A 72,089-nucleotide genomic window follows, 5' to 3' on the forward strand; every position below is an offset into this window, starting at 1 on the left:
GGATGTATGCATGTAGATGTAGATGTATGGATGTGAATGTGAATGTGGATGTGGATGTATGCATGGAGATGTGGATGTATGGATGGAGATGTGGATGTGGATGTATGCATGGAGATGTGGATGTATGGATGTGAATGTGGATGTGGATGTGGAATGTATGGATGTGAATATGGATGTGTATGTATGAATGCGGATATGGGATTAGATGTATGAATGCGGATATGGGACTGGATGTATGAATATGGATGTGTATGTATGAATGCGGATATGGGACTGGATGTATGATGTGTATGTACGAACATGGATGTGTATGAAGAATAATAAATGTGAATGTGTATGTGAAATAATGTGTCGTCAATATGAGTGAATGGATGAGAATGAGTACACATATGAATGGAATGTGGAATAAGTAATGTGGACTGAGGAGGGATAATGTGTGGAAAGACGAGAGTTTGATATAGAAACTGTATTTTGTGACCTATTTGTAAATGACTGTTTTATGTCAAGAATGCTGGGGAAGCATTTTGACCGTCTTGTGGATTAAGGTCATGGAGACCTAACTGATAAAGTTGCAACTGCTGACGGAGAGTCAATGGAGGACATCTCGCATAGCAAGGTCGACCGAGGTCTTGACCAGCCTCGGTTTGATTTAAATGGTGAGCTTCCGGTACGGTGGATGAGGGACCAAGGAAGCGGCCTATGAGTGAAGCGCTAGGTCACCTGCGCGACGAAGGATCCTAGAGGGTGCTGACCATACGGTGCTCGGGCTCTGGGTCGCCGAAGATACCCACACGTGCGCCGTGGAAGATATTGGAACAAGGAGTAAGAGTTGTTTTCTGATGAAACCAGGCATGGATCTGGTTGATTGACCTTGCTGGTCCTCAACGGATGAGTCCATGGCTCTCTTATATGGATCTGTTGATTGATCTTGCTGATCTTCAACAAGGATTCCATCTTGATTTTTATATGTGAAAATATTGCCGGGTACTATGAGCTAGGAACTATTGAAAAGGCCCCTAAGTGAACAGGTGGTGAGCGTTCTGGTTGCCAATGATGCCATAAGTACATTGATGAATGAATGACTGAAAATAAGGATTCAACCAGAGACTTTGAGGATTGTCATCAGTGACATAATGGTTTCATTAAAGGATTGTTTTAAAGTTAGCTGATGCTGAGAAAAAGGCAACTTCATATTGGGTGTGTAAGTGGTGTGACCAGTTTTATGTTTGCATGAACTTCCGGCTAGGGGGCCTTGGAACTCTTTTCCTTGGTACCCGGGACAAAACCTAACCAAATTCCTAATTGGATCCCATCACTACAGTGGTTGGGCGGTTGGCTAACCCATGGGACTGGATGGGGTTAGGTTGGACTGATGGATCCGTAAATTGAGACTTAAATCCTGTTATTACGATAGATAAAGTAAATCCCGGATAATACTTGTTCTATGGATAGGAATCAACGGCTGTGCCTCTTGATGGGGAAAAAAGCGTTGATCCTAATGATCCAAGTGTAAGTTTCTTTCTTGATCTAACCGAGTATCTTTATAGGTACAGTCGGATCAGCTTGATCAGTAATAGTTTTGATTACGTTAGAGTAAAGAGTTATCCTGGTGGAATCGCTCGTGCTTTCCGGGTAAAGGAAGTTTTTCCGGGTTCGGTTTTGGAAAAACCGACGGATTAGTCTCTTGTCCGGATATCCGTGGGTGAGACCCCGTCTGTGGGACCCTATCCGCGAGAGTGCAACTAGCAAAGTGGAACTACCTTGTCCACAACTCCAAGCACTAGATAGTACAAAGATTGTACATCAAATAGTCTTACAAAAACGTCATAGATGATAATGATGTAGTAAAATGATCTACCATGAAAGATTTTAATGGTTTAGCAATAACTTACTAGCTATGGTTGTGGTTATCACTTCTTTTGCAAAGGGAATTTAAGGCATATGGGATGATGCTTCAAACTATATCAATCCAATCTTTCCAAATGACATTGTGATTTCCCATGGACAAAATGTCCCCTAGTGGAATTGAAGATCTTCTAAAGTGCATGAGCCTTAGCAAGGCTATTGCAAGGGTGTATATAAATTATAATACCGATCATATAACCTTGAGAATATAGGAACTTTATTATACCGATCATATAACCTTGAGAATATAGGAACTTTATATTGGGGAAAAGTCATGTTTCAAGGATCCTTAAGAAATGTGAAATTGTGCCATTGAAGAGCTTGAAGCCAGAGATTGGCTAACATCCTAGTGAACAACCTGGGCAATTATACATTGAAAAGAATGGCACCAATGCCATATTGCTAGCTGTATGTAAAGGTTAAGAAGCCACAACTATCCTAAATGGTGGTACTATTGTTACAATTGTATCCAAGAATTGCTTGGAGAAATCCTTCATTGGTGCATATTGAACTCATTATGAAGATGGCAAATGATAAACTTACCAAGCTTATTAAAATTCTTCGTGACTTAAGGATCAATGTTTTCTTGTTCACTTATTATAATCAATACCTGTGTAGTAATGATTTTTTGTAACTATTTAAACCTTATGATGTTATTCTAACCTCACCCTTTGTGAGGGAATCCCAATTCGTTCACCACCAGTCCACGGATCATGTTTTGTACTTGCAAAAAATGGTAAGATATTGAAGGTTAATCTTAAAACATAGAACACACACCCCATGGGTGGAGGATATTTGGTGATGAATCTGACACGACAAACCAAACCATTTTTATTGAAGTTTATTTGTCATCTCACACGTGAGAAAGAAAATCATCATTAATGATGGTATTGCATATGAGCCACATCCAAAACTCGACTTTTGTGAGAACTAGATGAACATATTGGATACCATCGATGTGATATCTCTAGACATAAAAAGTGAGGTGAAGGCACTTTTCTCAATATGGTTTGTGAGAACTAGATGGGTCTAGATGTACTTATTAGAATTAACTAATGCCACGACTACTTTTCGAAGATTGATGTGTACAACTTACAAGAAATTTCTTCATAAATTCCTTGAGATTTTTATAATGACCTTATGTTCACTCACACTAGAAAGAGCATTATCTTGCCTAAGAAAGGTTATGTTAGGGTGTTGATTTTATCATATATCCTTGAATACACTTAAGTGATAATTTTGGGAAGCATGGGATAATCCTTGGTCACATTGTGTCAAAGAATGACATCTCTACACGTGTACAAGTGAGAGCAATAACATTTTGATTCTAGAGTGGCCATCTCTATAGGTGAGAGCAATAACAATTTGATTCTGCAGTGTCCATCTCCAATACATTATATGGGAGTAAAATAATTCATGAGACATGTAGAATACTCCCAAATATTCATTGTGCTTTATGCTAGGATTGGAAGGCCACTATATATACTTATAGTTTTTTAGTGGACTAAGGAATGCCAAAGAGCATAGGATGAACTGAAAAGGAAACTAGCCAATGCACCCATCCAGTACCCCGGCGGGGGATTCACTCACAATAAATGGGGACGTCACCTGCATGCATGAACCTCAAGAAAACCCCCATATATATGATGCATATAAGATGGTAACACCCCCTATTTAAGCTTATAAGGATACCTTTAAAAAACGACTATGTCACCCCCCTTCGTTATATCTATGTTTTTTCTCTAGCATTTAAACACCCCCTCTTCTTAGATTAAAGTATGTTACTTTGAACCTTATTGAGCAAACATAAGTACTTCATACATGGTACCAAGAAATAGATGCTAAGTACTAGGAAATCAACACTATAAATCCCCCCCAAGACCCCCTCCCCCCTAACTTAAATTTAAGATTTAGTATTCACCTAAATACATGGACTTACCCCTACCTTATAAGCTTATGTCTCATTTTAAAAAAAAACCCTCTTGTACATTCACATGATATCATAAGTTTTCTAAGAGTGAATCCCCCCCAGGAAGAGTACCCAATTGGGATCATATTGATGCATAAAAATTTACCATTGGGTATGCATTGGACAACTTGGAGAGAAAATAAACTAGAATATCAAGTTTACTTTGCAAATAAGTAATTAAATGATGCACATACGAACTACATCACGACGATACAATGGAAAGGTGAAGGGTTAACCATGGTGTATGTGGTAATAAAGGAGTATTGACATTACCTATTGGCTACTAGATTTGCACTTTTCATTGACCATAGATCATTGTTATACCTTGTGAAGGAACCCACTAACCACCTTGCCTATGGAAATTATCATTTTTATTGAAACCTCTATCCTCTCAACAAAACCTCCTCCTTAACAGCCATGAAAATATCTAACCCAACCTCTCCAACTGAAGACACCATGATGCAACAATATGAAGTCAAATCAATGTTGAGTGTCCAAGAATTTGTTAGCCATTGAAGGCCATTATGATGGCTGCACTAAACTCTAAATTCCCAAAAGGCCATCACAAATAGGTAAGAATGAGTCAAAAGAGCACAAGAAACACATCAAAAGCCACCAGCACCTCAATAATTGTGACTATTGAAAGCTCAAGTTTACTATAAGCTAACACATGGATTCGGTTACATAGAGCTCAAGCTTGTAAATTGGATAAGTAGTCAACCACTATAAAAAAAATAGTAGCACCATACTAGAGCTAAACATTGCTATATCAGGGAGACATACAACACCAAATGGTCTATGTACAAGTGATAAGCTGATGGAAATGGTGGTTCCCTCCCCCCCAACATGTGTGGAGGTGCAACATTGTCCAAGTAAGGGATAAGTTGAGGTCTAAGGAGTATAGCCCATCTTTAACTAAGGAGGAGTACAACCCATCTTTAACACACCAAAAAGAGGGTAGTGTTGTTGAGTTACTCATGGAAGATGAGCGAATTGTGTGGAAGCCAATGATAGCTTTCATGGTTAATTGCACCTATGGTTTCAAAATAGAAACCTATGAGAGAACCCTTAGAGAAGAATGCATGTTTGAAGTTCATTATGGAGCTCATGGTAGCCAAATTGGTGACTACAAGAACCTCATGGGGGGAGGTTTTGTCAAGACATTTGAAGCTGCAAGATCAGCAAAGCTCAAGCCTAGCAACATATTATGCTAGCCCTAGGTTGCCATGGGATCAAAGAAGAAAACAAGCTTCAAGGAAGTTCCTAGGAGGGAAGCCAAGGCAAAAGCAATGAAGGAGATGCTAGAGAGAGGAAAGAAAAAGTACTAGGGAGGGCAAATCCACTAAGCAGATGCACAGTTAAGGGCCGAGAAACTACAGGCTTGCAAAGAGAGGAAGATGAAGAGAGGAGAAGGATTGAGGATTTGAAAAACTAGAGGCAAGAAAGAATAGCTACTTTTTGCAGAGCAACCCTAGTGGTGTTCCACGATCCCTTGCCGTAGTTCGTGGTTGTGCAGAAAAAAGTGGTCGTGCTGCTGAATAGAAGAAGATTGACAATGGTGAATGAAGCTATAATGATCTTTATTTTTATTATTTTGTGGCACTTGTTTAAAACCCTAATATATAAGGGTTTGAAATTTGCAATTTGAAGGGACCCAAACTAAGCCCCCATTTACATGCTCTTAGGAATTCACCCACTATTCACACTTGAGATGTCTTGCGGCCTAAATTTTTGTATTTTTTCCTTGAGGATCTCAATTGCCTTATACACGAAAGCGAATCTCGGCTAAAGATAGAAAGCTGGGAGTTTCTTTTGTGACCACTATTTTTTATGGGTGCGTGCATGATGATGCATAAAATGGATGTAATTTCTCACATTTGTGATGAATTCTCTGCCTTTGCACTATCACATAAAATTGATTGTATTCTCACCCCATTTATGAGGGTCCTTTTCTCAAGCGCCCGAAGAGCTTAAAATGTTTATAATGTGGTGTGCGTTGAGTTGTACACGTATGGGCGATGCACTTTATGGGTTGGTTTCTTTTCTCATGCACATGGGTGTCTAAAAAGCACTTGGGTGGTTTTGCTTGAGAAAAATGGTGCTCGAAATGGACTTGAGGTGTCTAGGTTGGCTAGACATATGCACACACACACTTGTTGAACACTCCAATTTTCATTGAGGGGGGAGTGTTGAGATTGGTAATGCCAAATTGTTGGGGTGAGAGATGAGTTGGTCAAATTGAGAGATGATTAGATCACACACCTGAGTTTACATTGAGGGGAGGGGTGTTGAAATGTGCAACGTAAACTAAAGCTTGGGTTATTTGGTTGAGTGTGTGAACGCACCCTAGAAGTGCAAGATATTGTGGAAAGATAAGAATACCACATAAGATATTGTGTGAATGGTGCAAGCCACATAAAAGAATGTGGAAAAGGAGTTTCCATATGGCATGATGATGTGTAAAGGAGATTGGGTCAATGGCTATCTATATTAGAAGCCTTTCATTTGTATGGTTCATATATCATATGCAATAGAGTATTGTTGCGTGTGCTACTCTCTCTCTCTCTCTCTCTCTCTCTCTCTCTCTCTCTCTCTCTCATGGAGTTCTTGGTGTGGTTTAATCCACCTTAATCTTTATGCTTAATCTATGCTAATCACCATGATCAATCCCATATTAGGATTTTCAACAAGTGTCCCCTTTCTCTTTATTACCATAAATACTCATAAGTACGATGTTACGGGACTAAACACTAGGTAGGTGTGGTCCTCATCTTCTTCATGATTATCCTTATCCCCATCATTGGAAGGTGGTGGAGACTTCTTAGAGATGAAGAAATCATGAAAGGTGTGTAGATCCTCTTCCTCATGGAATGTAGGGTATTCGATGTGCATTGGATCAAAATCATAAACAAGTGTGATGTGAGGAGAGTATTTAGATATGCACATATGATATCAAGAAGTTTTAGAATACCGTAATGATGGTAAGTTTGGCATTATGTAGAAGCAGATGTTAATATGTCCCATGCCTCTACCCACTCATGTGTGAGCATCCACTCTAGGCTTTTTGGATCTTGGGAAGGGGGCAATAAAATAATTAATGTTAATAGGTTTCATGAGTTCTAAGAGTTGCTCACCTTCAATAAAGTTAGTGGAATTTATTAGTATTCTACACCAAGATAAAAAATTAAAGACAATGAGATGTAGGGGATATGTATATATATATATATATATATATATATATATATATATATATATATATATAGTGATTTCCTCTCCCTTTGCTCTATATTCCCATCAAAGACAACCATAATGACTGTGGGGTCTATATATCTAGTAGTATTTTAATTTATTAATCTAGGTCCCCTTCTGTTAGTTCCTCACTAACTCAAAGGTCAACTAGAGGAGCTATCCTTTCTACTAGCTTATCGTAGGTATCATCTTCGCCTTCAGTAGGCTTGCTTTAATGGCTAAAATGTTGTTGGAGAGCTATCAGCCTTTCCTCTTATGCCCTCGGTGCTTTGGCCACTTCTTCCTCTCATCGTTGGCAAGATTCAACTCATCTCCCTCTTTTTTGTGAGGATATTGACCTCTACTTGGAATCTTGCAATGATTATGTGAGCATCGAGGATTTGTTCATTGAGATGGAAAATCACCTATACTGGCGGCTTTGAAGCATACTGACTTTTTTGGTTTACAAAGCCTGCAGGGATCCTTTGAGATCATTCACCTAGATGTCATAATTGGTGCAAGTAAGCTTATAAATTTCCTTAGCTTAAGTTACTTTGCCTTTCAAAGCTGTTGTGTGAGCTTTTAATTCGGTTTTCATGGCCTGCAACTCTTTCTCCTTTTCTTCTAGCCTCTTTTAAAGTGCTTGAAGCCGTCCTCCTCATTACTAAGCTTGTTCTGTACTTCAAGAAGCAGGTCCATGAGCTTTGGCTTTCAAATTGGTGACCTCGATTGCAAGTTGTTCTTTGATGATTTCTACTTAGATCAATAGATGTCTCGTTGATTTTCCTTGTCTTGCATGAGTTCTTATTTATGGCCTGCCAATTGTTGGAGGAGGTCTTGGATCTTTGCATTGAGTCCTTGGTTAGTGTCCTCCAACTCCTTATTTTTATCCACAACTGTGCCTTGGCTTTCTTGTTCTCCCTTTCTAGGCTTTAAGCATATCTTTTGAGGACCATGTTGGCAGAGGCCTACATATGATAGTTACATTCCATCATTTAGGTTGAGATAATGCTTAAGTTGAAGACATAAGATTCCATTTCATAATCTTTATTATCGCCTTGTTTACAAGTACTCTTCTACTCTATTATACTTTGGGTGGAGGCAGTTGAGAATCCCCTTGCCATGTATGTGGGCTTTGAGACACCTCTGTGGCATGCCTAGTAAGGCATAGAAACACATTAGATTACAACAGCATGTGTGTCCATCTCTTGTAATTGGACTAGGAGTGGCTTGTATGATTTTTCTTTTTTTTTCTCTTGCTCCTACCTTTGCCACTTCACTGCTAACTTGGCCTTATCCTCCAGAGCTTACTTGAGTGTTCTTTTCACATTCGTGCTTCCTCGTAGTATAGGGTCCATCTTCTGCTATGGTTTGGACTTTGGTAATTAATCCATCTAGTTTGAAAGGTTCACTTATGAGACCTTGAGATGCTGCTTAGCCTTACTCCTCTAGATCTCCCTTAATATCTCTAGTTCCACCATCGGCATTTCTGGGAGAGTAGCTGCAACTTCAGGTAGATCAGTTGTTGTGGATTCTTTTGGAGATTCATGATGTGGTGAGTAGGATTCCTAGTACCTCATCTCCTACACACTCTACTCTTTAATATGAGTTAGTGCTAATGTCATTTTGGAGGAATGTATAGGGCTCTCCTTGTGGTCTTCACTCTTGGCTTCTTTGCTCTTGATCTTTTAATTAGGAGCTCATCCTAGCTTGGCCATCAATGTTGAGATATTGAGCTCAACTAGTGTTGTGGACGTTAATGGCCCACCTAGGTGATAGCTTATGCACATATGCCACTAGCATAGTTGGTGAGATTATGGTTGATATGTCACCACCATTGGATGGTAGGCTATGTGGTGACAGCCACTTTAGAGTACTAGAGTTATGGCATAATTATAGCACTAGCTCATATAGCTGAGTTCACACTATGGACTGACCATTGTATGTTATTAGGAGATTACTTTCCCTTATAGTATGTACTCTTATCTTCTTATATGGTTGTAGAGAAGAGAAGAGAATTCAGCCATCCATCTCTCTCTTGTGTCTTACTCTCTCTTGTGTCTTGCTCCCTCTTGTGTGTGTGTGAAGAAACTCAAGCTCTCCCTCTCCCCCGCATTCTCTTTATGGTATCAGAGCTCCGGTTTGTGTGAGAGCTAAGGAGGCAAGAACAAAGTAAGTAAGGAAGCGGTACTACACGGGTAAGAGCATCATCTCTTCCCCTTCTTATTTAGGTACAACACCCCTTGGGTAGCTCTGGGAGCACATCTCTGATTGAGGAGCTATCTTTAGAGGCTTGGAGGTGCCTGTGTGGTGCACAATACTTTTGGCAGCCAAAATCACATTTCAGGCACGTTTCAATCTCCATTCAGTCATCACTACAAGGTATTTTTGGTAGTTTTGGAAAATTCTGGTTGAGAATTATCTCAGGTCAAAATCTTGTTACTGTAGTACCCACACTGCATTTTGGGAGTGCAGACAATGTTTGCACATGTATTACTAATCTTGGGTGTATGTACATGTACTCTGGTCATATATTACTGATCTTAGGTGTATGTACATGTACTCTGGGCACATCTGATGACATATAAATGATGCTGAAGTAACGCTACAACAATCAAAGAAGATATTGTTGTGTTATAGGTTGCATACATAAGTTATTTATTTGTAGGTTTCTACTTATAGGAAAACATGTCTCATGAAATCAATCAGATTATTGTCAGCAAGAAGCTAGAACAAGAACAACTTCCATGCTTTTAGAATGACCAATATCTTGATGGGTAAATGATTTTGGGACTATGTCGAAGAAGACAATGAGGAGCCTCCAAAGTTACCCGAAGAGAATTTCACTCCAGTAGACGTAAAGGCATTCAAGGACTGGAACTAGGGTACAAGGAAAGTCATGTATTGGCTTTCAATCAGTGTTATAGACACAATGATAAGATACATACAAGATGCCAACACTCCATTAATTGCACGGCAGAATCTAGTATAGATGTTCCAGACCAACACAAAGGCAAGTAAACTGCAACTAAAATAAGAGCTACATACTGTGGAGAAGAAAAGCATGTCCTCTCAATGAGTAATATTTAAAGATCAAGGGCATTGTTGAATCCCTTAGGTCTATCAATGTGTTAGTGAAGATGATAATTTAGTGAGCATGTCTGAATGGGCTTGGCAAAGAGTACAAGCCATTCGAGACGTCCATTGTAGTGAGAGAGAATGTTCCCAACTTTCAAGACTTAGTATCTATGTTGATCAAAAAAGTCTCTATAGTAGGTGAGGACTCTTCTTCACAAAGCAAGAACACATTAGATCAGTCATTCTACTCCAATTCAGGTAGAGGCCAAGATGGTAGCTGACATGGAAACCAAAATTATGACAGCAACATTCCAATGTGATTCGTAGAGCAACAGAGTAATCATACAAAAGTAGAAGAGGCAAGTCTAGAGGCACGGGAACAAATATTACAAAGAACTTGGTTTCTATTGGATAGATGGTTGAGCAGGGTCTGCAAGTGAGGTTTAAAACCACTTTTGCTTAGTTGTAAAGGGTAATAGAAATGGTAGGATGTTTACTTTAGAAATGGTAGGATGTTTACTTTAGATGTGAACATGCCTAAGGTAAAGTCAACCATGTTTGCACACATAGAACAAGTTTCATTTTACAGATATTGACATATGACATACGCGCATTGATCATGCGAATATACAGCAACCGACTGAAGTCTATGCAGGCCCAAAATATTATTGTAGGTTTGCTAAAGTTTAAGGTTGATGGTATGCGTAAAGTACGTGAAGCATGCCAGCTTGGTAAGCACACCAAACATGATTTTCCACATGATAAGCATGTCATTGCAAGGCCATTAGATGTTATACATTCAGATGTATAGGGACCATCCAAGACTGCAACAATTTTGCAGGTGCAGGTATTAAGTTACATTCATTGATGATCAAACCAAGAAAGTGTAGGTTTATTTCATGAAGGAGAAAAGTGAGGTGTTTGCTCACTTTCAGAGATTTAAAGTCTTGGTTGAGAATGAAAAAGGCATATAAATAAAATTCCTGAGATCAGATGGTGGGGGAGAGTATTTATCCAATGAGTTTAGTGATTTCTTGAGAAAGCAAGGAATCAAGAGATAGTTTACATGCAGGTACACTCCATAACAGAATGATGCAGAATGATGTCGTAGAAAGAAAAAATAGGCACATTGTAGAAGTAGCACGTGCCTTAATGTGTGAAAAGAATATACCACATTATTTTGGGGTAGAAGTAGTAGCAGCTACTATGTACATTACAAACATGATCCCCATTGTAGCTATTCATATAGTATGATACTTGAACAGAAGTTTATAGGCATAAACCGGATGTGTCTCACTTGAAAGTGTTTGGGTGTATTGCATATGTGCATGTTCGCGAAGAATAGAGAACAAAGTTGGATCCAAAGGTAGACAAGTTCATCTTCATTGGTTATGCTTTGGAGCAAAAAGGTTGTAGATGTTATAACCCTACCACTCGTGATGCGCGTAAGAAGAGATGTTGTCTTTGATGAGATGAGTAGTTAGTATGCACCAACAATGAAGGCAATAGAAGATGTGGATGTAAGAAGTACTAATGTTGCACCACATGTAGAGAAGAAATCACAAGTGCTTAGTGGACTTGGAGAGTCCTCTAGTAGTGGATCTAGTGTTAGTCCATGGTCAGGCAGATTGAGGAGTAGACGTAGATACACATTTATCACGTAAAGGGAAGAAAAAGGTAGATCAACCTTTTGTGCCTAATCTATCACAGCATATCACTCATATCTGAGGGATTTGATTACAAGGGAAGATGCTTGACATCTTTAGAGGCTGGGGAGGAATCTTACATTCTCTTCCACTTGCTTCAATCCCAAGGATACAGTACAAGTATCCAAGATCTTTCATTTCAAACTTAGTTGAGAGTTTGGATTTAACAGCTACAACCATGGCTACATTACTTCCTGTCAAAATCAGATCATCAACATACATAAGAACAAGAACAATGCCCTACCCTTTCACCATGTAGTAGAGATTATAATTTGCATTACTATTTTAGAACCCTTGAGCTTTGAGATGCTCATCAATTCTGCCATACCATGCTCTTGGAGCTTGTTTCAGGCCATACAAGCTCTTTTGTAGCTTACAAACAAGATGCTCTTTTCTTGCTTTGACATAACTTGTAGGCTGCTATATGTAGACTTCTTCCTCAAGTTAGCCATAAGGAAGGCATTGTTGACATCCATTTGCCCCAAGTTCCACTTGTGAAGAGAGTCTAGAGAAAGGACTAACCTATTGGAATTCATCTTGGCTACTGGCGCAAAGGTATCTTCATAATCAACCCCCTGTTTTTGAGAAAAACCTTTAGCCACAAGTCTTGCTTTGTACTTGTCTATCTTTCTTGCCTTGTTGTACTTCAGCTTGTAAATCCATTTGCAGCCTATGGCTTTCTTATTGGGTGAAAGAGGACACAGATCCCAAGTGTGATTCTTGTGCAATGCAATCATCTCTTTATCCATTGCACCTGTCCATTCTTTCTTATCACAAGCATCCTCATAGAAGAGGGGTTCATCATGCTGCATCAGTGATGTTAAGAGAGCATAATTTATTTTTTCAAAGTCTGAATTGTTACCTCTATGATATGTTAATATTTGGGGATGCCTTATGTCTCTGATAGACCTCCTGCATCTAATGGATGAGCTTATGTCCAACTGACAGTCTCATCCAAAGATCACATCCCGTGACATAAATGTTTCCTTTTTTATTGGATCATAGAGATTTTAAGCCTTATGCTCACTACTATATCCAACAAACACACTTTCTTGACTTGTCACATCAAGCTTCTTCCTATTTGCATCTAGAATATGAGAAAAAGCTAAATAGCTAAATATTCTGAGTTGATGTACCTAAGGCTTAAGTCCATGAAAGGCTTCAGTTTGGGGATTTATTCATTAAGTAACATATTGTGTTGACAGCTTCAGCCCAGTAAGTGTTGGAGAGGTTTTTCTCCTTTAGCATACACCTGGCCGACTCAAATAGAACTATGTTCTTCCTCTCAGTAACTCCATTTTGCTGAGGTGTATAGCTCTGCAAGACAGCTTCCTTTTGATACCATGCTCAAGAAGGTATTTGTTGAAATCTTTTGATGATAAGAGGTATTCACCTCTGACCTGAGGACCTTGATGCTTCTGCCTGTCATATTCTGAACCATAACATGAAATTCTTTGAAAATGCGAAATACTTTAGCTTTGGATTTCATGAAGAAAACCCAAGTATATCTAGAGTAATCATCTATGAAGGAAACATAGTATGTATTACCACCAAGTGAAGGAGTGTGGGCTGACTCACAAACATCTATGTGAATGAGGTCAAGGACTCCTCTTACTCTACTTGTGCTTCTAGAAAATTGTGGTCTAGACTGCTTGCCAATGCAATAGGCTTCACATACTTTATCAACTTTTTGCAAGGATGGTATGCCCAAAACCATACCTTTAGCAGACATAGGCTATTGAAATTCAAGTGACCATACCTTTTATGTCATAATTATGATGGAGGTAAGGAGGCTGACCTATCACGATACATTGCTATCAAATTTTCTAATGATCCACTCAACTTGAAGACTTTTTCATGCTTTTGACCTCTTTTGACAACCTTGTAGTAGAGCTGTGTTGAGGATCTCTAATCAGGCACTGTTGACCTTCAAATTCCACTTTGAAGCCAGTATCCACCATGGCTCCTATTAAGATTAAGTTCTTGGGGTGAATGAAAGCATGAAGAGGACATCTCCAAGCTGCTTCCTTTACCATGTGTTCAGCTTAAGGGAAACTTCTCCTTTACCTATGTGAAAGAATTAGGAGTGTTGTTTGTAGTATAAATCAAACCCTTATGAGTAGAATCCAACTTAGAAAAATATTCAGCATGAGAAGTCATGTGGAGCTTACCCCACTATCAATCCACACCATGGTTCCTGCTTGCTACCATGGTCTACATGATTGGCCTCTGTGATCTCTTCAATAGAGACAAAAGTGCTGGCAGTTGTGAGACTTTGAGAGCTTCCACCTTCAGCATAGCTGACTGTTTTCCCCTTTACATCAGCTTGCTTTTTCCTGCAGTCTTTATCAAAATGTTCATATTTTTTATAGTAATAACATTGAATGGAGTTATAGGATGTTCTACCTCTTCCTCTACCTCTAGTGGAATAGCCACCTCTACCATTAGAAGAATAAGTACCTTGATCATTGTTGTTGTTTTAGTTGGGCTAATAGTTGTTATGTCTTCCTCATCCTCTTTGATTATTTAATCTTCATCTGCCTCTTGTTGTGAAGAGGGCTTTATCGTTGTTTTTACCTGAAGTGTTGATGTTATCATGGATGTTCTTCATGGCCACATGCCTTCGATCCTAATCCCTCCTTTAAATGATTATTCCTTCAAGCAAACATTTAAGCTATGAAACATTTGTGCTCCTATTGGCATATGCATGGTCCTCAATATGAACTAACTAGGTTAAAAGGCTCCATGCCAATGGAAAAGATAGAAAGAGGGTAAGTGATTACTCTTTGTTTCTAAGGAGCTCTAATTAAATTGCTTAAAATTATATTAACAAGATAGAAAGAGAAAGTAAGCGATACTCTAATTAGACTGCTTAAACTTAATTAATTAAGCAAGCAATGAATTTTCATCGCTATATATATATATATATATATATATATATATATATATATATATATATATATTCATTCATTTGAGCATCTTGCTAATAAGCAATCTATGATGCTTATTGGAAACTGTCGAATATGAAGAGATTTAATCGTATAAAGCCACCGCACTAATCCCATTAGTTTTTTTTCTCAAGGATAATTTCTACTAATCATACTGAACCTGTATGTAAATATTTTTCTCTAACAGGGACCTAAGTATAAATCTTTTTTCTCTAATAGACTACCTGGTTTATTTCGATTGCTAATGGAGCCCATTGTAAGCTTAAATAACAATCTAAATCTGTAGAGTTAATGATTCATTGGCAGCTAAGAGACCATTAACAAATGCCATTCTGCAACTTGTTTCTGTCTACTTGGAAGGTAGCACGTCTGATCACATTAATATTAGATATAATGGGTGGCACCTAATTGCAGATCTTCCTTAACCATGTTTTAAGTGTAGTTAGTGCTAGCTCTAACTCATATCCATCACCTGTATGCTGAATAGCATGCAAACCATTGCAATTAACACATGCACTACTTTTTTTTATTTTGGTGCTTAGAAGCGATTCTGCTCAGTACTTTAAAAGGTATGAAAAAACAGTTCAGGTTCATAACTTCAATTTTATCACGCCCATAGAGATCTATAATGCTTTCAATGTCCAATTCATGGCTTTCAATGTTTTAGCTTATCAATGGTGCTATGTATTGCCCTTAGTGGTGTTAATGAGGATGGTTGTCTCCCAACATCTAATATTTGTCAAGTTCACACAGCTTGGGCATATGCTATTCATGTTACACATACAGCATGCAAAATATAATTACCACCATATGCTCCTCCTTGAAGTTCATTATGCATTGGCACATGGGTGATCTATAATCCTATGAGGTTGTTTCAGTCTCCCTAACTTATTGCATTCCAAGGTTTATGCTGGATAACAATTTCTGTGAGAACTGCCCTTTGCTTGGCTACTTGACCATTCATGCCTTGTACGTATGGTTGTGTTAGCTTTCACATTAGGTGTAATGGTTGGGATCCTATAAAATGCGTATATGAATCGACCTTTCCAACCATACAATCCAACTTTGTATAATCCCTTGGTAAAACTTTTAGTACATCATTGTTGGTTATTACCTAGGCGTGAGGGTGCAAGATTAGATCAGCCAATCATTACACATGCATAAGAGAAACCCACCATGGAGCTTTCTTTCTATAATTTTCACTAAAACACACCAATGAGCACATAAATATTTTGGAAAGCTATAACCAATTCCTCTTCCAGATTCTAGAGAATGTCTTTGTAAGCATTAGGATATTTGTTGTAGAATAGTCAATGATATTTATACCTGAAAGGTAGCAATGTGAAAAATAAGCTTAGAAAGTGAGACTTGAGCATTGGATTTGTTTGTACAAGTTGAAGCAAAGCAAACTCGAAGCATGCTCATGTGCACTTAGTTTTAAGGGCATGATTTAGGAGTGTCCATCAAAAGAAATAGAATGTGTCTTTCCCTACTAAGCATAGAAATAAAACAAAAATAGTGGAGCAAAATCAACAAGAAAGTAAGTATCATTCTGACGTATTATATAGCATAAAGCTGATGATGAATTGAAACTAGTGGAACTTTCACTCATCATCCAACGTCTATATAAAACTGTGCCATTGAAATGTTAAGATAAGAGTATCTAATTTTTAACAAGATACCATGGTGAAATAAAGACACTGCCTTTCTCAAATGTCAATGGCCTCCCTTTCATTTTGTTTGCCAAAATTCACTTTATGAATGGCTCACTTGGCCTAAGATTTGATGCATGAAATCCGAATGTTTGCACAATGTTTTTTGGCACAAAAGAGTGTCCAAATAGGCATACGGGTGGGTGATTGATTTTTTATTATTTCCTTCATCACCACCGCCGTCAAGTCCTCAACTCACGTACATGTTCAAACAAGAGGCGTTTAAAAGCCATTCAATGACGAAAACAGTGATTACTTTCAATTACATTAAGCAAAGCCTTGCTTTTGAGGCAAGGTTACAAACTTCCACATCTCCATCATTTGGATGGACACAAACCTGATGAGGACACCCAAAGGTGAGGCATACTAAAGAGTTTTGGGGAGAGCTAGTTGGAGCTTAGAGCCTTGTTTTGAGAAGAGAACTTGTATGCCCAAATACACAAAATTTCAACCTTGTTACCTTAAGCTATAAATCGAAGCACTCGAGCCCCTGCCCTACAGAGGGAAGGCAGAATATTTTTAAAAGCTTTAAACAGTCCCCAAGCTCATGCTAGGCTGTGAAATCCAAAAAAAACTCAAATGTCATATGTTTCACAAGCATTCTCGTTAACAATTGCAGAAGGGCATGCCTGATAAATCTACTTCAAACAAAGGAGCTTACAACTAAATGTTAAAAGTGCATCAACATAAACAACTAAATGAACTTTTTTGAAGCACAAGAATGGAATTCCCCGTACCCTATCATCAGCTAAAGTAATCCCTGTGTTACTCCTGCCAATCAGAAGGTAAGACATGGGAGTTTGTGTTTCGCTCTCCTGAGAAACAGAGCACCACGTCATCTTTCTTTGCAAGCATGAGTGAGGTGGTCAGAAGTCTAAGAACAGTCAACACTGTATCAGAGTCCAAGCTGGAAGTTCCTTCACTTCTGAAAACTCGAAGTGTCTTCATGGGGAGGAACAGTAAGAAGGGCTTGCAAACATAACTATCTACATAACTTCACTGAGGATTTAGAGATAATGGCCAAAGTATAGGTGTCAACCCTTGATAAAGTATAGGTGCCAAAGTATAGGTGTCAACCCTTGATAAAATGAGGAGACAAATGCTTGGCCATACCGAACCCATTGAAAGTTTCACATCCAAACAACTCTTGGAGCTTGCTGTCACATACTATCCGCCTCTTGTCAGCAGGGTCCTGTCATGATGATGCCACCCACATCACATTAGAATTCGAATACCAGACATCTTTGTGCATAGTCAGCCATTGGCATTGGAAAGAAACAAAATAAAAGATCACAACTACAAGACAAAAATGTATAGTGCCCAAAGAATGTCAATTTAATGGAACCAAAGGTTCGAAAGTCTGGACAACAATAAGATCTTACACACTCTCAACAAGTCATGGCATTGATCTCATTAGAGATGAGAATCCTAGCTAAGTAAAGGCACATCATTATGCTCAATCATCATGCGATATGTCATGCCTAGCCAAAATATAATGTATATCATGTCTAGTCAAGGCGATACATAATCCATGTCTAGCCAGCATGATATATAAAGTTTGTGCCCCATGTAGCTGGTCAGAGGTAAAGTCTATGTCATCAAGATGATGGATCACCATGGAGGTGGGAGTTCCTTGGATCTGGACAATTCAAAAGAGGTGAGACCGTCATAGAGTAGCATATCCTTAACACTCAGAAGAGGTGGTAGCTCAAATCTCAAAAGAGCCGCAAGCCATCTAGTCAAGACAAAGTTTTCTATAGATTGGCCCTATGAGATGAATACACTAGAGTCGTGGCACACTAACAAAAGCATCAAACTGGATCAATTGGGATCGGTGCTATGACAGCCACCTGAGGATCTATATTTGGTTCCAGAATCTCTAAAGATATCCGTTCCTCCACTGAATTTTACGTTTTTTCGAGGCCAATACAACACATCCCACACCATAACAGAACGTTTACTTGTTATAAACATCCATAAACCCAAAACTCAGCCAGTACGATTTCCTTGTTTCTTCAATTGAACACATGCAATTCACAAGAGACTAAAAGGTGCTTTCCCAAACCTTGTGAATCCCCCCCCCGCGCAAGAAACGCTCCTCCAAAAAAGGCATCTGCTCAATGTGGAACATGCTACAAGAATACCCTCTTGTGAGTTGGAAAAACCAACCTATTACCATGACGTCATTGAAGCCCCCCCGAGCTCCAAATCATGTTCACAACAATCTGACCTAGAGTACTGTAAACTGCAAAGGGAACGGCCAAACTCTAATGTCCTCTACTTTAAGGTTTGGAAAGCAAAGAGGGGCCCCGTAAGAGAAGCAAAAGACTTAAGATCAGAATAGTGCAATTAATCACAAATTAACCCAAAGATGCTTGACTTAATGAACTTAGACAAACATAATAGACAAGAAAGAGATTTCCCTAATCTACTATATACGCATATACATATGGACAAAGAAGTCGTAACCAGCTGGACCTGCGAGATGGCTGCTACGTTGGCAACAACAGGTGGTTCAGATATTTTTCACTCCATTTGGTGCATACTGCTTTGTCACGCTGCTCTTTTGTGGTAGGAAGACTGCCTTAGGCACCACTCTGTGACTTGCTGGGATGATTGACGCAAAGCGGTCTTGAAGCAGTTTATTCCCGTAGATTACGAGCATGAATTGAAGAAACAGTGGAAGAGTTTAATGCAGAAACAGGGTGAATCAATAACCAACTATCTCCCTCGTTTTTGGACGCTTTTGCTTATGCTCCCAGGGACTGTCCAATGGTTGGAGCAGGTTGAGCAATTTGTGGATGGTTTGAAACCGTCTTTGCACACAAACGTGCGTGCACATCAGCCCCGTGATCTTTCAGATGCAGTTTGTCTTGCTACAATCCTCGAGATGCGGAAGAGTTCCTAGGACTCAACAATAGGGGCAGCAGAAAGGTAAAGACAAGGGTAGCCAATCCAAGCCCAAAGATGGTAAGGACACGGCTGTTAGAAGTCATCTCCTGTCTTTCTGTAGACACCAGGGCCTTTGTTGTGGGTGTGCCCGCCCTTGTAGGTGTTGTTCTCATTTTTCCTCACTCCCCGTATTTTTCCCATTTTTTCTGTGGCTTGGGAGGCAGCCTTGAGGTGGCAGGATGTCCTTGGTTGTAGCCGACTGCATCAGTCCTCTTAATGGTGCCTGCCGACTGTATGTGGACAAGACGTGGACCTTCTTGGTGCTGGCCGACAACCCTATGAGCTGGCCGACTGGTGATATTACAGTCATGGGCACTTCTGGAGTCCTGTCGGCTGCCTATACAGCAGGCCGACTGCTGTATGGGGGCCATATAAAATGGACCCACAGTCCTTGCCACATGGTGTACCATATTCGGGATCTTCTTTGTGTATATAGAGCAGAGTTACATGCCTCTATCTCTCTCCCTCTCTTGTGCTGTTTTTTCTGCATTGCATTTGCTCGTGTTCCCAGATTTGGTCATCATCTCCGCTGCGTGTTCTGACATGGTATCAGAGCCCTAGGCTTGTGATAGTTCTTGGGATTTGTGTGAGCAAGAGGGGGACTGTTGTGTTGCTGATTGGTGCACTGTACGGGACTGTTTGGGAAGAGGAGAAGCAAGAGGACGGCGGGCTGATTTGCTGGACAGCCACTTGCAGGTGTAAGTTCTTCTTTGTTTCCACGCACCCACCCTTTTTCAGAGTACATCCCTACAATGGCAGATCTGTTAGAGATGGCCGAGAGGCATGTGAAGATCCCTACACTCCCCACGTTCCCGGTGGACTGTCAGTTGGACGGGAACAACTACGGCATATGGAAGGTTATGATGGAATCTGTTCTGGAGTCTTACAACCTTGCTGATTTCATCGTTGTTGGGGTTCCATGGCCGGAAGTAGAGGAAGGGGAGTTACCGTCGATCCGAAAGGACCGGGAGGCACAGGCACAGATGTGGGATCGTGTCAACGCCAGGGTCTGTTCGTTTATCTTCCTCAAATGCACACTGCAGGTAATCAATCATGTAAAGCATATGACGCTGGCCAGATGTATATGGCAGCATTTGGCTTCTCTTTACAACAGGGTATCGCCCATGAAGAGGATTTCCTTGGAATTACAGATGCGGGTTATGAGCCCTGCAAAGTCGTTGACGATGCGGGAGCATATTAACAAGCTGCAGGCTCTTCAGTAGGAAGTTCTTCACGCTGGGAAGGAGATATCGTCACAGGACATGGCCATAACGTTGCTGTCGCATTTGCCCTCTCAGTACTCAGCATTTTACTCGTCTTTGATTACCAGTGGCACGCTCAGCACCATCACGTGGGAGGAGCTTGTGCCCATGGTCTTGGACCAAGAGGAACGATTCATGAACCCTCCTCAGGGTGGAGGTTTGGAGGCCTTAACTGGCCAACGGTCGAAAGGCCGTAACACGGGCAAAGGGAAGGCTTCATCGGAGAAGTCTTCTGAGAAAAAGTCCGTCGCTGACCGCGAGAAACTAAAGGCAGAGGGGACCTATAATGATTGTGGCGAGAAAGGCCACTATTGGAGGCAGTGTCCCAAGCGGAAGACCGAGAAAGGTGAAGATTCCTCAGCAGAGCAATCATGAAGACTCCGGCTTTTGTGCACTTGGAGGTGATGCACATCGATGTTTCATTTTCTTCATGTAGAGAGGAGGTTGGAGGACTTGCCGCTATGGACATTCAAGAGTGGATTCTAGACAGTGGTGCTTCCAGGCACATGACTCCTTCCCGTTCAGATTTACAGGATCTCTGCAGGTATTCTGGTCACATTCTTACTGGGGATACATCCACTATCCCAGTTCACAGTGAGGGCAGGTTGGAGATAGTTCCCAATGGCAGAGGGGGGAAGCATTCCTCCCAGGTGTTGTATGTTCCGTCACTTGGTTTTCATCTGTTGTCAGTGCTTTGCAAGACTGGCGTACGGCGTACGGGTGGAGTTTGATGAGCATTTTGTTGCTCCGGGGACAAGGCAACAGGCCATGTAGTATGGAAAGGCGGAGTGGAGAATGGAGTTTACAAGCTTTCAGCACTCTCTCCCAGGTCCTCAGGTTTGTGATGAGTGGCAATCTGGTAATGGCGTGTGGATACACTGCAGGTGCAGGCTTTCCGGGACCAGATGGTGGATAGCTTACCAGTTGATGGCAGCAGTTGGCAGGAACTTTCCAGTACTGATGTTGGTAGTTCTTGTGTTCGTCAGTCAAAGGAAACTGAACAGGTAACTTATGCTCTGATGTCTCGTAGTATTCGGGACAAAAATTCCTGTAGATGAGGATGTTCTTTCCACGGGAAGCTCTCGAAAAGCCAGGCAGGTGGCAGTTGACTACTTGCAGAAGGAGGTGGATTCTCCAGGCTTTGTGGTTCCGGATTCAAAGGGGGTGGTTGACAGGTTTCAGAAGGCCTTGCGTGGTCTTCAGTAGGTTTCCAAGACTTGGCTTTGCACCGTAACAGGTGTTGATCCTTGTGAGCAGTGTGATGCCTCTTTGACTCGGAAGCAGAATGGTTCATTGATTTGGTTGATTGACAGTAGATTGGACGGGAGCTTCCTGATGAGGCAGTTGAGCTCATGGTTGCAGATGACTCTTTGGGAGGCAAGATTGCGTATCCTGTGGTTTCTACGGCATGCGAAGGATCATGGACTCTTTTACACAGGAGGGGGATTGATTGATGGAGTCCGACTCCACGGTTGGAGTGACTCAGATTGGGGAGGAGATCCGGACACGAGGAGATCTACTTCAAGCCCAGGAGCAGTTTTATGGAGCAGTAAGAGGTAGTCATCTTTTGCCTTGTCGTCGACAGAGGCAGAGTACTGCGCTGCTTGTGATGCTGCTTGTGAGGTGGTGAGGTTGCAGAGGTTGCATTGCAGGATTGGGCTTCCACTGGAGGAACCCATGGTCATCCAGAGGCACTTTGTTCGTGAATAGATCGTTGTTGATGACATCTTGCTAGAGTTCTGTTCGACGGAGGACAGTACGGTGGACCTCTTCACGAAGTCGCTATCTCAGGATTTGCTCAGGCGGCACCCCAGCTCCCTGTGGTTGGTTTCACAGCCAGGAGTTGAGAGGGGGTGTTAGAAGTCATCTCCTGTCTTTCTGTAGACACCAAGGCCTTTGTTGTGGGTGTGCCCGCCCTTGTAGGTGTTGTTCTCATTTTTCCTCACTCCCCATATTTTTCCCCCATTTTTTCTGTGGCTTGGGAGGCAGCCCTGAGGTGGCAGGATGTCCTTGGTTGTAGCTGACTGCATCAGTCCTCTTAGTGGTGCTCGCCGACTGTATGTGGACAAGTCGTGGACCTCTTGGTGCTGGCCGACACCCCTATGAGCTGGCCGATTGGTGATTACAGTCGTGGGCACTTCTGGAGTCCTGTCGGCTGCCTACAGCAGGCCGACTGCTGTATGGGGGCCATATAAAATGGCCCCACAGCCCTTGCCACATGGTGTACCATATTCGGGATCTTCTTTGTGTATATCGAGCAGAGTTACATGCCTCTATCTCTCTCCCTCTCTTGTGCTGTTTTTTCTGCATTGCGTTTGCTCTCATGTTCCCAGATTTGGTCATCATCTCCGCTGCGTATTCTGACAACGGCAAGTGGGGGAGCCTCGGTAACTCGCCTCACCCCTAAAGAGCGTCACACCAATGCTTTTATTGTGACTCCATGTCACCAATTGGCCGACCATTTGGTCCATTCCTAGTTTTTGCGTCTCGTTCACTTGAGGCCAGGCCAGTGTCTCGTGTGAAGAGGCCAGTATTTTGCTGACATGGACGGGAGCCAGACTGGTGCCACCCGTGTGTTAGCAGGATGGTGTCGTATGGACGGGAGCCAGACCAGTGCCACCCGTGTATGACCTGGACTGTGTTCGATCCATGGGACTGTCACGCCATGGAAGAGCCAGTATTCGTGCCGTGTTTTACCTATGGGACTGTCACACCATAGGGAAACTCGTGCCTGGAACTGTGTCTTACCTATGGGACTGTCACTCCATAGGAAGACCAGGTTTTATGTTTTTATGTCGTGCCAGTTTTGTGCCGACAGATATTTTGTACATGTTCCATGAACGGGAGATATGTCCATGTTATTATTTGCACATGCACACATGATTTGTATGCTTGAAACTGTTTTCGCATGACATGTATTTGTGTGTTTGCCTGCTTGACGTGTTACTTACTGAGCGGGGACGCCTGCCAGTGAGTCGTGAAGTCTGCCCTGTATTCTGACAAGTTTCAGTGCATGTGAACAGGTGGTAAGTATATGGTACTTGTTGTTTTAATATTTAAATTCTAACCCTTTTGTTTTATAAGGTTAGGGGTTCACACTTATTTAAAAGTGGGCACCCACTTAGGGGCCAAGGTGGGGAGCCTCACTTTTAAGTGAGTGTGGGGGTGGGCATGGTCACCAACCCCCACTAATCCCCCACATGCATGCGTGGGTATTATCAATAGTTAACTCCACCTTAATTTATTAAAAGAGACTCCCTTCTTCAAGCGTGGAGCCATCGTTTTCTTCTGGCGTTGATTTTTCATCAACCGGCGATCGTTATCGGTTCCCTCAGGCTGCGCTTGTACTCGGGCAAACCACTCTCTACACGGCTGTACCCTCTGCTGCCGCTGCTGCACCTGCCCCTCTACAGGCGACTGAGCTTGCTGCTGCAGGCGGCTGCCATCTTTTCTACAGGCTGGCTGCAACCACCCCTGCAGGCGGCTGCCTTCTCTTTCCACCTATACAGGCGACTCCTCCAACAGGCTGTACCCTCTGCCGCCGGCTGCGCTTGCCCCTCTACAGGCTGGCTGCAACTACCCCCCACAGGCGGCAGCATACTTGAAGACTGGCGCTGCTTTTCTCCTCTGCACTCAGACGTGGGTTCCACCTCCACAAGGACTGTTGTGGCTGCTCTCACATGCGGCTACTGAAAGGCTGCCATTTTCTCTACCCTCAGGACATCGTCCACCACCAGTAAGTTGTGCTCATTCTCTCACAGCAGGCGGCTGTGGCCTTTCGTGGTGGTGCTTGTCTTGATAGTTCTACACGAGGCAACTCTTTCTTCAACAAGGGAGGTTTCATCCTCAGCAAACCACAAGTATTGGTTTTCTATCAACCAACTACAAGTAAGTGATTTTCAGATTTGAGTAAAGCATTTTATGTTTAAATCTGAGAAGGGATTCATCCTTCTACGCCAACACCCGTTCGGTGCCGGGTTGTCCAAGCTGTATTGGCAAACCTCGGTCCAAAGGTGCTGAGATCGGGAGAGCCAGGCGTTAGTACGAGAGCGCCTGTTTGTGCGTGGTCTCGGAACACCAGTGAGGCGCTCTCCGCGGAGTCCAGTGAAAGCACAGGACCGTAGCGATTGGACCACACTAGTGGTCGTTCTGCTTCGAGTTTTCTTCATCGAAATCCGAGCCTATTTGTTTGGTACTGTTTTCATATGTACATGGACATTATCTGGTTCTCAGAACCCATGGAGCATTGTATTCATTAAATACTCCCAATAAATATATCATATATTGAGGGGGGGGTCGGCCCGTTCCGGCCCCAGTGCTGGTGTCCATCTTTCCATTTCTGTTCATTTAAATTCAAGTTGTTTTAAAGTTGTCCATTTCAAATTTGTGGTTTTAAAGTTGTGCTATTAAGCGTGTGGATGTCCAACGGAGTCTTTCCCACTTGACGGGATCGGTTTCATTGGTATCAGAGCACGGTTGTTTCCCTCTTCCTAGTGGGGAAACGAACCTGTGTACTGGACATCCCGCTTTTAGCAAACTTTGAACACAATGGACAGCCAAGGCAACCCTTTGGAAGTGCCAAATTCGAGGGGTCCCTCTAGTGCTTCTCGTGGGTCTGATGCCCTGCGAGGTAGACACAAGCCCCTTGAAAGGGTTCTTGATAGTGAATCCAAGGGTCAACTGTCTCCAGGAAAGACAGTTATGCTTGAACAAGAGCCTGATGCTATGAGGGCTGAAATGGAACATATGAGAAAACTTTTGCAGGCTCAAGAGCAAGAATTAAAGTTTTTGCATGAAGATCCACATCTGCAAAGTGCTATTGAAGCCAGGAAGGCTGATGCTATGGTTGATGTAACCTTTGAATCAATGGCTCGTGAAGTGGGCAAGAAACCAAGGGAGTTGGCACTTGCCTATCTCCTTCGCAAAGGTGATATCAAAGAGGGGGATGACGGAGAGCTAAAATTCAGAAATCCACCTCGTTTGAAGCATGGAGATCCCGCATCCCAGAGGCTGAAATCTTTTATGCAAAAGGAAGAGGTGACTGTCACCTCTCGTCATGCATCCTCTCCCCAAGGCACTAAGCCTGACAGATTTATGTATGCCAGTGCTCATGGAGGGCACGAAAGTCACATGCATGCAAGATATGTATCTCATGGTGACAGGTCTACTTCCAGAAAAATTTTGCCTTCTGAGTTGTCTCATGGAGAGACCATGCCATATGTAGGTAAGTCACATGCATCTGAGCTTCGAGTTCGTGGAGCACATGCCACCGTGCCCCATGAAGCTTCTATGACGGCCCATGGAGCCCATGCAGACAGGGCTACCCTGTTGGATAAGGGGAAAAGAAAAAGAGAGGACCATGAGCCTCATGCCAGGAAGCTCAAGGAGTTCAAAGCAGGTGATAAATCTGTCAAATTTGATGTCTTTCATGGTGAACATGATGCTTCTAAGGTGTTAGCGTTTGTCGCACAGTTCGACATTGCTTTTAGCGATGAGGACTTTACAGAAAAATCAAAGGTGCGCCATGCTAGCATGTTTTTGAAAGGGACTGCTGCCCATTGGTGGATCACCGAAAAGATCACCAAGGATCCCATCTCTACTTGGAAGGAATTCAAAGATAGATTTTATGCTCAGTTCTTGCCACCCAATGCGGAGCAAACTCTCACTCAAAAGTGGGACAGGCTGGAACAAAAAGATAATGAGAGTGTGCAACAGTATGTTAACAAATTCTGGAAAGTGTTGCTGGAAGTGACTCCCTTCATGCTAATCACAGAGGATGAAAGAAAAAGGAAGTTTCGTTCTGGATTGCAACCTGCTTATAGATCGGGTATTGAATTGCACCCAAAACATACGTTGCAACAACTCACAGCTTCTGCTCTTGCTACAGAGCAATTGGTGCTCAAGATCAAGCAGGATCAAGGAGGTTTTAAGGGGAAGGACAAGGCTGTCCCGAATCAGCAAAAGGGCGGACAGCCATCTAAAAAGAACTTCCGGGAGTCCTACAAGGGTGGTAAAGCTGAAAATTACACATCTAAAGAACAGGGCCCAAGAAAGAACAAATTTGGATTAACCCCGGAGCAAAGAGAGCAATATGCTAAGGATGGAAAATGCTTTTCTTGTGGTAGCAAAGACCACATGTTCCGACAATGCCCAGATCGCAAACCAAAGCACGAGGACAAGCACACCAAAGCAAATGTTCATGCAGTTCCTGATGTGCAAGGTAATACAGGTCATGATGCAAAAGAGCGTATGGTTTGCAAGGCTTGGGGGCAAATCAAGGATCAGCCCGCACTATTCATGTTTGATGACTGTGCAACTGACAATTTCATCTCTATGCAAATGGCAGCTGCATTGGGTATTGAGGTTGAAAATATGGGACCTCAGATTGAAGCTGAAGCTGCATTTATTGGTAAAAAGGTGCAGGTTACCCCTTTGATTGGGAAGTTGCGTATCCATATACAGGGTTATCTTGATAATGAGCATTTCCTAGTTGCTCCATTGAATGGATGTGATGTATTGTTGGACAAGCCGTGGCACCATAGGCTTGAGCCCCGCAAAGACTACAAGTCTAATATGATTTCTTTTATGCATAAAGGCCGCATGCACTTTATTGATGCTGGCAAAGAAGGGGATTCTATCCCAGTTGTATCACACATCCAAATTAATAAAGCAATGAAAAAGAGTCTTTTTGCGTACTTGGTTTTTGTGCGTGATAGTCTTGTGCCAAATCATCAAACTGTGGATGCTATGTCTAATGATAGGCTGAATTTTCTTAATGCATTCAAAGACTGTTTTGCTGACTCGTTGCCAGGTGAATTACCTCCCCAAAGGCCCGAAGATCACCGTATAGATCTTGTGCCAGGTAGTTCTCCTCCTAACAAACCCGCATACCGAGTGAGTGCTGCACAACAAGAAGAAATTATGAAGCAGGTAAACGAGCTTTTAGAGAAAGGTTTGGTTCAGCCCAGTTCCTCACCTTACTGCTCTCCTGTGCTTCTTGTTCAAAAGAAGGACGGATCATTCCGTATGTGTGTGGACTACAGAGCTTTGAACAAGCTTACCATCAAGAACAGATTCCCAATTCCACGTATTGATGATATCTTGGATAAGCTTGATGGCTCAGCTTGCTTTAGCAGACTTGATTTGAAGAGTGGTTATCACCAGATACGCGTGGTGCCACAAGATGTCCATAAGACTGCATTCAGGACAGCCTTCGGATTATATGAATTCTTGGTAATGCCTTTTGGTCTCACCAATGCTCCTGCTACTTTTAATCGTATGATGGATAGGATATTCCGATCCCATCGCAAGTTTACAGGAGTCTTCTTTGATGATATCTTGGTTTTCTCCAAGAATGAGCAGGAACACAGAACTCATTTGGTCACAGTGTTCGAAGAGTTGCGGAAGCATAAACTTTTCGTCAATGCCAAGAAAAGTGAGTTTTTCCTTTCAGAGATTCATTATCTGGGACATATTGTATCCAAAGATGGAGTTACAATGGATCCTGCAAAGATAGAGACTATTCGGAATTGGCCCGAATTGCAAAACGTACATCAAGTACGTAGTTTTCTGGGATTATGTTCATATTACAGGCGTTTCATAAGGCATTTTGCTATGATTGCCACTCCTCTACATGATCTCACGAAGAAGAAAACTGCTTTCAAATGGACTTCAAAGGAACAGGATGCTTTCTCGCAGCTCAAGCATGCGATCATATGTGGTCCAGTATTGATTGTTCCTGACTTGCACAAGTCATTCGTGGTTGAATGTGATGCTTGTGGTGATTGCATAGGAGCTGTCCTAAATCAAGAAGGGCATGCAGTTGCATACGAGAGCCGTCGTTTGCATGATGCTGAGCTTCATATGGATATCTATGAGAAAGAGCTCTTGGCTGTAATTCACGCCTTAAAGATTTGGAAACACTATCTTCTTGGGGCTGAATTTGTAGTCAAGACAGATCATCAAAGCTTGAGATACTTTCTATCTCAAACTAAGCTTTCAGAGAAGCAGATGAGAATGGCAAATTTTCTTTCCATGTTTCATTTTCAGATTGTGCATACTCCAGGAAAGAAAAATGTGGTGGCCGATGCACTATCTAGGAGGCCTTATGTTGCTGCAGTCTCAGTGGCCTCTCATGGAGATCTATCTGCTATGAGAGATTTGTATCATTTGGATGCTGATTTTTGCCATATTTGGACTGATTTGATGGCTGGTCATTCACATGCCTCTTATGTTATCAACGAGGGTTATCTAATGAAGGATAATTGCCTATGTGTGGTGAAGGATTTGCGTCCAAAGGTTATGGACGAATGTCATGCTCCACCATATGCTGGTCATCGAGGTATTATGTCTACTACTCGTATGATTCAGAGGTATTTCTTTTGGCCAAGCATGCGTAAAGACATTGAGGCTTATGTGCGTGCATGTATCACTTGCCAAAAGGTGAAATTTGATAGGCAAAAGCCTCCAGGTTTGCTTCAGCCATTGCCTATTCCCTCGCAACCTTGGGAAAGTATCACGATGGATTTTATTATGGATTTGCCTAGATCCCAGCATGGGAATGATGCTATTTGGACTATTGTGGACAGGTTTAGCAAGCAAGCTCATTTCTTGCCCGTCAAGAAAACCATTAAAGCTGATCATATGGTAAAGCTTTTTCTTGCTAACATTTTCAAGCATCATGGTATGCCTAAATCCATTGTTGGGGATAGAGATCCCAGGACTACAAGCCTATTTTGGAGGGCTTTGTTTGATAATATGGGTACTAAGCTTGAGTTTTCATCAGCTTATCATCCCCAAACGGATGGCCAAAGTGAAGCTGCAAATTCAGCCGTGTTGGATTTGTTCAAGTGTTATGTGGCAGATCAAAAGAGTGCATGGGAGAAGTATCTTCCACTTGTTGAGTTTGCCTACAACAATACAATCCATGCTTCCACAGGAAAGGCTCCGTTTGAGATTATTTATGGCAAAGTGGTCTTGCCACCCATCCTTCGTACCAAGGATGAGATTTTTGCAGCTGATGAATATGTTCGTGATTTGGATGTTGCCTTTGGTCAGGTGCGGACAGCCATTGCAAGATCTCAGGATAAGCATAAAAAGGCTGCTGACAAGCATAGAAGGGACATGGAAGTCAAAGAAGGTGATTGGGTATTGCTGAAATTTGAGAAGGCTAGGCTTCGGAAGAGGCCAGGACGAGAAGGATCATATCCTAAGCTTTCTCCTCGCTATTATGGACCCTTCAAGGTGATTCACAAGATCAATGAAGTGTCCTACAGGCTTGCTTTACCTAGTCATTGGAAGATTCACAATGCTTTTCATGTGAGTCTATTTCGGAAATATGTGGGGCCAGATCCTGATGAGCCTGTCACAGAAGATCCGCCAGAGATTGAAGAGCTTGAGGAGATCCTCCAGCCAGAACAGATTGTTTTTCACAAGGAGAGAAAGCTACCTGCAGGAAAGCTTTCCAGGAGATACCTTGTGAAGTTTAAGAATTATTTGCCTATTGATGCCAAATGGGTAAATGAAGATTACTTTGCAGATTATCCACAATTGTTGCAGGCATATCTTGAGGCTTTTAAGTTGAGGTCAACTCTTTAGAAGCCCGGGGGGATGTCACCAATTGGCCGACCATTTGGTCCATTCCTAGTTTTTGTGTCTCGTTCACTTGAGGCCAGGCCAGTGTCTCGTGTGAAGAGGCCAGGCCAGTGTCTCGTGTGAAGAGGCCAGTATTTTGCTGACATGGACGGGAGCCAGTCTGGTGCCACCCGTGTGTTAGCAGGATGGTGTCGTATGGACGGGAGCCAGACCAGTGCCACCCGTGTATGACCTGGACTGTGTTCGATCCATGGGACTGTCACGCCATGGAAGAGCCAGTATTCGTGCCGTGTTTTACCTATGGGACTGTCACACCATAGGGAAACTCGTGCCTGGAACTGTGTCTTACCTATGGGACTGTCACTCCATAGGAAGACCAGGTTTTATGTTTTTATGTCGTGCCAGTTTTGTGCCGACAGATATTTTGTACATGTTCCATGAACGGGAGATATGTCCATGTTATTATTTGCACATGCACACATGATTTGTATGCTTGAAACTGTTTTCGCATGACATGTATTTGTGTGTTTGCCTGCTTGACGTGTTACTTACTGAGCGGGGACGCCTGCCAGTGAGTCGTGAAGTCTGCCCTGTATTCTGACAAGTTTCAGTGCATGTGAACAGGTGGTAAGTATATGGTACTTGTTGTTTTAATATTTAAATTCTAACCCTTTTGTTTTATAAGGTTAGGGGTTCACACTTATTTAAAAGTGGGCACCCACTTAGGGGCCAAGGTGGGGAGCCTCACTTTTAAGTGAGTGTGGGGGTGGGCATGGTCACCAACCCCCACTAATCCCCCACATGCATGCGTGGGTATTATCAATAGTTAACTCCACCTTAATTTATTAAAAGAGACTCCCTTCTTCAAGCGTGGAGCCATCGTTTTCTTCTGGCGTTGATTTTTCATCAACCGGCGATCGTTATCGGTTCCCTCAGGCTGCGCTTGTACTCGGGCAAACCACTCTCTACACGGCTGTACCCTCTGCTGCCGCTGCTGCACCTGCCCCTCTACAGGCGACTGAGCTTGCTGCTGCAGGCGGCTGCCATCTTTTCTACAGGCTGGCTGCAACCACCCCTGCAGGCGGCTGCCTTCTCTTTCCACCTATACAGGCGACTCCTCCAACAGGCTGTACCCTCTGCCGCCGGCTGCGCTTGCCCCTCTACAGGCTGGCTGCAACTACCCCCCACAGGCGGCAGCATACTTGAAGACTGGCGCTGCTTTTCTCCTCTGCACTCAGACGTGGGTTCCACCTCCACAAGGACTGTTGTGGCTGCTCTCACATGCGGCTACTGAAAGGCTGCCATTTTCTCTACCCTCAGGACATCGTCCACCACCAGTAAGTTGTGCTCATTCTCTCACAGCAGGCGGCTGTGGCCTTTCGTGGTGGTGCTTGTCTTGATAGTTCTACACGAGGCAACTCTTTCTTCAACAAGGGAGGTTTCATCCTCAGCAAACCACAAGTATTGGTTTTCTATCAACCAACTACAAGTAAGTGATTTTCAGATTTGAGTAAAGCATTTTATGTTTAAATCTGAGAAGGGATTCATCCTTCTACGCCAACACCCGTTCGGTGCCGGGTTGTCCAAGCTGTATTGGCAAACCTCGGTCCAAAGGTGCTGAGATCGGGAGAGCCAGGCGTTAGTACGAGAGCGCCTGTTTGTGCGTGGTCTCGGAACACCAGTGAGGCGCTCTCCGCGGAGTCCAGTGAAAGCACAGGACCGTAGCGATTGGACCACACTAGTGGTCGTTCTGCTTCGAGTTTTCTTCATCGAAATCCGAGCCTATTTGTTTGGTACTGTTTTCATATGTACATGGACATTATCTGGTTCTCAGAACCCATGGAGCATTGTATTCATTAAATACTCCCAATAAATATATCATATATTGAGGGGGGGGTCGGCCCGTTCCGGCCCCAGTGCTGGTGTCCATCTTTCCATTTCTGTTCATTTAAATTCAAGTTGTTTTAAAGTTGTCCATTTCAAATTTGTGGTTTTAAAGTTGTGCTATTAAGCGTGTGGATGTCCAACGGAGTCTTTCCCACTTGACGGGATCGGTTTCACTCCACCAAGCACATCGCAAAGAATTGTCCGAAGACCTTGGAGGAACAGTCCGAGAAGGAGGCTTCTTCAAAACCGGAGGATGAGTGTGAAGGAGATGCATGTGTGCACGCCTTAGCTTTTTTCATTTCTCAGGTTCAGCACACACCCAAGGTGCTTCATTGCATCAGGCCACAAGTACGAACAGAGGAAGTTTTCAGCCAGGTCTCTGAGGGAGTCTCTGTAACGGGAGGCGGACGCGTGTATTGGAATCGTATAAATGTGAACAAGATTCTGAGCACTTAATACTTGAGCATTACAACCACAAAGCTGAAAATGACAGTACACCACATAAAGGGGCCGATGATAGGCTGACCCCCCCCCTTTAGGTTATATTACCAAAAGAGTCTGCAAGTACAAGTTTACGGGTGCCTGGGGATTCACCACCAGCCTGCACCTGATTCTTCCAAATACAGCATGAATGAATACATTTCAAACAAGAGAATCTGTAGGTACATCCGCCCTACACACAGGTACATCCGCCCTGCACAAGCCTCTTCACAGGTACATCCGCCCTGCACAAGAGTATCACAATCCTCACAGGTACTCCGCCCTGCACAGGATGTAAATGGAACTTTAGGCCCTGTTTCCACGCGAGAAACTGATCCAGAAACCTGTGTTCTCCGCGAGCAAGTGTTCCCAATGCTTGCGCTAAACACCTGTTACACCAGGAATCCTTGAGACACATCCATGCTCACATATTCCATTGCTGTCCAGCCTATTTTATGCAATAACCAGTCCAAAACAGCAACTTTCCATCGCGAGAAATCCACCTGTTAAGGGTCCTACAGCCCTGTGGAGGTCCCTAGAGCTGTCCTGTATTGTCCAAGTTGACTTTGGACACCTGTAACCAGCCCAAAACTCGCAATAACCAGAAAATACAGGTCTGAAATTTACCAACCAGCCCTTTAGAAGAGTGTGGGGATCATTATCCAAGCTTGTGTGAGTCCGGGAAGCAAGCAACCAGCCCTGTAGCAACTCCCAAAGCTTCAATCAGCTCTCCAATGTGTTGAATATGAATAAAACAGCCCAAATGGCCTCTTGAAGGAGGCGCCTTTCTCCAGTGCCACCTAAGGGGCTTGGTGGGTGCACAAACAGGCTGACAAGTGTCCCCATAAGGTGTCCAGGTAGGTGTCCAGCCCATAGTGCTCCATTTGTCCTGTTTGTATAAGTTTAGGTCCAACCAAATGGGAAATGGCCATAAGCTGTCCGGGCTTCATTAATTTTGGTCCAACCAAATGCGAACGCATTATAAGTTGTCCGGCCACTTATTAATGAGTGTGGACCTGCAAACCAATAAACCTTAGTAGTAAATGAAATAAGCTGTAAATTGAGTGTGGACGCACTTACCACCTGCAAAACCCTTAAGCCCACAGTTTTAGGCCGAAGCAGGAGTGCACACACGTGTCCACAAGGTGCCCGGGCGTCCCCGGTCCCTCGGACTTCACAAGCCAAAATAACAAGCATTGTCCAGGCAGCAAGACAATGTCACACAAAGTAAAATAAAGTTATGACATGCATCATTTATGCATTGTGCACATGTAAACTTGGAGAACCACCTATCATCATTCTTGTACTTGAAAATATTCCGCCTGCCATCATAACACACCATGTGTGCATGGCCGGAATCCACACGGGCACCGCCCGAAAGTCCACAAATGTCCTGCCATGTCCTTGGACTCATATGCATCCACTCATATGATCCATACACATGCCCAGGTATAATACATACATGCATCCGCATGTTTCTAGGCCTGACACGCATCCGCATGTCCCTAGAATATAGGGATTTGTGACATCCCCCCACACACATACGATTTTGCATCATGAGATATCCATCTCTTATGACATAAGATGGGACAGCAATACCCTCTTGCAAATCAGCCCATACATGTGCAAAATCCTCATCCAGATGATAAGTATTACGCATATCCGATAAGTCCTCATGGTATGCAACTGTAATAGCATGAACCTGTGGTCGTCTAGATAAGGCATCCGCCACCACATTCTTTTTCCCTGGAGTGTGTAAAATCTGAAAATGAAACATTGAGAGGAAATTTGCCCATCTCATATGCTTCTCTGAGAGCTTACTTTGAGTCAAAAAGTATCTCAAACTTTGATGATCAGTTTTGACCATAAAATCAGCCCCTAAAAGATAGTGTTTCCAAATAGTAAGGGCATGAATTACAGCCAACAACTCCTTTTCATAAACCTGTAAGTGAAGCTCTGCATGTTGCAAGCGTCTGCTCTCATAGGCAATGGCATGTCCTTCTTGGTTCAAAACAGCCCCTATGCAGTCCCCACTTGCATCACATTCCACCACAAAAGGTTTGTGCAAATCCGGAATAATGAGTACCGGTCCCGAGATGATTGCACTCTTCAGCTTTTGAAAGGCATCTCTCTCTTCTTGTGTCCATTTAAAGATTGCTTTCTTCTTCGTTAAGTCATGTAACGGAGCGGCAATGAAAGCAAAATGCTTGACGAACCTCCTGTAGTAAGCACACAAACCAAGGAAGCTCCTCACTTCATGGACTGATTTCAGCTCTGGCCATTCTTGTATGGCTTGTATCTTTGCGGGATCCATGCGCACACCATCCTTTGATACAATGTGACCAAGATAGTGAATCTCTGGGAGGAAGAATTCACTCTTTTTTGCATTTATGTAGAGCTGATTTTCCTTAAGCTCTTTAAACACAATAGCCAGGTGCTCACGATGTTGGGCTTCATTCTTTGAGAATACAATAATATCATCAAAGAATATACCTGTGAACTTTCTATGTTTTCTGAACACCCTGTCCATCATCCTGTTGAAGGTAGCGGGTGCATTTGTAAGGCCAAAAGGCACCACCAAAAACTCATAAAGACCAAAGGCTGTCCTGAATGCAGTCTTGTGTACATCTTGAGGTGCCACTCTCACTTGATGATACCCACTCTTGAGGTCTATTCGGCTGAAACATGCCGAACCTTCAAGCTTGTCCAAGATGTCATCAATGCGCGGAATCGGAAACCGATTCTTGATGGTTATCTTATTGAGGGCACGGTAATCAACACACATCCTGTAAGTACCATCCTTCTTTTGAACAAGAAGTACCGGCGAGCAATATGGCGAGGAACTAGGCCGAATCAAACCCTTTTCCAAAAGTTCATTCACCTGTGCCATAATCTCTTCTTGTTGACTAGCACTCACCCTGTATGGTGGCCTATTAGGTGGAGAGCTACCGGGAATTAGATCTATGCAATGATCTTCCGGCCTCTCAGGTGGCAACCTTGCTGGCAAAGCATTTGCAAAACAATCTTTGAACTCATTCAAAAAGTTAAGCTTGTCTTGATCTAATGCAGTAACATCAACAGTAGAATGTTCAATGGTATCACGTACAAAAACCAAGTAAGAACAAGCTGATTTCTTTATTGCCTTATTAATTTGTACATGGCTTACAAGAGGTATGGTACTTCCAGTAGTACCAGCATCTATAGAGTGCTCACGGCCTCTATGTACAAAGCTGATTTTCTTCTCTTTGTAAGCCTTAATAGGCTCTAAACGGTGATGCCAAGGCATCCCCAACAAAACATCACAACCTGTAAGAGGAGCCACTAGAAAGCTCTCATAGTCGAGGTAGTCCTGTATATGTACACGGAGCTTACCAATGACCGGGGTTACATCAACCTGTTTGCCCTCAAAGGCGGCATCTGCATTCATTTGCATTCCCATGTCTTCCACATTGAGACCTATGGCGGCAGCCATTTGTACGGATATAAAGTTATCTGTGGAAGCATCATCAAAAAGAAACAAAGCGGGCTGATCCTTCAATTTGCCCCAAGCCTTGCATATGACTCTACTCTTGGGCTCATGCCCTGTATTACCCTGCACATCGGGTACAACATTCACAAGAGGCTTTTGCACATTAGGCTCAGCATTCTTAGGATTCTGTGGGCATTTAGGATATATATGATCTTTACTGCCACACTTAAAGCATTTTCCAGCCTTCCTGTACTCTTCCAATTGCTGTTTTGAGAGCCCAAAATTGTGGCGTTTACCCCCCGGCTTCTTTTCGGAGTCATCCTTTGCATCTCGGCCATCTTTGGGAGCATTCTTAGGTGGCTGTTCACCCTTTTTCTGGTCATAACCAGCCCTGAATTTGCTCTTGTTTTGACCTGCAAATGGCTTATTTGTGGGTGCTTTTATGTGCAAGTTCTCTGCAATCATGGCTGAGTGTATAAGCTCTTGTATGGTCTTATTTGGGTACACTCCCAAGCTTTGTTGGATGATGTGATGGAGCCCCGATTCAAACTTTCTCTTCTTCTCGTCCTCTCCAATCTTCATGAAGGGAGTAACCTTGAGAAGGACTTTCCAAAACTTTGCTATGTATGAAGCAACGGACTCTCCCTCATCTTGGGACAGCCAATCCCACTCCTTGCGTACATCCTTTGCAAAGTTTGGTGGTAAGAATTGATCATAAAACTGAATTTTGAAAGAAGACCAAGTTGGGGCAGCACTTCCATCAAGTATTTTTGCAAGCCACCAATCACTTGCCGTATCCTTGAGATGCATTCCCACATGCCTGAGCATAGACTTTTCCGAAAAGTCTTCATTGCAAAAAGCTATCTCAAACTGTCTAATGAAAGCAAGTGCTTTGGTAGAGTCCATCCGTCCCTGAAAGTTTTCAAACTTTACATCCTTGTCACCGGACTTGAACTCTCGAGGCTTCTTCCTTCTATATGCATCCCTATGTACATCCTGTTCATCTGCATGATGATGATGCCGCGATGAAGATTCACGATCCCTCTTCATTCTCTCTTGAGTCACACTCTCCAAATGAGTGGAAAGCTCAACACGAGAACGGACATGTCTTCTTGGAGCATAGCGGGAATGAGTAGAGGATCCCTCATCCTTACTCTTCTCTTGACCTGCATCAAGCCTAGCACCAGGGACTCTTGTCCTTTCAGCATTTGGCACTTGCTGTGCTCTTTCTGCTTGTTGTGCATCATGTGCATCACCATGGGCAGCCATGAGGGGTGGCTTCTTGAAAGCCAAACTACCATCTACTTCAGTGTATACATCACCCTTAACCATTAGGTATGCAAGTGCAAGCTCTCGGGGTTTCTCAACATCCATTTCCTTTGCAATTGCTTCAAAAGTGACTTCATGGACCGAAGCCTTTGCCTTCGCAGCCAACACCCTTTGTACATCCGGGTCATTTTTCAATGACCTAAGCTCTTCGGTTTCAGCCCTATAGCGTCGCACTTGACGCCTCAAAGATTCCAAATCAGAATGCATAGTGTCATGAGTACCTGCATCTCCATAGACATCATTGCCTGCAGCATCTCTTGCATCCTTTGTACCATGAAATTCACGGTCCTGTGTGTTCTCCACACTGTCAGAAATGTGGCTGTCCATGATACTCAAATCAGGTCACCACTTATGATTCCAAGCCTCAGACCGTTTTCCAATGAGGGGAAAAACTGAGCTCTGATACCAATGTAACGGGAGGCGGACGCGTGTATTGGAATCGTATAAATGTGAACAAGATTCTGAGCACTTAATACTTGAGCATTACAACCACAAAGCTGAAAATGACAGTACACCACATAAAGGGGCCGATGATAGGCTGACCCCCCCCCTTTAGGTTATATTACCAAAAGAGTCTGCAAGTACAAGTTTACGGGTGCCTGGGGATTCACCACCAGCCTGCACCTGATTCTTCCAAATACATCATGAATGAATACATTTCAAACAAGAGAATCTGTAGGTACATCCGCCCTACACACAGGTACATCCGCCCTGCACAAGCCTCTTCACAGGTACATCCGCCCTGCACAAGAGTATCACAATCCTCACAGGTACTCCGCCCTGCACAGGATGTAAATGGAACTTTAGGCCCTGTTTCCACGCGAGAAACTGATCCAGAAACCTGTGTTCTCCGCGAGCAAGTGTTCCCAATGCTTGCGCTAAACACCTGTTACACCAGGAATCCTTGAGACACATCCATGCTCACATATTCCATTGCTGTCCAGCCTATTTTATGCAATAACCAGTCCAAAACAGCAACTTTCCATCGCGAGAAATCCACCTGTTAAGGGTCCTACAGCCCTGTGGAGGTCCCTAGAGCTGTCCTGTATTGTCCAAGTTGACTTTGGACACCTGTAACCAGCCCAAAACTCGCAATAACCAGAAAATACAGGTCTGAAATTTACCAACCAGCCCTTTAGAAGAGTGTGGGGATCATTATCCAAGCTTGTGTGAGTCCGGGAAGCAAGCAACCAGCCCTGTAGCAACTCCCAAAGCTTCAATCAGCTCTCCAATGTGTTGAATATGAATAAAACAGCCCAAATGGCCTCTTGAAGGAGGCGCCTTTCTCCAGTGCCACCTAAGGGGCTTGGTGGGTGCACAAACAGGCTGACAAGTGTCCCCATAAGGTGTCCAGGTAGGTGTCCAGCCCATAGTGCTCCATTTGTCCTGTTTGTATAAGTTTAGGTCCAACCAAATGGGAAATGGCCATAAGCTGTCCGGGCTTCATTAATTTTGGTCCAACCAAATGCGAACGCATTATAAGTTGTCCGGCCACTTATTAATGAGTGTGGACCTGCAAACCAATAAACCTTAGTAGTAAATGAAATAAGCTGTAAATTGAGTGTGGACGCACTTACCACCTGCAAAACCCTTAAGCCCACAGTTTTAGGCCCAAGCAGGAGTGCACACACGTGTCCACAAGGTGCCCGGGCGTCCCCGGTCCCTCGGACTTCACAAGCCAAAATAACAAGCATTGTCCAGGCAGCAAGACAATGTCACACAAAGTAAAATAAAGTTATGACATGCATCATTTATGCATTGTGCACATGTAAACTTGGAGAACCACCTATCATCATTCTTGTACTTGAAAATATTCCGCCTGCCATCATAACACACCATGTGTGCATGGCCGGAATCCACACGGGCACCGCCCGAAAGTCCACAAATGTCCTGCCATGTCCTTGGACTCATATGCATCCACTCATATGATCCATACACATGCCCAGGTATAATACATACATGCATCCGCATGTTTCTAGGCCTGACACGCATCCGCATGTCCCTAGAATATAGGGATTTGTGACAGTCTCTTCACAGTTTCTGTTTGCACCCAATGGAGAATCTTTGGCTTCAATGGCGGTCACTTCAGTTTCTAGGGTCATTCAGGAGGACTCTTCTCACTTGCCATTTGCATTGGGTGGAGTACCTTCAATGTTTGATGTCATGGAGGCACCTCAGGATATGTCATCAGATTTGTCTTTGTCATGGGAGGATAGGCCAGTTGGTGTATCTTCACAATGCACAGATTTCTTGGAGACTATACCGACAGCAACCGGGGTTTTGACTTCGGTGTATCAACGGATGTATTACTTGGAGTATGTTCCACAGGACATGAGTGGTTTAAACATACACGTTGCCGAGCAGTATTGATGGATAGAGATTTGGTGCAACATTTCTAAGGAGTATGGTTCTTGGTTCTGCTTTCTTTCTTCAGGGTGCATTGGAGATGCTGCAACTAGTTCTTGTGCTCCATCTGAGCCGATGCATTAGTGGCTGGAGTTTGGATAGCAGAGTTTTGCTTGGGCATTCTCTAGAGTGTTCTTCTCGTGGGCTACTAGAGGATATTCAAAGGTTTGCAGTGTTTTTTCATGGACGGTTGGACAAACAGAGAGTGCCTGATCAGGTGGAAGTTGGTCATCTGCAGGTTTCTTTGCATGTCTTCGTGCTGACATGGCGAGGACGGAATGCAGTGGACACAAAGTGGTCTTGTAGTGTTCGAGATCATGGGTATCTTGGATGAGCTTTGCTTGAATCTTTCCTTTTATGGAAGGGCATTTTATATGGACGCCATTCAGTTGAGCATAGCTGCAATGTAAGTAGGGGAGAATGTGACACACCTACTAGTATGCAAGGCACAATTGGACATAAGATAGCAACCGACAAGCGAGTCGGATAGCATAGGGACACGTGGCAATGATGACATGGCAACGATGACGGGCAATCGGGTAAAGCTGGCCAACAACTACTATTGGTGGATTAGGAGCATTGGTGCATATATATACGTGGGTAGCCAAATCGTCATATTCAGCCGCTTTCCTTGGTGTTGTACTTCACAGAGCGTTTCTCTATAGGTGAAGTGCTAGCCGGGAGTGAACAGCAGTAGGTCACAGGGCTGTGACTTGACGTCTTCATTCTCAGCCACATCTTGTACTTGAATTTCAGTTGTATTACTTCTTGTACAAAATACAAAGCATTAGTTTACGACATCCCCTCCTGCTTGACTTGAAGCAGGGGGAGAAGGTAAGAAAAATAATGAAGAAATTCCCTAGTATTGTTTTTGAGTTACACGTCCAGTATTGATGGGCGTCGGGATATCCTTGGGGACAGGTGCATAATTGGGAGTCTAGAGGGCTTAGCCAATGCTTGAGGTGGCCAATGTGAATTAGAAAGGCCTAATGGCATTAATTGAAAAATCAAGGTGAAAACCCAAAGGGGTTTATATATATATACTAGATGAATCCAGGAACATGCCCAAATTCACCTTTTAGGAACGTGCATGTTATATACTCATGGTAGTCAACCCACAAGACTATACAACTTTCAACTCCATTATACATAGTATGGACTAGATACTACGACATCCCCACTAACGTCATCAGTGCCCAATAGTGGGTGTAGAACCCTGTATCAAGATATGCTCTCACACACGCACTCCACACACACACACACACACACACACATAAGAGCATATATTCACACACAGCTCTTCGTACTGAGTTTCTGTCAAACCTCCGGAGATGTAGGGCAGACTCAGCCATAATGAAGCCTAGCACTAAGGGAAGTAGCAAATAGAAAGAATTAGTACAACAAATAGAAAGAATTAGACTCAGTCAAAGGGGTTTATACCTTAGAAAAGTAAATGGCCACATGGCAAGCATTTGGCAAGAGGGTGTCTGGCTTATCACATGGAAACAACACATTTTAAGGAAATTCCATATGCAGCCTCAAGGAAAGTGTTGTGCATGAGAGAGACACCACACTATGGCTGGGAGATGATGAAGGAAGCTAGCACTCTGATGTAATAAGGGTTTTTTCCTGTTTATGCTGAATCTCTGTTAACTTGGTAATTGCAATATTTAGGGTTTAGGGGTTGAATACCTGACAGATATTAGCTAATACTCGTCCTACAACAAGGCTCAACGACATGGTCTTCTCAGCAAGGGTGGCCAAGTCAAACTCTATCCAGATGTATCCGTTGGTGAGGAACCGAATGTCGACAATGAATCCCTCCTCACTGATTTGGGCAGCTTGCAGGAGGTCTCAAATTTGGCCCGTCTGGTCTGCTGCCGTTGAACTTGCAGACCAGGATCATGGCTTCAAGTGAAGCCATAGAAGGAGCTGGAGGTCCACTTCCAAAAATAGACACTTGAGGGAGGTCTCAGAGGGGGTGGATGGAGTGGCTGCTATAAAGACCTCCATATGGGAAAAGCTAAAGACTGCTGACAAACTGCCTAGAAGAGCACAGACTAACAAGAAGCAGCTGAGACGTGATGAAACATCAGGGCAGGCAAACAGGCCAACAGGTAGAAAGTGAGGGAGCAGGCCATGTGGGCAACGTGAGGCAGTGGCCACAGAGCGGCGCTGGAGCCGGAACAGCGCTAAGAGGGGGCAAACAAGCCGAAGGGGAGCCAAGCAGAAAAAAGGAGGCAGAGGGGCTAGGGGTTAATGGGCGACCAAGGGAGAAGGCACAGAAGTAGAGCAAAGGCGGGGGATAGCAAGGAGGGGCAGTGTGATGTAGAATGGGGAAGCGGGACAGGGGGCAAGCTTGGGGGAGGCTAGCACACAGCTAGGGATCGCATGCAAGGGCTAGTGGGACGGGGACTGCTGCTAAGGCTAGCAGGAGCACACCAGCTACCAATGTTATCAAGCTTGCTTCTCATAGAAGAGAAACCATCTTCACAAATCCTCCTAAAGCCCCATATGATATTTCCTCTTTGAGGCTGTTAATCGCATGCGAGATGAAATGGCCCCTTGACAAGTGCTTGCCATGTGGCCAATTACTTCCTAAGGCTAAAATCCCTTTTTAGGCCTCTCATATTCCTTCCTTCCCTCTTCAAAGTGGCCACCTCAAACACTAGCCTAGCCCTATAGAATGCATCCAGTTGTAACATGTATCCCTTGTGACTGGTATGGACAACCATAAACTCTAAAACTAAACCAGAAATGATTGCTTGCTGTGTTTCTTCCTTCATTCACCTCCCAACAGTGATTTGCTCTAGCCTTCACATATACTCCTCAAGCCCCAGTGGTATTTCCTCTGAGAGAAATCTAATCACATGCTAGATTAGCTTGCCCAGTGCATGCAATGAGGCAATTGTTCCGAAGGCTCAAATCCCTTTCAGGCTTGTCACCTCAGCATTTAGGCCTTCCCTCTTCACATTGGGAACCTCAAATACTGGCCCAGCCCTCTAGATTCACTAGACACACATTCATCGTTGGTAGAACCTATATATATAGGACATGTAAGGTCCTATGACAAGTGATCCATCCTTTTACACAATGCTTTGGGATCCAACTAGTGGAGAAACTATGCTGAATTGATGACTCAGCCAAAAAACACATAAAAGCAACCAAAGACCTGTGGCCTACTCTTCTACATCTAAGCATACAAAAGACCTATGAGGTTTAAAGGGGTTGAACGAAGCTCTGATACTGCTGTAACAACTTACCCTATCAAGCACCTCTTTGAACAGAACACGTATGCTTGTAAAACATCAAAATTAATCGCATAAGTAGTGTCTCATATTATTGTTTTAGGGTTGGTTATCAAACCTGCAATTGATTTCCTTTTATGTAATCCCAAATGCGCTTGACCACTTCCGCTCTTGAAAGCTCACTTTCCCCTGTACCAAGAAAATTTATGAGAGCCTCCGAAAGAGGAAGAGGAGCAGTGAACCCAGTCACTCTTGTCTTCCCTCCTTCCTTCTCTGGAGTTTCTTTCTTATCCAGCTTTGGCTTCTTTGGCTTTGGCTCTTCTCCATCTGATTACAAAACATTGTGTCACTATGTCGCCTTATAACAGTTACCATTAAGAGAAATTACCATACATTACCTCCAGAACTGTCAAGTGGCCATATATGTTTGGATAGCAACTTATTCATTTTAAACATGTCAGTTGAATCGCATCCAAGCAAAGCTCGTAAAGCATCATCGCAGATGATCTTACGCCTGTTTTCTGGGTCTTGTAGATTCTTTTCTCGAATGTAAACCCAGAGCAACTTAACAACCTGCTTCAACAATGCACAAACCACCTCCCCATTAGCCATACCACAAGTAAATCTCATCCCGTAGTTTTCATTATTTACCTGAGTCCTTGGCAATTCTCTCTCTCCTATAAAAGCCTGAAGCTCTGGAGAAAGTCCACATGACTTATTCAACCCACCTCCACTCCCTCTTTTCTTTTTCTCCTTCTGTAAGCTGCAATCCCAACAAGAGGGGTTTTTTAAAGTTTTGGTTCATAATTTTTTGAAGAAACTCTGATAAAAGGCATCAACCAAACCCGGAGAGAGAAAGAAGGAAAGAAAGATCATCGTAGTGTCAACTAGAGACCCAATGGGTCTATGAGACCAAAAAGATGTTACATGTAATCCATGTGTAAACTGAATGTCAAACCAACAAGAAAAGAAAAATAGCACGGTCTTCGTATTACATGTAGATCCCTATGTATATAATGTAGTAAGTAGAAACAAAAAACTCATGTCCTCAATCAAGTAAAGGGCACCTCCTGTGGTGATGCCTCCTTGTGGCGTCGAAGAATATCTCAAACCTGGAGTTAAGGGCTGGCGGACCTAAATCTCTGAGGGTGAGGGTGAGGGTGAGGGTCTCTGGAGGGACGCGACCCAATCTCTGATAACTCCACGGGTGCAAGTAGTCAGAACCCTGCGGGATCGATCATGGGGACCGGTCTGCTCTGTGTCCCATGTGCTCCGTGCGGCTGACAGGGGGCTGGGTGGGTTTTGGTGGCTCTGTCCGCTCCAGGTTAAAGAAATCTGTGATAGTGGCCTGAGTGACCTCCTGCCCTCTCCTCTATGTGTGCCTCTCGGTGTGGGCACATCTCTAGTAAGAACATCCCGAAGCATCTTTGATCATTATAGTGCATCACTTGGGAAAGAGGGCCAGATCCATCTCTGAATAGGTACGCGCACATGCACAAACACACGCGCGCGCGCACACACACGTGTATGTGTGTGCGCGTGTGTGCACATGTGTGCGTGTATGTGCGCGCGCACGCACGCACGCGCACACACAACACACATATATGTGTGTATGTATGTGTGTGTGTGTGTGTGTGTGTGCACGCGTGTGTACATACATGTATGTATGTATGTATGTATACGTACATATATGTACGTATGCACATATACGTATATACACATGCATACATGCATATATAAGTGTGTGTATACATACATACATACGTATACATATATATATGGGTGTGTGTGCGCGCACATACATACATACATATACATATATATATATGGGTGTGTGCGCGCGGTGTGCGTGTATGTACACACCTACATACATGTATACAATATATTACATGTACATGTAATATACATACATATGTACATACATACTCACATGTAAATAGACATATATGTATAAATAAAGAAATATAGATAGATATCTACATACATCAATATACATATATCTATCCATAGCTATCTATGCATATGTATATACACATACATGTACATAGATATCTTTGTATATCTATGTGTACGTATTTCTATTGATAGATATCTATATGTATATACATAGATATCTATGTATATGTATGCATGTTAATATATGTCTATGTGTACACACACACATATATATATATTTCCATACACATACATACATACATACACACACACACACACACACACATATTTGTGTGTGCATACATGCATACATATGTGTGTGTGTGTGTGTGTGTGTGCATACATACATACATACATGTATATATATGTAATATACATACATATATATGTATGTATGTTCGTATAAATAGACATATATGTATAGATTAAAAAAATATAGATAGATATCTATATACATCAATATACATACATCTATATGCATATAAATAGCTATCTATGCCTATATATACATATACATGTACATAGATATCTTTATATATCTATATGTGCGTACCTCTATCGACAGATATCTAGATGTATATACATAGATATCTTTATATATCTATATGTGTGTATCTCTATTGACAGATATCTATATGTATATACATCGATATCTATGTATATGTATTATGTACATGTATATATCTATCTATACGTAATATACATTGACATACCATGTATAGAATGACAAGACTTAGGAATTTTAAGATACATGGAGCATACCTTAATTCTTGGGTATTGTGAAGTGTTTGATCTAGCCTTGGTCTTGTCACGTGCACACTCTCCCCAGTGTGACATGGACATGCTTCTACCCATTGGCCAGCTCAAAGGTTGATTACGAGGCCAGATTTATGTGTTTGTAAGGGCTATTGTGCCAAATGTTTGTAATATTGTCTAGGCGCCCAATGAGCAGCCCAGTGTGGACAAAGTTACTCGGTTATTGTGTGAACACACCTAGTTGGACATTATTATTAGGGTTGGTAGAGTTGGTAGCCAACTCACCAACAGTAGACACTATAAATAGGAGTCTAGGTTCTAGCCATATTCATTCATTGATCACCATTGAGTCATTGAGAACTCAAGAGCAGTGCTACCATTGAGTATCTCTATTCAGCATTGTATACATTTTATGTTAGTAATACATGGTAGATTCAGTCATCTCTCTCTATGGCATGGAAGATGCAGTTTGAACAGTGTTCCGCCCCACTGCCCCTACTCATGTGCGTCCTTGCCTCTGTTCGCCTCGCCGCTTCTTTTGTGTCCTGCTTGCAGCTCATCCTCTCAGGCTTCTCCCGCCCTTTGCCGTGCCTTGCCTCCTTTTCCTCCTGTGAGCTCCCCCCCTTTGCCGTGCCTTGCTCCTCGTGCCCCCACCTTGCCTCCTTCCCTCCAGCTCTTCTCCTCAGCAGGTTTTTTGTTTTTTTCACATTCGGGCTGTTTTCTTTCGGCAGGCGTCCGCTTCCTTTGGTCTCACCCCTTCAAGAAGACTCCATGGCAGCCGCTACAGCCTATCACATCCCCGACCGAGGTCGCCACCACCCCCTGCCTCTTCTCCGAAGCAGACCTCACAAGTCATGTGGATTTTGGGTTGGCTCATCGCCTGCCCTGACTTGGCTCCAGTTGTTGAGGCTTTTCAGTGAATCCCGAGGGGAACTTGGGTTTGTTATCTTGGATGCTAGGTTGGCATTGACATCTCCCCTGAGCAACAGCTCGCCCCTCTTCTTTTGAGCATTCGGAAGAAATTGTTATACTGGAGTTCGGCCAGGTTTTCCCTAGCTGATTGGAAGGACTTCCTCTTGGCTAGGATCTCCGCCCGCACTCCGATCCTGGGGGAGCCCTTGGCCTTAATGCAAGAGATGGATCTTCACAAAGATGGGGGCATGTCGCTTTAGCCTAGCATTTGAGGACAGATTTGCAGCCAGTCTCTTGCGTGCTTGGGATCATCTCAGGCCGGCTCTACAGCAATCAACTCGAGTAGCCTCCGAGGAGCGGCTACAGCACTGATATGGAATCATGGTAACATAACAATGTGTTTCGCCCTCTTGACACGGCATGAAACGTTTCTGGCACGAAAGCTTCGAAACAAAACGAAACCTGCCCATCGAAACGGCTTTTCACCCGTTAGGTCAAAAAAAATGGGCGAAAGGTTTTTTTTTTTGCAAATGCAATTTTTGCCATCATTTTCGCCCTTGTTTGTTGCCCATTTGCCACTTTGCACATACCACGCTTCTTCTTGGCTGCAGCCCGTTGCTCCACCTTTTCTCCTCGTCCACTCCTCTTGTTCGCTCCTTCACTTCTTCTCCTCCATGCCTTCTCTTCTTCCTCTTCCCTTTTCCTCTCTCTTGTCTTGCACGGTCCACCCCTCCTCTTCCCTCCTCTTTTATCCTCCTCTTTGTCTCCTTTTCTTGCCTTCCAACTTTCTCTCCTTTTCTTCTCACCTCCTTCCCTTTTCTCCTCTTCCCTTCCAACTTGTTTCTTTCCTCCTCTTTTTCTCTCCTTTTCTTGCCCAAATTTTGAAAATACCAAAAAACCTACTCCCAAAATCATGAATTTCATACCTACTAGTCCCAAAAAATGCATCTTCATCTTTTGGTTGGGAATGTTATAAATTTGGTATGTGTATATGAGAAGTGTCATTTCAAAACCTGTGTTTCGTCCAAAACAGACGAAACGAAACGAAACAATGAAACAAGAACGAAATGTTTCAAGTTACTATGTATGGAATCTTATGGTCCGTTTGCCTAGTGATCACATGCTCGGGGCTCACCTGCACGTATCGTGGGGAGCCTTGAGTACATGCCCCACTAGGTCACTTGGAGATTGGCTTGTATTCAAACAGCTACCCCCAGAGGCTCAGGAGAGAGAGGCCTTATTGGGATCCGGGACACATCCTTCTCCTCCGTACTAGCTTCACCAGGCACGATATACCCCTAGTAGTTCATGGTGCAGACGAGTACTCTGCTTTACTCAGCTTCTCTATTGGGCTTCATGGCATATAAGAGAGACCAGAGACCCCCTTAGAGGACCTCAGGGGATGCACCTTGCAGAGGGTGAGGGTGATTGGTTTTCACGCACATGAGTGGCACATCAACCCTCCACCGGCCAAGGTGGCCAGAGAGAGACTATGGCGGCTATGGATGCGGGAGGGCCAGCCTATTACGAGTCTCCAGTGGGACCTAGGAGAGTGGACATGGTAGGATCTAGAGCTTGGCCTTATTTGCCAAATGGATATCCCTAGTTACAAGCAATTCTCTCACTTTCAACAACTTAGGGTCACTAATAAAAATAGTCAGAAGACACTTTACGTCGAGGCTAATAATGATAATTCTACTAGGTCCTTTAGGTACACAACATCTTTTCTTTTTTATTTTTTCTGGGAAAAAGATCCTTCTATTAGTTACCAAGAAAAACAGCCAAACTGGCTAAGTACAAATCCCTCCCCAAAGGGGAAACAAGACTCAAGATGAACAAAGGGGAGGATGCACTTCTCCTTCTGGTTGGCCGCTCTAGGAGGAGAAGGCTATCTCATACAATGGGGGGAAGGGGAAATAACCACACAGGTGTGGTCTGTAATGGCAAGTGGACTCGCCACCACTATTTGTAAGAAAGGGACCGTTCCGCCAGATCCTAAGGAAGGCCTCCCAACGCTTCCTCATGCGGTCTGAGCCGCCTTGAAGCTACCCCCACTGACCTCAGAGGGTATGAATGATATCAAGCCAATATCGAGCCAAATGCTCCGGATAGGCTCTACTAGTGGGGTGAGAGTGCCTTCAATGGCTTTGCTGCATCGAGCTCTCCATATATGCCACACGGCTATACTACTGCAAATCTCCATCTTTGGCTAGAACCTGAAGTCCAACGACCAGTAGGCGGAGCTGGAAGTGGCACAGAGGAAATACAAAGGTTTTAGACCTGAAGGGTTAGTCCCCCACCTTTCTCCTCATACAGCATGATGATCGCGGCCTCAGTGGCCCAAGCAACAGTGCTCCACGTAAACAATACATGCGAGAGCCTGATCCACAGTGAAAATGCATAGGATCCTTTGCCAGACTTGCTGGGCCTTCGGGCAATCCCAAAGACTGTGACGCTGAGATTCTTGGGGATGGCCGCACCTCTGACATAATGCTGGTCTGCCCCCAATGGCCAGCCAAGTGCCAACTGCTAAGCTCCTATGTGCCAGTGGCCACATGAAAAAAGTGAAGAAGGAAATATTTCAGATGCCTAAAGCATCACTATTGAGCTCAATGAAAGGTTTGACTTATCAAAACTGTAATTAACTGTTGTTTTATTATTGAGTCCAAACCGCTTTAACTGGGATATCCATAAAGAATAGGGTATGGGTGATGTGCGGTCTACATAGGTCTACTCTCAGGCCTGGAGTGGGCCGTGAGTTTTTCAACTACCCTCTGAGTTTGCTGTACGGACTACTGGCCTAGATTGGGGGTTGTAATACCTTTGAACTTGGGAGATACAGAACAACAGAATTTGCAGCAGAAAGAACAGTATCCTCTCATAATTGCAAGAAAAACCAACCTCTACTTTTATGTGCATAATGTTAAATTGAATATTACGGTTGTGATTATGTAAGGAAAACCTACCTATCTTTCTTTGCCCTGTCAATTTTGGCCTGCAAACGCCTAGAATCTGGCTCTGGGTGCTCACCATCTTCTTCTTCGTCTTCTTTCTCTTCTGCGCCATCATCTCCTGCGTCTTCTTCATCTTGTGCTTCTAGTTCTTCTTCTTGCTTGTATTGCTGCTGCTGTTGTTGTTCCTGCTGCTGTGCTTGCAGGTAAAGGTCCACCTGCTCCCTGATGAAGGCCTTCTTGTCTGTCAGATCGATCCCCAGGTCCTCCTCCAACTGTCTCCTTATGGCAGAAGTGGTGGTCGTTGTCAGATCAGCCTTCTCCAAAACCTCCACTATCCTCGTCACAATCTCCTCATCAGACACCACCATCTTCTTCTTCTTCTTCCTTCTCTCAGCGCAGAGAAATTTAGGGTTTCGACAGAGGAAATGGTCTTGCGAAGGAATGCTTAGCTTAGGCGTGAGGTGATGAGGCCAAGGAAAATAATAATAATTAACGTTTTTTCACCTTTTATTTTGCAAAATGCTCTCGCTTTTTGAATTCACACACTACCTCCTTTATCTACAACATTTCCACGTGTCTTCTACTTTATACGTGGAAAGGCCCCAAGGGACGATGAACAATAACTTTAGGAAAAAGGGGGTCAACTATAGGTTGGTTTCCCCACCACATATTTTGATTTCTCCATTGGGAAGGCCCCCACTTGAAAGAAGATCTTCCCAACACAAAGCTTCCAGCCCAATGTTAAGAGAAACCCACCTACAAACTATACACATTGGACTTGTAACCATTTTGTTTTTCCTCGTGAATTTGCCTTTCTCCATTTTGAAAATTTGCAATTTAAGGCAATTTAGTTACATTTTAGCTTTAAAAAATCTACAAATTATCAACCAAAACCTTCCACTTTTAAAAAAAGGAAATTACAACTCACACCCCCAATCTTTACAAGGCACCACTTCAAGCGGTCGATGGGGTTTGAACCTTCGTCCTCATGCATGGATTTCAAACTCCCTAACAACTACTAGGCTATGCGATTGGTGGTTAAAACCTTCCAAGTTTTGAACCTCCAAGTTTGCTAATTTGTTGAGAAAAATGGTTTATGCGAACGTTATCTTTCAACCTTGGTATCATACTAGACATCAAACATAAGGGTGTCGTTTTACCAAGTATTGAACTCATACCAATGGGCTGGGAAAACACACAAAATACCACTAGGCTAGCTTCAATTTGATGCCCTCTCTAGATGGCAACTTTTTTATTTTCCTTGATGTTAACTAGCCTATGGATCTCCAAGGTCCTGCTCACAAATACGTCTGAATTTAGCCTTAAGTTGGGTAGCCCGTGAGGTTCACACTCCAAAATTGCAAAAAACAATCTCAAAGCCTCAATCACACTCAAGATCATTCTCACGTAGAATAGAAAATTCCCATGGAACAAATTGCCCTTTTTATGATGAGGAAGGAACAACTACTCATGAAAAGCTCAAACCACCCAACCATCACTCTCATTCGCACTCACACTCGCGCACTCTCATTTGCACTCATAATCAATGTCTTTGTTTGCGAAGATGGCCAATATATGGAGATGCTTTTCCTCCCCAGAATTCATCCTCAAAAAACATGCACCAGTAAATAGGAAAATGGACTTGCATGATGGGGAGGCCATCTTTAACCACATGAGGTGGAAAAATCGATGCCAATATCACTTTCAAAGCACCCTAAAATCTCTACAAAATCTTTGAGATGTCTTTGGGTTAAATTCCTTCATAGTAAGGTCTTAAACGAGATTGTTGCATGGAAAACTATGCAAAAATTTAGCACAAAAACCACTATCAACTTGTAGCCTTTGTTTGGGGTCATTTGGGAACGAAAATGGATGAATCAACCATGACGCATGATACCAAAATAGTTCTACTCCCGAAACACTATAATGTCATGCATCATTTCTCCGAATTCTTCTTCTATCATGCCCAAAAATCACTATTAACCACTTCAGTAAACATGGTCTCACCAGTCCGACTTTTTGAGGCATCTTCTTCCTTTTCTATGATGGAAATGTCTCTTTTATAAGACGGTGCTGGAACATATAAAGAGACCTTACTCTATGCTTGCTAACTCTTTTTCGTGTATCCATCTCTATCTAGTCTAGGATTAGTTCACATTATGTATGGTCGTGGGCCCAATGATGTATCAAACTAGCCATAAGCCTTGTGTATATGGGTAGAGATAGGCGATGGGCACCCACTTAAGTTGGGCGGTCAGGCAAAGGTCATTTGTATATATACAACCTTTGATGATGTGAATGGGAAAATTCAATCATTTGTCAAGTGAAAAACTTTCTTCTTCACTTGAGCTCTTGCCTTCTTACTTACTTCATTATAGAATACATGCTTGTGTATGTGGATGGAATGTGTTGAGTGTGCATGCTTGCTAGCTTGAGTGAGAGTGTGATTGAGCATGATTGGAAAAAAAGAAGGTGGTTCAAGCTTTCTAGCTTAACCATAAGGATTACTTAGTTGTTTGAGAGTAGAGGAAGGGCTCAAACAAACACCTCTTAGCCTCTCCAATAGGGACTTCCATGATCCAAGATAAGTGGTTATGGTACCTTGCTAGAGAGCAAGAAGGTTCTTAACATGAACAAATGGCGTCGCTATCGGGGATCGATTAGTCGTGGATGAGGTAAGGAAGTAGAGTTGTCTTCTACTCAAAAATCTTCTAAAATTATCACTTTAACTTGCCCTTGGTGGATGTAAATCCTTGGTAGAATGTTAAGGAGTTGTGTTCATTTTTTAAGTGATTTTGTGTGCTATTTGGATGTTTAAGAGTGGACTTATAAATATGCTTACTTTTAACCTTAATCTGTTTTGTGTTTTATGTTGATTAATGTGTTCTATTCTTTGTCTCATGGGAGTGAGCAAGATCTCTTGGGTGAGATTGAGAAAGATTATCTCTCTACTTGGTTGATTTCATCATTACTATGAGCATTAGTCTTAGATTAATTATAAAATTAGTGTACATTAGTGTTTTTGCCAAGATTAGCTTAATCAAGGCATTAGTGTACATTAGCATTTTTGTCGAGATAAGCTTATTCAAGGCATTAATCTTTGTAGTTTTTTTAAATAAAAATGAGTTGAAAATCATGACATTGGAGGGTGTGACTAAGCAACCATGTCATATAAAAAACAAAAAAAAACATCAAGAAAAAACCCTTTAAAATCAAAAATCTTTAAAAAACTGTGTTTTCAGCTCTCTAGAATTTTCGGATCATTGACCAGAATCCGAATCATCTAAATCATTAAATTCGTATTCAAATCATTGACCAAAGCCTAAACATGATTGATGTGGGACTATCTGTAGTAAATGATTTTCATTGCCACGCATTAAAAAAAGGGCTTGTCAAGGTACCAATCTATTAATTTGAGTAAAGACCCCTACTGTACCTTGAAAATACATAGAAATCAGCACCAGCTCTACCAGCATTAATGTATTGTTGGATCCCCAATAAAAAAGGGGCTTGTCAAGGTACCAATCAAGTATTCTCTTGTAAGAGGGTATTAAGTTAATGTATTGTTGGATCCCCAATAAAAAAGGGGCTTGTCAAGGTACCAATCAAGTATTCTCTTGTAAGAGGGTATTAAGTTAAGTACAAACCCCTATTGTACTTGGAAAGTACATAGAAATCGGCACCAGCTCTACCATCATTAATGTATTGTTAGATCCCCTATCCTGAATTTGGATCGTCAACTCTCCACCCGTATCCAATCTCGATCACCGATCTTAGCTCAAGAGTCTGGATCGTTGATTCCACTCTACGATCATCCCAGAACTCAGATCATTACCCCCTTTTTTGGATCGTAGAGTAGGATCATTGATCCTACTCTACAATTGTCCTATAACTCAAATCATTACCCCTTTTTCGGATCAAGCAATTTCAAAAGTTAGATCGTGGTTATTTCTCGATCATCAATCTTATCTCTAGATCGTTTATAATCCAGATCATACTGTTACTCAGATCGATGATCCTATATCTGGATCACCAAATCATGAGATTTTCATATCATAGCTTGTTTGGATCGTAAAAATTTTAGATCATTCAACATTCGGATTGCACATCTGTCATCTAGATGTCGACTGATAAGATTCCTAAAGAGTTGGAAAAAAAGACAAAACTCATGATTACAATGTTTATATGCATTTTGCATGTTCTTTATTGTCTTTTCATCGAAAACTTCCGCAAATGATTTTGGTGCTAGATCAAGTGCTTATCCATTTACGATTAAGTTGAATCCTTGCTTAGTCATATTCTAACCCGACCCTTTGAATACGATACTTCGTCTCAAGCTCCGACATTAAGGAGTGGTACTGGACCATGTGTAGAATTGTCTTCCGTCATTGGGCGAGACACTATTTTGGAGGCAAACAAAGAGTCCTTCACAATGAAAGAGACAAGATCAGTACTGTGGGGAATAGACCTTGTAGAGCTTCTTTGCATGCGAGAACGGAGCCAAATGAGCATCATGTATTCATGGGTGAATCATCAACAAAGGCTGAAAGAGCTCAAGCAGCTCGTCAAACTAGAGAGACATGAACCATTAGTGAGAATTATGGGGAATAAGTTCACATTAGAATGGCAAACGAAACGTGTGTGCTATAAAGTGCTATGGTTATCATGGAACTATAGAAGTTCCAATCTACATTGAGCATAATGAGGTGCTTTTGGAGCGATGGTCACTTTTGGCTATGCTAAGGCATGAACCAGAGATCTTGGATGACCCAAAAGTTGACACCACTTTGCATAACAACGAATACGAGTTCTATGTAGACCCAACATCCCGACGCATGACTCCTCCAGTATCCAATCATTTAGTGTGCAATCAAGGGCACAAGGACCTCATAAAGTCCTTCAGAGCTTAAGAGCTTGCACATAGTCAATTGTGACTCAACCTCCAAATGAAATAAATAGATTCTTTCTGAGGAGAGTTTGAGTCGCTGGATGCACCTCTAGTCATAGCACATGTTATCATCTCGCCCAGTGATAAAACAATGTATGTTGATGAGGATTGTAACAGAGACATCACAAGAGTGGTTGAGGAAGTGAGAAGAATAGAAAGGTCTAGGCCAGGGGGAGTTTTCCCATCCAACGTGGATCTAGAACATAGGACTTGAAGGCCAAGTGAAGTGAGCATCTCTCATGAGGAAATCACCTCGAGACCAGGAAGCATAGATGAGAGGAGATTTTTATTTCTACTCCATAAGGGAAACAACCCGAATACCCGAAGCTGAAGTCAATCTTCCCTCCATGTTAGACACAATACGCAAGGAACATTCAACTTCCATAGGAATGAGAATCATTAGGAGAAAGCCTTTGGAAAGAACCAAATCAGTAACTCCAGTTAAAGCAGTGGTGCTAATTGAGTTAAAGCTAGAACCATGAGCTATAAGGCCTCAAGTGTAACAATAGCTCCTAGAGCATCGGTATATGAATATCTAATGATGTATTTGGGCTTTATATCCCCTAAAAAATCAAGACAAGCATTGTTTGGAGTGCCAGCCTATGGATATGTGGGGCCATCCTATACTCAGGTACCTCCTAGAATGGCTCCTGAGCCAGGCAGAGAGAACAAATAGAGATTGGGTTCAAAACTCACACAATCCAAGGAAAAAGAAGAAACATTAATGTCATCCTTGCATTAATCAGACCTACCAGGGGATTAAGAGAGGAAGTGGGGTATGGTCATCCTAGGATAAGACCCTCTCTAAAAACCAAGCTAATTTCAAAGTTCAATGGAATGGGAGATTCCCACAGGCATCAATCGCTACTTTTAAACAAGTTTGTACCACAAAAAGGATGATGGATCCTTAAACTAAGATAGGTGTGTTTGGCTTAACTTAGAGAATAATGCTTTGCTATGGTTTCAATTATTAGAATATTCCCAAAGAGAAACTATGGAAGACTTGGAGCTAGCATTTATGACAGGATTCTCTAAGCTCGTTCAAGTTGCTCGAAGAGAGATTGCATTAATCATCTTAATAATTTGAACAATAGGTGTTGCACTGAGGAAAAACCAAACTAAACCAGGCTGATTTTGTTGTTCTTTAGAAGGATCAAGGAGCATGGCAACTAAATGATGTGTTGTATGCCAAAAGGCACTAATGGAGTGTCACTTGGATGCCATAGACTTTGATCCCAAGTTTATTAGCATCCCAACCAGTGAGACAGATAATCTAAGATTAGAATCATTGACCAACAGTGTTAAGAGCCAAGATTCAAAGAAGGAGATGGGAAATGATGTGGTGTGTTGTTTGTAGAAACAACGGCACAAATCATGAATGCCCAATCCTCAGACCGAGAGCAAATCATTGGTGTGTATTGTAGAAGATACAAAAATCATGAATCTACTAACTACTACCATGTCCAACCAAATGATGAGAGAATGACTGGAGTGCTAGCATTATTGGCACCCTCACAACCATTAGCTTTGCTAACACCACCTCCTAATGGTGTAGATATAAGTGCTTGCATGCTAAGTAGGGTTTTTGCTTTCTGATCCTTCCTAAGAAATATTTACATGAGCATGATGAATGCATTTTTATGTGCACATCATAAATTCCCACATGAGAACCTTCTCCAAACATCTCAATGGTGAAATCCTCATGTTTGCAAACTTGAAACACTTGCACTTGTGTAACTTGTGCATTAATATCTAGTGCTTTCTTGATCCTTTTTGCAGCTTCTTCTAAAATGCCTATTATGTATCTTGTACGATGGCAATCTCATGACATATCATTTATGAATGTGTTTGCCTCTTCCCTGGGCATTTCTGGTTGACTTGAGCTCATAGGAGTTTGTTTCTCCCTTCCCAATGTCTTACTCTATAAATTATATGTGTTGACCTCCTCAACAGTCAGATTAGTGCCTTTAGCTACACTAGCCATATAGTAGGCACACTGTGTGGGGGATGGTTAATGTTCTTATCCATATCCCATGTATGCATAGTGTCATTATTGCAAAACCACATCATTTGATTAGTCTTCCCAGCACCATGGGACCTTGTTGAAAAAAATGATAGTGTAGGTACTGCTTTTACACATCCTACAATCATGCGACCATACTTACTAATCCCTATCTGACCCAAAGACTTTACTCGACTGCCCATTGGAGTTCTCCTAGTTGCCCAAAATTTCTTGTGTATGGGTGCTTCCATTATGATCACTCGTCGATTCATATCTTGTGTCCACATCTTATAAAATGCATTTTCCAGGTGACATTCAATAGACGTCCTATCTCTCACATGCACATTGTACTCAGGTCTATAACTAGCATCATCATCCACATCAATTACATTAGATTTTTGTCTCTTGTTTTTGGCTAATTCTCAATTACCTGCCAATGGAGTTGGGGTTTTGTACATGGGTGTACCTAGAGTGGTGCTCTTTACTATCCTTATAACTTGTGCTAGGCTTGGAGTATGTGCATTTGCCCTCTAAATGAGCTTTTCAAGACTTGGACCCGCTCCAATGTGCTTTCCCATCATGTATGAAATTTTCTTTGCACTCTGCAACAAAACATTGCCCATGTCTTATATACATGCATTGTAGAGTGTTATTTTTTGTTTGAAACCCTCCTTGGCTAACTAGATTTCATGTTTAGCCTTTGATAAGTTTTTTCGTGGTGTACATGACTGATCACCGCTCTTCTCCGCCTACTTAATAGTTTGAGACATATTAGAAACATCATTAAAGACACTTTTTTTTAAGACAATGGTTCTTATACATACCAAAATCATTACATTACCCCAATGTGCAAAGTGCACTTCCCAATAGCTTAGCCAAAGGTCCATGGCAGGTATATTTGAATATCTTACATTTTCACTATGCCATCATTGTCAGCTAGTGCAGCCTTTTTTGTTGAATCAGTCTGCCACTTCTCGCACATGCTCTTATGTACACCTTGGAAAAAATTTATAACATACTTTGTGTATTTAGGCTTTATGCTTGATGAAATAAACAAGTCCGTTCCTAACCTTTCATTTCTTGTCCTTCATTGTAGACTTATCTAATGGCATTCCAATTTTCTTGGGCTTCATTTGCCATGAAACCAAAAAAATTTACCTTTTCAAATCCATGTGTCACCATAATATTATTTATGCACTCCAAAAAATAATACTTAGGAAGTCTTGTCCTCTTCTTTCATCTCGCAAGCTGCAATAGTTAAAAGCTCATGTATACTGCAAATAAAAGTCAATGTGCTAAAAGAGGTAATATAACAAGGAACTAATTTTTTTGGAAAACCATTATTACTAGCACTACCTTGGATCATAAACATGACATGCCATTGTTACCCAATTCAGGATGCGTCTAGCATGGTCAAATTGGATCCAATCTCTCCTTAGATCTCCATTCCTTAAACGTCTCATTCTAGAAAGAAAAGTTCAACGCCAGAGACTAGTCCTTTAGTAGACATCTTGAAAACAAAATAACAATCAGTTTCATTGGCTTGACCTAGAAATCAGCTTCCATGGAAGAAGTCATAATTGCAATCCCTCTTCAAACGTATCAAGTCATCATAGCCAAAAGATCAGATAGGTGGTCCTTGGCATGCGTGTGCTACTGACCTTCGAAACCTACAAGAAAAGAAATTTTAATCAATTCATAAATATGGCCTTAAACAATTCTTTATTAAGTTAACTTACCACTTGTTCTCAACTAGCGGTCCGAGCTCTTCTAGCACATTATTGAATCCTTCATCTCCAAGGTCATATCCTTGATCTCCTTCTTGGACTAGTGAAGTTAGACCAATTCCTTAGGAACACACATCTACACATTCCTTGGACCAACACTTGTATCAACTTTAATTACTCTTTGAACCATTACTTTACTATTATCAAGAAATGTCTTTGATGTTCCGGGCTGGAAACCATGTGAATGAATTCTAGTGTGTTTTAGAAGTCGTGTAAGTCTGTCATCACTGGGCATGACATAGTAAACACATGCACAAGATGCCTTGGAAGTAGCTGGCTTTTTGCAATAGTGACAATTGAGATTTCCATCATTAATGTCTAGGACACAATTACATAAGTTTTCTTTATGCACCCTTTGAAACTAATGTCATTAGAGAAGCCATTGTTCAAAGACCAACAAGGGCATGTGGTGTGTAAACACTACATTTCACCAATGCAATAGCTTATCCTACACACACCTGGAAAGTTGACATTCGATGTAGCTGCCTTTGTCCACATGTGACCATCGTACTTATGATCCATGCCATCCAGTCCTGCTCTAGGACCCATGGTGGTAGGAAACTCAAATATTACATCCCCATCATAGAATCTAGGAAGCTCATTCACCTGTAACACTCATGGTGTATGTCTCACCAACTTTCTCAAAGTGTTCTCCTTCCTCATATTCAACAAGAACTCCACAGTTATTTTCGATTTCAAGGGAGAAAGTACTTCTTGGTTAGGAAATTGGGTGCATAGAGGCATTTCATCTAATACAGATGTCTTTTGTAGGCAGACTATCATCAAAATTTGTAGAACTTTCAATGTTCACATAATTAGAGGCACCAATTCATATACTAGATTTTGAGCTTACACATACCTCATATGTAAGAGAGATCAAGTCATCAAGGATATAGAGGTCCTTACCTTCTATATCTTGTTGTATAACAAGGGCAACATGTGACTCTTTATCTTATGTGATTATGATCACCTCTAAACCCTTGAACTGTGATGGAAAACATTTTTGAATAAGAAATTCCTTGTTTAAAAATCCTTTCCCATTTCTCAAAGGCACCTGAATCTCAAAGGCACCTGAATCTCACTTGTTTCATTGTGGGAAAAAATAATCTTGGCCTCCATGATAGAGATAGAGAGAGAGAGATGTGTGTGTGAGAGAGAGAGAGAGAGAGAGAGGTGTGTGTGTGAGAGAGAGAGAGATAGAGAGAGAGAGACGCGTGTGTGAGAGAGAGATAGAGCTAGATGTGTGTGTGTGTGTGAGAGAGAGAGAGAGAGATAGATAGATAGAGAGAGAGAGAGAGAGAGAAACACTAATACAAGAAAAAGAAACAAATCTAATTAGGAGGTCTAGATACATGAATACTAAAGATCATTTATGTTACTGTTTGCATTAGGGTTAGTGTTAACAATTTTAATTGTTTGCATTAGGGTTAGGGTTATGATTAGTGTTAACAATTTTAACTTTAATGTAAAAAAAGTAAAAAATTTAAAGAAATATGTTTTGCCATAAAACATTATATTTTCATTTTTTCAATCTTTCAATTATATTATTATTATTATTTTTAATTTTTCTTTAAATGTTCTTGTAAATAACTGTTTCAAATCCGTATAACACAAATCATTTAGTTCTACAATTTGTAAATAATAGAACCATTGGGCCAACAATTGTACCTTCAGAGAAAGAGACATTGTCAAGTGTGTTCTTGGTCTTATCTATCAAGCCAAACTTATGAAGTGTATGAAACATATCCTTCCATACCTCCATCTTCACTTTCACAAAGTCCTCATGTAAGGAAAATTATGAGAGCACCAACAATGACCCTGAAGTCTACACAAGATATGCCAACCCATGCAAAAACCTGAGACCCTTGCCTCTCTACCATCACAAAGCATACATGACTACCTAATCATATGAAACATGCATAAACATTCAAAGATGTCAAACTTTTCATAAGAAACCATGATAGAACCATACAAGAATTTACCATTTGAAATCATGGTTTCCCGAAGGCACTCCCCATACACTTCCTCTAGAGACTTTGTGCCCTACAATAAAAGTAAGCCAATTTGTCTTTCTCTCATTTGATATCATGCTGATTGCAATTATATGTAATTTCTTTGACTTAATGAATGAATCATCAACCCCCAAATGATAGACTACACCTAGTGAGCACAAGGTCAACTAGCCAAAATTTTTTCATCTAGGCAAAAGAACATTATGGAGAAAACTATACCACCACTAAAAGAGAGGCATTGAAAATGGTTTATGAAGCTATCAAATCCTTTCAGTTTTAATATGGATTATAGGCAATTCTACATTTGGTTTAACAAGCCTTATTTTAGTGGGAGGATCTCTTGATGGATATTGTTGCTTTTGGAGTATGGTTTTAACATTATGGTTTGGAAAGAAAAACAACACTACATGATGCTAACCAAATTTCTCAAGCCTAGAGAGCCTACTACTGGAGTATATGATTAATTAGCAAATGCATCGTTGTTAAGAATAAATCAAAATCAGCTCAAGGAACAACTCAAAAACAACTCAAGTAATCTTCAATTTACAAGATAGAGTGTGTAGCAAAATGGTTGTGGATATTTCTAATTACTTATCCTCCCCAATGGTATGCCCGATTTGGAAATGTCACCATAGGATGCCACCAACTTGATTTGCAGGCCTTATCTTATAGTGGGAGGATCTCCTACTTAGCAAGCCTTCACTCTATAACCATTGAGACTCTTTGATTAAATATTTAGAAGGTTTGGGTAAAGATCCATTATTTGCTCTTCATTTTTATCTAATAATGTGGCATAAAGGATATGGTACCATAATTTTAACTTCAACACCATCAACTAAAGGGGAAATTTAAAGATATTTCTTAGTCTCTACAAAAGCCATAGCCACAAAGGGCTGTTGTGTGGTCAATGATATGAGTGATGTGATGTGGTATTAGTGGCTTTGTGTGCAATTAATATTACGTGTGGAATGCCAAACCTTGGATAGCATGGAAACTCACAAACCTCTACTACTTACATCACCACTTGGTTGAGTCTTTCATATAGACCTCCTGTAGACTTGGCTTGGGCCACCTCTTCTTGGAACTTCTTAATCTCTACATCCCTATTTCCAAGAGCCATTTGATGAAGTTTATCTCTCATGCTCATGCTCTCTTCTTTATATTTCCATGATTCAAGAGCCTTCTATATTGGCTGCGAACATGGAAAGCATGGAACTTGACATAACAACTACCAAATTGTATTGTCAACACTCGACAATATGACATGGAAACCACATCAAAGTGGCCACCAATGCCACCTCAATTTAACTAGCCTAGAAATGGTGTTCTCCCCTTACCCATATTGGTTTGCCCATACTGATGTTGTGTTGGTTAGCCATGAAAAATCAAGAGAGAGATGCAAACCTATTGTGTTGGCTAGAAACCAAACGTGGTTGTTGCTGTGTTGGTTGATGTGGCACGTGGTTAACATGGTTGACCATCATGGTGGTACACTATAGAAGTGACATAGCAGGCATAAGGCAAGGAGGTGCTGATACAGGAGGCTAAAATGCGCAAAGACCTTGCAAAGTGAAGAAGGGCACGAAGGGTGAAAGCAGATGGCTAGAAAATAGCCTGCAAGGTAGGCCAACACCGAGTAGATGATTCAGCGACATAAGACAGGCCACCTCCTATAGCGAACGAGGTGGTGCTCTATCAAGAAGTGTCATCTATGAAATGGTTGCTTGTTGGTTGACGTGGCTGACATGGTGGTTGATGTGTGCCTGACATGTTTTGGTTGACATGGCATGTTGGTTGACATGGCAATTAATTGCCATGTCATATTATCGAGCATCAGCAATATGATGTGGTAGTTAACTGCCACATCAACACTGACACGTCCTTTCAACACCCTAAACCTGATAACGTTGTTTTTTTGCATGCTATCTTCTATGTTTAGAAGTGATTGAATGTGGAGCCTCTTCATTGTGCGAGCACATGTGGAGCCTTTGACATCGGCTATGAACAAAACATCGCATTTGGAGCTTCTCGCATTTGGAGCGTCTTGCATCGGTTGTGCCTATCTCTCTCTCTCTCTCTCTCTCTCTCTCTCTCTCTCTCACACACACACACACACACACACACACACACACACACACACACACAAGCAGAGGTATTCCATGCCATCCACCCTTCTAGAGTGATGTTTTAGAGAGATTTTCTTTCATGGTTTGGTAAAAGTGTGTTGTTTGTAAAAGCGTAAGTTGTAACCAACCTATACCACATAGATAGACTCGTGTGGATAGTCAAACTGGATGGTTGGACTATGACAAATGCTATACTTGACTAGAAAAGCATCACATAGGTTGGTGGCCATCTTCATGAAAAAGAAAACTTTTTTCATTTCCATGTATACCCTTGGTAACCTAAGCACACATATACCCTCAATGAACATGAAGACAAAATTTAAGCTCCCTAGAATGTAACCTTGAACCCGTATTTCACATTTGAGACTTGTAGGACTAGAGAGATGCAACCTTGAATAATTTGTTAGGTCATTAAAGGGCTTTGCAAAGAAACTAGGGTTGGCCACTCAAGGCATGGAGTGACAACATGGGTGTAGGTCACCATCCTAACATCTCATAAGGGAGAACTCCACCATGAAAGCTTGGGCAGCATGAGCGCTCCAAGAAAGGTAATAGTCAAATGATCAATAATGTGTACAATGCCCATGAGCCCTATGTATCGTATAGTCCAAGGCCCTCAAAGTCACACAAGTAAATAACCCTAAGCCCAAGTGCCTAGGCCCCATCCCCCATGTGCATGTGACACCAAATCTACTTCGTTACAAACCATACCTTTCTACAATGATTTCGTCCTCGAAATCACAGGGTGGTCGTGCACAAACATATATGATGTCTACAATGCTCTGCCCAGATCAAATGGAAAGGATAGGAGGGTGTCATTGATGGTGAGGCTAATGATAATGATGCCTGGATATCGAATGGAAATCCAAGACATGCCTGACCTATGACCATATCAATCCTGCATCCTCCTAGATCAAATGGATGATGTAATGCACCACATCCATCAATGAGAAACATTGAATGCCCCTTGGGTCAAAAGAATAATGCATGCATGCGTAGGACCATGTGGATACATGATAGCCCATATAGATCCACCCACTCGGATCATATGCGAATACATCATGTCCAAATAGATCCACCCACTTGGATCATATGCGAATAATGATAGCCCATATAGATCCACCCACTCGGATCGTATGCGAATACATCATGTCCAAATAGATCCACCCACTTGGATCATATGCGAATACATGATAGCCCATATAGATCCACCCACTCGGATCATATGCGAATACATGATAGCCCATATAGATCCACCCACTCAGATCATATGCGAATACATCATGTCCAAAAATGAATGCCTGATAGACTATGTCTATGTCAATGCATAGGCATCCATGAGCATCAAAAGAGAATGCTTGTCATACTCCATAGCATGCTCCATCAAATGTGAATCCATGTCCTCACTACATCCATCATCATGCATAGGCCCACATGCACGATCCACATCACAAGTGACTACCTGAGCATAATCCATATGTACCAAGGCATAATCCTCATGATTATCCATATAACCCTCATAGAGGCCACAATCATAGACTCTCCACTCATCTCTCAAGAAAGGGTCATAGACTAGGTTCCCATAGAATCTCCATGAAGTATCCAATAGCTGATCACTACTAGATGCATGAATAGCCTCATCATCAATGTCATCCATATCATCAATGTCATCCACATGCTCATTAGCATCATAGGACTCATCCTCATCATATGTAGCATGTGCATGCATACTACCATCATCCACATCAACATAGATGCTCTTCTCATCACTAGTAATGATGGTAGATGAGTCACTACTAACAACATAGATGCTCTTCTCATCACTAGTAATGATTGTAGATGAGTCACTACTAACAACTGCATAAGCATCATCATCAAGATGCCTAATGTCACCATGATCAACAATGCATATGTCTTCACCATATGTGTAATCTTCATCCTCATGTTGTGCATGGCATATGTCAAATGCATCCTCATAAGCATGTGCATCATCACATGAATCATCATTCCTTGTGTCAAACACAATTGCATGCATATCCAAAATATCCTCAATGATCACGTCTTCATGATCTCGTGGCATCATATCATAAGCTGAAAATGTATCCATAAAAGCACTTATGGAAGTAATCCAAGAATTTTCATTTTCAACTTGTGTATTCTCATTGGCCACCATGAACACATCGGTGATGTCTTGTCGAGAGAGAACCGGCATTGAGATCTTCTCATTCACTTGCTCAGAAATTATAGCAAGCGTCTCATCCACTTCAACACCCAAAATGTGTGCATAAAGACCTACATAGTCATATACTCTATGCAATGGCCAAATGTGATTGTGAATGGAAGTCCTTGTTTGTCCTTAGTAAAGCCAACCTCTTTCAAAACAGAATGTATAATAGCTCTTCCATCCCCTCTCAAAGTAAGAGGTGAACCAAGAAATGGTACCAAGAATTCACATACATTGATTGACCTTTTCTTGCCTTCACTATTAGTGGCTCTACCATAGAACTTAACACATTGCTTTCCTCCATCCATTGCTTGTGAGGAAGAAGGCATTTGACCATTGTCATGCTCAAACTCATCATCAAAATCTTCCTCAATATGAGGTCTTGAAGCACCACCTCGAGGAGTATTTCCCTTGAATGGAATATAAACTTAACTCCTTGGGAATCTTGAGCCTTCAAATGGAGATACATGACCCTTGCCTTTGTAATCATTGGGTGAGTGTGTAAACATTGGGTTGTGCATAGCACTATGAGTAGAATGGAAAATTGGGTGATGATCCTCTTTATCTTCAACATAAGCTTGTCAAACCTTGTAAGATTGTCCACCCTTTTCTTCATCCTTCCTCTTTATCTCATCATGCTAAGCTCTTGCACAATGGGTTCCAAATTTTTTTGAAACATGGTTTCCATCATGCATGTCTTCATCATTATCATCATTTATGACATATGATTTGTCATAGCGAGCATCGCTTGTACATTTGCTTCTCCCAATTGATTTGATGTATTAGCCACATTTGCAAAACTTGACCCAATTTGCACATGATTTGTCATATGTGTCGCATTTGCAATATTGTTGTTGCCATGTAAATTCATACCCTCATCACCAATCTCCTCTACATGATCCTCAATCACCATTTCCCTATCTTCCCTTATCTCACGACGTTCCATCGCTTGCTTAGATGGACCCCCCTTGGCATAGTGGCTAGAAATGGAAAATGGCTTTGTGAAGGCTCAAATGGTTTCGGAATTTGATGACCTAGGGCTCCATTGAAAGATCTTGTGGCATACAATGAAGATTTTTGAATAACCCTAATATTCTCTATTTTAGGGTTTATGTGACACTACTGAAAATAGGAATTAGGCCATAGAGTACTTAAAGTCATCAGATTTAGATGAAATTTGATATGTGAGATCATGATGACAATTACTAACTACACCTAAGAGGGTTTGACCACAGTCAAAGTGCAAATATCCTCTGTTTTGACTTTTTGATCAAAGACAGCCATGTAGGTTTGACCCTCTAAACAAAATTGGATTTGGGTGTACTATGGATTGTTGGGAAACCCTAATGATGTAAATCCATAATATGATGTCATTTGTCCCAAATAGCTCGCTATTTCTGACTCAGCACAAGTGTGACCTCCAATGGAAAATGGCAAGTTGGGGATCCAAATGATGTCGGAACGGAAAGGCTTGTTAGGAAGGTACACGGGAGTAATAAGAGCCTATATAATCACTTAAACTATAGCCCTAATGTAAATTTATTGAATTAGGGTTTTGTGAATCTGTAGATTTTGCTTATGAGCTCCTTTGGTACCCATTTACCTTCCGCATGTTCCACATGTACCATCCTTTGCTTCCAAGCATCTTTGGCATCCAAAAGCACCTTATATGTGTCCACAATTGCCCTCAGTCCCAACCATGCATGTAAATTTTAAATTTTTTGGCGTGGTCTCCTTTGTATTAGTGACCAAATCTCAAATTTCCTATGTACTTAAACCACAACCAATTTTCTCTTAGCAATTGGCATAGTATCAAGGCATATCTTCATTGCATAATGCATTGACCAATGGCATATTACATGTGATTTTTGTGCTGAGGAAGATTGATTGTTGATGAGAAGAGCTTTGTTTATCGATTGAGAGCGTTGCTTGCTAATCTCCTAGCCACGCCTTCCCACCATCGTACACCTAGTCTGAATCTAGGCACAAGTTGGGGCCATGTCTTCACATCCAAGTACCTGATTCCCCTCCTTATTACCACTTTTCCAAAAGAACTCATGACAAGGAGAGTTCAAGTCGTAATCCCCCTTGGCCTTATACATTTTGATTGAGAATCTAGTAATGTAAAGAGAGTAGGGTGTTTGAGGGCTTACAATTCAAAGCATGTACTCATTCTCATGTACATTACAATAGTCATCCAACCAAAGAGAAACAACAATGCCCTCACCAAGGCATAGCAAATGCAGGAAACATCAATGACTACAAACTCTTCTCTTCTTTCAATCAGTTGTTGGCTTCCTTGCATGTATTGGGTAAAGTGATTGGACAAAGAGTGGGTATGACAAAGAGCAAGTAGAGGTTCAAAGCAATGTAAGCTATGTGCAAGGGAGTGATGGGAACCCCATGATAAGCAAGAATTAATCCTAAACCCTATTTTTCCCAAAATCCTAATACCCTTGGCCAATTTGATCAAGTAATGTATGATTGTGTAGAGAAGATTAAGGGAAAAAGGACTGTGGATTGAAAATTCAAGAAATCCCACCATAAGCCCTAATTTTGAAGACAATTCTAAAAAACCTATTTCTCTTAAGAAACCCTAAAATTGTGATCATTATAGAAAATCAATGATATGAGAGGGTAGAGGAGAGATAGGAGAAGAGAATTAACACCCTGGATCTCAAAAATCCTAATTAGAAACCCTAATTTTAAAAAAACCCAAATCATCAAAGAGAGCCCAGAAATGAAGAAGTTGGAATCGTGCTAAGGCAATGGAAGAGCATTACCTTCATTTTAACCAATTTGTAGCAAAGAAGCTAGATCTTCATTTTGGCAACCAATTTGTAGAAAATAAGCTAGATCTTCACGTGATCAAAATGGCTGCAGCCCCTCTTATGTTGCCAAGACTCTTAGCACTAAATGGGAGTGTAGAAACGTGCATAGTTGAAGTAGCTAGGACTTTAGAAAATGCATAGAGCAGAAGTAGATAGGGCTGTGGAAAAATGCGCATCCAATCTGCAACATTGGTGCCTCCAAACGGTTGTAAAACGCAGCCATGGATAGGGTGTTAAGCTCCATAATGTTTCTTAAGCCTTAGCTAACTTAGCTAGGCTTAGCAAGGCATCGCTAAATGCCAAAAATTAACGCTAATCTCTACAGAAACGCAGCCATAGCTAGGGTATTAAGCTCCATAATGTTTGTGGAAGGGTTTTTAATTCAAAAAAATTGTGATATTTTTATCTCTCCTCTCTCCTGGATCAAACCAAATCAAAAGGGAGCCAAACTGATCTAAATCTTGTCCAAATTGAGTCAAACTGAACCTGGAAAATTCTAGAACCTGGTTGGACTTGGTTAGTGGCCTCCCTCACCTATAAATAGACCCTCAGTCATTTGTTATAAAATATTGGAGCTATACTATGCCAATATTAGATTAAAATAATCATATTTTCTATTATCCTTTAAATTTTCATCTCTCTTGGGAGCTTGGAGCTCTCTCTCTCTCTACAACAACTCTTGGAGTTGCTCTTCTCCTCTTGGTGGACCAATTGATTGGTCGGGGGCTTCAGTGCAATTAGAGAATCAAGCCAAACTTGGAGGTAAAATCAAATTTTATGGTTTTTTTTTTCAATCTTCTCAATAACTTTCTTCTTCTTCAACCCCTCTCAAGCTTGAGAAGCTTTATAAATAATTGTTTTAATTCAAATCAAGCTTTTTCTTAAAGTCTTAATGCTTAATTAAGAGAGAGTTAATCTTTATGCTTATTTGTAATGTTTTCTTTAAGTAAATTTCTCTCTCTAAAAGAATAGCCATCTTTGTAATGCTTTATGCTTATTTGTAATGTTTTCTTTAAGTAAATTTCTCTCTCTAAAAGAATAGCCATCTTTATGGCTAAATCCCTTGAAAAAGGATTCTTCTCAATGATAGTCTCTTAATTCAAATCTAAACTCTAGGCTTGTTAAGCTAGAGATTAAGAAAATGATATTTTTATGATTTTGTGTTAACAAAATAATGGTTATTTCTTTTAGATTATTTATAAGTAGTTAAAAACTACTTTGATTGATTCTAAATGAGATATAGATTATCCTATCAATTTGATTGATTTTAAATGAGAAATGTATTATCCTATCAATTTGATTGATTCTAAATGAGAAATAGATTATCCTATCAATTTGGGAAAAGAGAAATAATGGAATGAGCTTAATCTAGTGGGATAATCATAATTAAGTTTATGATTATGGTTAAAATTATTATTTAAATTCATAGTTTGATTTTAAGCATAAAAGAGGAACTACTATCATATTTTCATTACAAGCTTTTATTCTTTAGAAAAAAATTGAGAATTATCAGTAATAGCAGCGAATCTATGATAAAATTTAAAAAAAATAATACATATCTTTTTTTTAATGCATAATGCTAAAAACTTCCTACCATATTCTAGGATTGGACATCCTATGCAAAAAGAATGATTTTCATCATATTCATGAGAAATTTGAGAAAGAATATGAAAATATCCATCGAGAAAAAGTACCTTTAACTAGGCCAAGCAATTGGCAGAAACTTAGAAAAGTCCTATCAGAATTGAAAGTAGAAAACGGTACTAAAAGTGGGATGTGGATGTGGTGAGATGTGGAAAGGATGTGATGTGATGTAAATGGATGAGAACGAGATGTGATCTGATAGATATACATGTGAATGAATGTGGGATGTGAATGGGTGTGATGGATGTGATGAGCAATGAGTGGATGTGGTGAGATGTGATGTGATGTGGATCTGGTTAGATATGAATGGATGAGATATGATGTGGATAGATGAGATGTGATGTGATGTGATGTGGACTTGGGTAGATGTGAATGAATGTGAAGTGATGTAAATAGATGTGAACGTGATGTGAGGATATGTGGATCCGAATGAATGTAGATGGATGTGATGTGATATGAATGGATGAGATGTGATGTGGATATGTTGTGATGTGATGTGATGAGGATAGATGTGGATAGATGTGATGAGATGTAATATGATGTGATTGAATGAGAATGGATGAAGGACAATGGGAATACATATGACTAGAAACAGAATAAGCAATGTGAATTGATGTAGAAGAATGTGGAATAACGAGAAATGATGTGGAACAATGTGGAAAGATGAGAGTTCGTTAGAAATTGTATTTATGAAACCTGTTTTTAAATGACTGTTTTATGTCAAGAATGTTGGGGAAGCATTTTGACCATCTTGTGAATGAGATTGTGAAGACCTACGTGATAAAGTTACAAAACAGGTGAGACGGAGAGTTAATGGAGGACGTCTCGCGTAGCAAGGGTTCGGCCGAGGTCTTGACCAACCTCCTCGGTTGAATTTAAATGGTGAGCTTCTGGTATGGTGGATGAGGGATCAAGGAAGCGGCCTATAAGTGAAGCGCTAGGTGACCTGCGAAGGAGCCTGGAGGGTGCTGACCATACGGTGCTCAGGCTCTAGGTCGCCAAAGATACCCACGTGTGCATGGTCGGGGAAGAAAAATGGAACAAGGTGTTAGAGTTATTTTCTAAACTCGGGCATGGATCTGGTTGATTGACCTTGCTGGTCCTCAATAGATGAGTCCATGGCTCTTTTATATGGATATGTTGGTTGATCTTGCTGATCTTCAACGGAGAGTGCTTTTGGATTTTCTTATGTGATCATATTATCGGGTACTATGAGCTAGGAACTATTGAAAAGACCCCTGTGAGTGAACAGGTGGTGAGCGTTCTGGTTGCCAATGATGTCATAGGTACACCAATGAAGGAATGATCAGAAATTAGAATTCAAGCTGGGTATTTTGGAGGATTATGATCAGTGACACTATGGTTTCATTAAAAGATTGTTTTAAAGATAGCTGATTTTGTGAAACATTCAATTTCATATTGGGTGTGTAAGTGGTGTGACTATCTTGAAGTTTGCTTGAAGCAATAAAGATAAACCAAAGCTTGTTTGTGACTATTGTGGAAAAATTGGTCACTTAGAAGAAGATTGCTATCACAAAAAGCAGCAAGCAAACTACATCGAGGTCAAAGATGCCCCAACTGAAGACGCACTCTTCTAGAGAAATAACCATTGTACTTTTCACCCCTCTTGTCTCTACAAAAAAGGGTGATGTAATCAACCTCTGAGGCCATATGATGCACTCAAGATGAAATTCATAGCCAAAGTAGCTATAATGCCAAAGTAGCATAAAGGCCAAAGCAGCCTAGCACAAGGGGAGAGAGAGAGGAAGAGTGAAAGCCTAAAAATTGTACCCAATCTAGCATCAAGGGGGGGTGTTGAAATGAGTGATGCTAGAGTGCCAAGTCACCTAGCCAATTTATCCCACATGAGCTATCATAGCTTTGTTGTAATTTCCTCATATAAAAGGAGGACATTTGAAGCATTGGAATATAAGCACAACATCTCAAGTCTTTCTATGAGTACACGTTTCCATCTTGTAACCTAATTGAACTTGAGTCTAAACTTAATTAGCACACACTTATCACCATGAGTATTGTTCATTTTCATCCACCTTAGATTAGTGTTGTCATTAGTGTAGGATTAGATTAGGATTAAGATCTAATTAGATAGTTGATTAGGGAGCTTGATCCATGAATTTCAACACCCTAAGTCCTCATCCACCAATGTGCACGCAGTAGGGCCTGACAAAAAATCCAATCCTGATTGATTAGTGTTGTCATTAGTGTAGGATTAGATTAGGATTAGGATCTAATTAGATAGTTGATCAGGGAGCTTGATCCATGAATTTCAACACCCTAAGCCCTCATCCAATGTGCACGCAGTAGAGCCTGAAAGAAAATCCAATCCTGCCCATATCTACTCTAGCATCGTGCATATCTTGGGGTCCTAGATGAGGCATTCCGGAATCCTTGAGCTCACATGCCTGCCTCTCATGCCTCTAGGGGTCCTCTAAGGACAAAATAACCAGGGTGTGATCATAAAAGAAAGTACTTGCCAAAATACCAATCATACCCCCTCAGCTTCAAGCCCACTCATCAACATAAAACTTGTCAAGTCTAGATAGGTTGGGGCCGATGCTCCTCCTATCCGATCTTGAGAGAAGAAAAGGCTCCCAGGGCTATACCCAAACTCTAGAAGGTGCCAAGGGTCATGTGCCGCCCTGACTACAAGAATCATCTCCTCCTAAATTGAGTACTCTGCTCTAGATGTTCTTTCCAAAGTCTCTAGAACCACTTTATTGTAGCTTTGGATAACTTATAATACAAGATCCTCCTCTACTGCCTC

At 41.8% G+C, this 72,089-nt stretch overlaps 1 protein-coding gene across 3 annotated transcripts; it reads right to left on the reverse strand.

Moving 5' to 3' along the window:
- Positions 1–16,588: 16,588 nt before the first annotated feature.
- LOC147623641 (uncharacterized) lies at positions 16,589–50,223 on the reverse strand. 3 transcript variants are annotated; one of them, XM_086820220.1, is made up of 7 exons: positions 49,743–50,223; positions 43,825–43,936; positions 43,572–43,746; positions 43,292–43,500; positions 17,624–17,738; positions 17,284–17,361; positions 16,589–17,101 (listed from the first exon to the last, which is right to left on the reverse strand). In XM_086820220.1, exons 1-6 carry the CDS (start codon positions 50,096–50,098, stop codon positions 17,312–17,314), a joined length of 1,017 nt encoding a protein of 338 aa, XP_086676346.1. In that variant the 5' UTR covers positions 50,099–50,223; the 3' UTR covers positions 16,589–17,101; positions 17,284–17,311. The 3 variants fall into 3 exon arrangements, with proteins under 3 accessions (XP_086676346.1, XP_086676347.1, XP_086676348.1); XM_086820221.1 differs by having other exon boundaries at positions 17,660–17,738; positions 49,743–50,222; XM_086820222.1 differs by lacking the exon at positions 16,589–17,101 and having other exon boundaries at positions 17,106–17,738; positions 49,743–50,222.
- Positions 50,224–72,089: the final 21,866 nt, after the last annotated feature.

This window comes from Cibotium barometz, chromosome 26, assembly GCF_041138505.1.
Source record: "Cibotium barometz isolate CiBa-2024 chromosome 26, ASM4113850v1, whole genome shotgun sequence".
NCBI lineage: Eukaryota > Viridiplantae > Streptophyta > Polypodiopsida > Cyatheales > Cibotiaceae > Cibotium > Cibotium barometz.

Excerpts from the sequence above, each read along its gene's own strand:
- LOC147623641 (XM_086820220.1), bottom strand. The coding sequence starts at position 50,098 with ATGGTGGTGTCTGATGAGGAGATTGTGACGAGGATAGTGGAGGTTTTG. Across the intron at positions 43,747-43,824 it reads GAGAATTGCCAAGGACTCAG|GTTGTTAAGTTGCTCTGGGT; the intron begins GTAAATAATGAA and ends TTGTTGAAGCAG. Across the intron at positions 43,501-43,571 it reads GCCACTTGACAGTTCTGGAG|ATGGAGAAGAGCCAAAGCCA; the intron begins GTAATGTATGGT and ends TTTTGTAATCAG.